We start from the raw sequence: 72089 nt of genomic DNA on the forward strand, positions 1-72089 counted from the left end.
GACAGTAGAAAGTGTCTGCGGATATTTCTACGTGTTCTGTGTGGAGAAAATCACTACATTCCAAAATAATGTTGATTTTTCCCAAGGGTGGTATGTTATATCAATTTGAGATACTGAAGTTTTAGGGTCTTCAGTTAAACAAAACTAAATTTGAATCTCACATCTACTACATAGTAACATTTGTGAATTTGACGAAATTATGTAATTTCTAAGAACCTCATTTTCTTTCCTGAAATTTTGGAATTAAATTACATGTAAAATATGTAATAAACAATTACTATAGGTTCTATTGGTTTTAGATTTAGCAATGTTTATCTCAATCAGTATGTATACTAATATTAAAATACTTTAGGATAATATTGAGATTCAAATAATAACTTTGTTATATGTATTAATTTCTACTCACTCCAATGAAGTATAAAATGATAAATAAGTAAAGAAAATTGGAATAGGGTTGTAGTGACTGGTGAAAATAAAATCCATTCTTCATGCAGGAAGTCAGGAGTTTCCAAAGTATGAAGAGTATGGCCTGCCTCACCTCTAGCTCACATGAAATCAAAATGTTAGTTAACAAACTTCACTCCTACACTTATTTCTCACAATTACCCTTATTTTTGCTATGCTATTAAACACTGAAATAAAGTTCCTCAAACATCTGAAGAAAAACTGAAAAGTAAAAAGTAAAAAGGAAAGGAAATATAGTAGATTCTCCCATGTCCATCACATGAACATTCCTTTTGTTTCAGTTACACACCGTCAACCACAGTTGGAAAATAAGAAATGGAGAATACCATAAATAAATGATTCACACATTTTTAATTGTGTGCCATTCTGAGGATTGATATAAAATCTCATGCCTTTCTACTCTATGTCACCTGGGAAGTGAATCATTCTGTTGTCCATCATATCTCCCCAGTGTGTATTACTAACCTGTGGTTTTTGTCATTTAGTAGCCTTCTTGGTTATCAGACTGACTTCTATAGTATCAACCTAACACTATGTCATAATGACTATCTCATTCACCTCACTTCATTTTATCACATAGGCACTGCATCATCTTACATCATCAAGAGAACAAAAAGGAAAGGTAGAGTACATATGGTTAAGGTATTTTGAGAGACAGAGACCACACTCAATTTTATTAATATTAGGGTTTTGAAACTGTTCTTTTTGTTAGTCCTTATTGATTTTAATCTTACTCTGCCTAGGTTATAAATTGAACATCAACACTGGTATGCATAGAAAAGAACACAGTATAATAGTGTTTGGTACTATCTGTGATTTCAGATATCCATTAGGGATCTAGGAATATAGCCCTAATGCTAAGGGAGGAATGACCATAAAATTCAGGAACATAAAATAATTAGTTAAAAATTGCTATGTTCAGAGAGTGATTATTTCATGAAAAGAACATAATGTAATTAAATGGAAAAAAACAGTTAATTATAAAGAATTGTTTAACATTTTAACCTATTTTCTGAAATGAAACAAAGGAAAACTATATAAGGATAGGAAAGCAAAGTAGAAAAAATCTGTAAGACAACAGAACAAAAAAGATGAGATTGAGAATATGCAGTAGACTGAGGATGAATATGCACTGATCACATCTGATTAATGAGAGAAAAAATAAAGACCAGAAAAAGAGAGACAGGTACATCATCTTATAAACATCACAGACTAATGTTCTGGAGCTAAAATACCAAGTTTTCAAATTACAATGCCACACCAATTCAACAAATCGTTACACATATCCCTGTGAAAAACTGAGGAAGGAAAATGAGAATAATGTATAAGATTCCCAAGAAACAAGAGAAAGAAGAGATCTACATGGGAACAAAAGACACATTGGCAAGAGTCAGGAGCTGAAAAGACATTAAATGAATCTTCCAGTTCCTGGGGACAATTAATTTTAACATATAATTCTGTATTCAGTTTTGCTTTCATTTGTGAATAAGTACCAATAATAGATATTTTGAATGTGTAGTGACCTAAATAATGGGTATTCTACAAGCTATTTCTTAGAAAGTTATCTGAAAAGTAAATTTTAAAGAACAGATGAGAGAAAATTTAGGAATTTAAAGTCTTTGGGAGTTGCAAAATAATGAATACAATAGAAGTCTCAGAAAATTAGCCAAAAATGGACTGGAATCTGTGGTATGGCTACTTTTGAAGAAAAATGAAGGGGAGTGGGGAACAACATCATATAGGACCTAAACTCTAATTAGCTACAAGATGAAGATGATACCTGACTAAAATTGAAAAATCAGAAAAGGGATGTCTACAATCATAGCAGGCAGGAATACTGGCAAAGTTTAGCACGTATCACTGCATAGGCCTACATGAGAAGGATGTTCACACACAGCCTTTTTGTTGTTTTTAGTATCTTTTTGTCTACCAATCATCTATTTTTAGTGCCCATTATACATCCAACCTCACCTTTACTACCCCTCTTAATCCCTCCCTCCATTAATTTACAATGCAGAGCAAGCATCTTAGGAGCTGGTGCCTCTTCCAAAGATTGATAATCCCTGCCATTTACCTGTGGTAGAGATACGGATGATGTAAGATCAGAAACAGAGGGGAGATAGAAGAACTGGGTGTGGAGACTATAATCACAGTTAATTAACATCAAAATAATGATCATTCAATATCAATTAATAATATTGAATTAAAGTCAAGAAAGCACAGGGTACTTTACATCCAAAATCTTATTTAACTCTAAGGATAAACTCTCAAGGATTATCATCTCAGTTTTATAAACAGTAGGATTTGCGAATGTTAAGATAATACTTCCATTAAATGGAGATGCATGTATTTGAACCCAATTCTGTTTGAATCCGAAGATCATTGCCTTTCTTCTGTATCAAAGTTTTAAAATGAAACAAAAGAAAAAAAAAAACAGCACTTTGATTTATGATTTTATTATAAGATAGATTTTCATTTGTTGATTCCTCTAAAGTTTTAACCTGGAAATTTATTTTAAAAAATAAATGCAACAAAACAAAACAAAAAGTTCTTGAGTTCTAGCCCTGGATAGTGTCTTTAGATGCTGATCTAAGTTTAAATCCTTTGCTGTGTCCTCCAAGTGGACACTTAATCTTTTGTTCAATCATAACCAAGGCCCGACCACCCTGCCTCCCTAATTTCATTTGTTTAGGCTGGTAATGTAAAGCTTCCTCAGGGGCGAATGTCAATGTATATCGCTGGGAAAGCAAAAATGACATGCAGAGTAAATATCAGCAGAAATAATAAGATTAGGAAAAGTCAATAAGAGATGCTGAGATAGGGAGGCCATATTTAGAGATTAGATGCCCCTGAGGAGGCAAAGCAAACAGACTTCAATATGGATGCGACTGATAAGCAGGGAGAGGTCAAAGTGGAATAAAATATCAGTGTGCTGCTCACTGTTCTCCGACCCCTGTCCTAGGAAACACATCCACTAAGTTGACTCTGAGTTCTAAGGTTATTTTTTTCCCCTTATTTTGAGTGATAACAACTTCCTTTTCAAAGAATAAATACAAAATTAATATAAACACATATAAATGTCAGCTATCATAGCAGGCAGGGAAAATGCACATAGTTTAATACATATGACTGACAAAAACAGATTATCTCAAATTCCAAGTAAAATGTGGAGATCACAGTATTATGCTTTTTTATCTATGAAATTTACTTCATAGGACATTTTTTATAAATTATTTTACCACTTCCAATTAGGTCACATGGATTATTGTAATATGGTGCAGTTAGTACAGAATTCTAAATTTCAGGTTTGTCAATGTAGTATAAATCATTCAGTTATTCAGTTATCAGATTGTAACATGTATATACACACATATGTTAACATACAGGACTTATTTGAAATCTTGGATACTAATTAAATGGCATAAAAACCAAAATATTATAATTTAATAACACACCTAGTTTCTGAAAAGTATATTTGTCAATTTCACATTTCCTCTGTGAGTACAGAGCATTCACAGATCAATTATTGGTTCTGAAGTCATTTTCAAAAAAAAATATGAAAGTGCTTTAGTTTTGGATAGGTGAAATATATCACCTATTGACAAAAATTAAGCTCAAAAACATCCAGCTCAATTATTAAGCATAAAGTGAATACGATGTAGGCACAACATTTAGAAAAAAAGTAATTCATCATAGCATCTCATTATACTTCTTTAATCTCCCTTCTAATGACTAACTGTTCACCCTATGAAGGTTACTGTTAATCTAACTTGTGTATTTTTACATAATAGACTAGAAATTACTCATCAGAATTTCTTAATAATTTTTCCTCCTAAGCCTTCGGGCCCTAAATAATAAAGAATAGCTTTAGGTATTTTAAATTTTATATAAATGCACTGTTTTATGTGTGTTTCTTTCTTTGATTAGCATCATGGGTGAGATATTTACAAATTAGTAGGTGTACCTGTGCCAATTTTTATTGCTTTAGACTATCAAACTTTATGAATATGTCATTCTAGTTTTGATGGACATTTTAGTTGTTTTGAGTTCCTGGATATGATGATGTTGCTTTGTTGCTATAGTGTTTCTGGTACATCTGAGTGAATATGGATATGTACTCCAGTGAATATATAATCTGAAAATACCAACTTTTTTTGTGCTTTCATTAGCAGATTGTGAAACTGTTACTTAAAATTGAGGCTCTATTCAAAAGGTAGAATGTCCTTTCATGGTATTATTTTTAAAAGCACTGAACGTCACTTATATTAAAATATTCTAACTTCGTAGTTTTTGAGTTCAAAAAATCCTTTATTCTCTCAAAAACAACAACAACAAAAAAACACTCTCTTCATTTCCAGTTTGAGCTACTTCCCTCTGGCCTTTTGGCCCAGTGTTTTTGTGCTCCCTGGTTCACAAATGATTCAAACCCGTGGAACTTCTACTTGACCACTGGGCTTCTTTTCCTAGAAGAAATGTGACACATAATGTTATCTCTAAATTTGTAATGAATCACTTCATGTCTCATGAAAGAAATTTTAAGGAAACATCTCACTCTAAAGTTTGGAGATTTTTCCACATTGTCAGCAAGATGAGCTTTAGTTACTTTTCTGATAAAAATAAGAATTTTTTATTGTGTTACCCCTTTAAATTCAGTGTCTATCTGTATTAGATTTGTAATCTGAGTCTTAGATGTATGCATTAATACATGCATTCCATGTATTTTATTTTCAGTTTCTGGGTAGGAAATAAATTATGACATGAGATTCATTAATACCATACTGCAAATAACTACTTTAAATAGCATGGCATGCTAACCCTACCACACATGGATTCAAGAGGTATGAATGCAAATGATGAGCACAATGTTACATAAATGTTGTTGAAGGATAATAAACACAATTGAAGAATGAGTACACATCCAAGAACACACAATTATAAAGACTCCTTATATGCAGAAAATGTCACATAATTGTACTTAGTATTCAGACATTTTTGAAACTTAAGCCAAGTTTCTTTTTATTTTACACAGTTAATGTCAGTGAAAAGTACAAAGAAATATTCTGAATCCAGACAGTAATCATTATACACACACTTGATTTTGCAGCATCCATCAGTTTAAAATGATTAGGAGAGAAATAACAAATATCTTTCTTACAATGTTCCCAAAATAAGGCAGAGATAAGCGAATGAATTCTCTGAAAATGATAGGTGTGTCTAGATTCTCCTGCAAATTGTGTAGGATCCTTATTGCTAATAGGAGAATCTTTTTGACCATAAAGAATGACACTGACATATAGCAGTATTAAATGTCTGTTAGAACTTTTCATGTAATCTGAGGAAAGAGTAGATTATGAATTAGAGTCTGAGTCAGTCCTTTGAACTCGCCTGATCTTTCTGAAACCATACCCATTTGCCTTGATGAATGACTTCTGCTGCTTTTCTCAGAAGTAACTAGCACAGGAGCATGAAGATATTAAATGAACATTAAAGATCGCTTTCACTTTATTTTATATAATCAAAAGAGCATCAGAGGTCTCATTCCTCAAAGTTGACACAAATAGGTTACTGCTTTAGTGAACTGTGATTGAAAGGTTCAATTCTCTTAAAGAAGTTGAATATAATACCCTATGTTTTCTTATGTAATTCACTTGATAGAAAAAAAAATGCTGAGAAAGTTTATGCTTACAGAGGAATATGAGTTATATGCCTTACTGAGGATAAGGAAAGTTAACTAATATTGCAAAAATATTCTTTGTGCCAACAGATTTACTTTTATTTTCTAAAATATTTCCCCAAATGGTTCTATATTTCTAGAAATCAGCAATTATGTCAAATAAAGCAGTAGAGAACCTGGTGGAAATAAAAAATAAAATGCCCAAAGAAACACATCTTGCAAATTGGAGGGGTAGGATTTAAATTTAGAGCTTTCTAGCTCCCAAGTCAATAACTCCTTCTTAATACACCAGTTCCATACAGACATGAAAATTACATTTTCATAGTAAAAATTTCTCTCTCACATAAACATTATTTATGAAATAAAATATTCACAAAATTTAACTTTTAGAAAAGGTAAAATGTATTTGCCTCTCTTTTTAATACTCTTGGTGAGGTAAACCATTCCATCATATTTCTCATCAGGAAGAACTACATATATGTTGAAATACGAAAGATTTCAATGACAAAGCTGATGAAAATGAGGGAGGGATTGTGACTAGTGCTCTCTGTCACATCCCTCTCTTGCTTGGACTCAAATATTCTGCAAAGCTTTCATATCCTTGTTCAGAATAGGAAAAAGGGCACCAGACCCAGGCAAGGTGCCTGAAGCACTGATGTGGACTATTGCTCTTCATCTCTGGAGAGTCTAACTGGTGAGAATGGGGCCAAGAAACAGAGAAATGGAGGGTCTCATCTAATCACTCACTCATGTGACACAAGAGCTTGAATTAACTACTTACCTTCAGATTTTTGCATCTCTCAATTTTTCTCTTTTGAAAATAAATATCAGTGCCCATCTGAAGGTTGACTCTCAGGTTTTCTATCTGACTTCATACCAGCATAATCTTGCAAAACTTATACCAGGCAAATTACACATCCTTTTATATTTTCTTAAGTGAATAGTTTTATTTATGACTTGATTATCCCTGAAGTTGAATTGATCTTTAATGTAGAGGTATCCATGGGAATGGCATGAGGATCAATAATACTGAAAAATTCTTTGAAGATGTCTGAAGAAGTCATCTGTAGACTTGGTAAGTACTATTTGTCAAGTCTTATTTATAATCAATATATTATTTCCTCTCAGATGTTGCAAGGAAGAGCCTGCATAATAATTAACTAATAATTTATATGAACTGCATGTACTCAGTGTGAGACAAATTGATAAGATGCAAAATTCAGAAATGATACATAGAAATTAAAAGTGTTATATAAGGCAGTAAATTATACGAACACAGTAAGTGTTGCACACAGTAAAAATGCAACCAGAAAATCAGGAAGAGAGAGAGGCTATATGTGCTGAATTAATCCAAGAGAATCCTAAAGAGAAGACATAACCAAATCTTAAAGGGTAAATTATACAGTGGTAGAATACCATGACTGTGAAAATTAAATAGGTAAGAATGATGACAGATTATATGTTTTGAGGACAATACAAATAGCATAGCTGAAGTAGAGTTGCTATGTTGGGAAGTAGAAAAATATTTTTGGAAATGTAAATTTTCAAATTTACATTTTGTGGCCAGTAACGTGAGACACAGACTCAACTATTTCTCTTCTAATAATTTTTCTTTTACTAATATGACCAAGTAAAGTTCTTTAATATACAGACTAAATTTCTTACTTTATAATATATGAAATTTTGTACAGTAGATTTCTATGTTCCCAATGGATTGAAAAGTCTATGGTCATAAGATTTTAAGATGTCTAGATCTTAAACTGCAGGTAGTGGAAGACTTAGTATTATCTCGAGTGAGGATGTCACCACTGTCAGAGTCCTAATTTTGGAAGATAATTCTGGAAGTATGGGTAAAAGGGAGGAGATTTTAACCCAGAAACCCACATAATAGAATACTGCATTGATCAGACAGTGAAGTAGTATGAACACTGGGAGCAAAAATAAAGGAGGATATTAATTAAGTAAAGTAAAAGAAAACAGAAATTCTCCTGGTAGAATTCAAACCCAGCCTCCCCGACTAAAAAGTTTATTTGAGGTTTTTTATAAGCATCTTGGTTCCCACTGGAACTCAGCATGAAGGGAACAGATCCCTGATTCTCTTTCAGACACATATGCCAACACCTAACTTTCCTTTCCAATTCTGGTTGAAGGGGATCAAAGGGGGTAATTTATTCTGCCAGGCCAACTGTTCTTCAGTTCATGAGCACTTACGAGTCACTGAGAACCCAGTAAGAAGAATAAATAAAATATTTCTGGTATATTCTTATAGCAGTTCACAAACATCTTAATCTTAGTCCCCATTGTACTATTAAACGTTATTGAGGAACTTAAAGAATGTCAGCTTATTTTAAGTACATCTGTTGGCTATCTGTCATGCAGAAATTAAAGCTAAACATTTTTAAATATTTAATGTTTTTAATTTAACATACAAACAGATTGTTAATGTAATTAACCTATGGTTTAAAAAGTAAAACACTTTTTTCAAAATAAAATATAATAACAGAGTTTCACTTTTTCATACCTTTGTAATCCTTATTAAGATGTGGACTAGTAGAAGAAAACTGGATTTTCATAACCACTTTTATATTCCTTTAGAGATTTACATAACATTATCTCTAGAAACCGTTCTATATGTATGGGAATAAGTGACACTGGAAAAGGAACTTGCCTTTTAGTATTATTTGAAAGATGATTTTGACTTTGAGGGTCCTCTGTGGCTGGGATCTCCAGAGCACCCTTAGAGAAGCATGCTACTCTAATAATTACAGGAAACAAATAAAAGAAGATTATGTATATGAGCACACAATAACAATGGCACTATCTTTTTAATAAACTTTTGTATGTGATTTGCCAGTATTTTGTTAAGGATTTTTGCATCTATGTTCATCAGGGATATTGGGCTAAAGTTTTCTTTCCTTGATTAGTCTTTGTCTGGTTTTGGTATCAAAGCAATACTAGCCTCATAGAATGAATTTGGAAGGGTTCCCTCCTTTTCTATTTCCTGGAATACTTTGAGGAGTGTTTGACGCTGTCCAGCGGAGTCAATTTGGCAGGAGAGACAAACGAATGGCGAGGCTCTTGAATTTGGAAAGGTTTATTGTAGGTTCAGGAAACCCGGGAACCGGAACCTCGAACCTGGAACTCCCACGCTCGAGGAGAGCTGGCTTATATCCCCTCCAGGATATCCAGGTGAAGGATAGGGCTGACGTCAATTAGGCGAAGATCAGGTGAAGAGCCAGCTGCCCAATCATGGTAAAGGTCAAAACGAGCAGGCACGATCAGGAGCACTCGAGAACACATGTGCATGCATTGTATGCGTGGACTTAATTGAATACGGCCAATGACAAATCACTTGAGTGTGCTTATGTTAATTAACCTCCTCACTGCCAGTGTGACCAAAACAACTTCTGGCTGGCTGCCAGGCGCCATCTTGGCGTAGTCTGCATGGCATAGCCCCCAACAGTGTTGGTATTAGTTCTTCTTTAAAGGTCTTATAGAATCCGGCTGAGAATCCATCTGGTCCTGAGCTTTTCTTGCTTGGTAGGCTTTTGATGGCTTCTTCTATTTCAGTGCTTAAAATTGATCTGTTTAGTTTGTGTACGTCTTCCTGATTCAGTTTGGGAGGATCATATGTCTTTAAAAATTTGTCAATATCTTCAATATTTTCTATTTTGTTGGAGTATACATTTTCAAAGTAGCTTCTAATTATGTTATGTATTTCACTAGTGTCTGTTGTGATCTTTCCCTTTTCATCACGAATTCTAGTAATTTGAGTTTTCTCTATCCTTCTCTTCCTTAGTGTGGCTAGGGGTTTATTAATTTTGTTTACTTTTTCAAAGAACCAACTTTTAGTTTTGTCAAGTTTTTGAATTGTTTCTCTTGTTTCAATTTCATTGAGTTCAACTCTGATTTTAATTATTTCCTATTTTCTACTATTTTGGTGTTGATCTATTTCTAGGGCTTTGAGATGTAATGTTAGGTCATTTAGTTGTTGACTTTTTATTTTTTTTTAATGTATGAGCTCAATGCAATGAACTTTCCTCTTAGTACTGCTTTCAGAGTGTCCCAGAGATTTTGATATGTTGTATTGTTATTCTCATTGACCTCTAAGAATTTATTTCATCCCTGATGTCTTCTGTTATCAGTGCATCATTCAATAGCATAGTATTTAGTCTCCAGGTGTAGGAGTAGTCTTTGTTATTTTATCGTTCATTTCTAATTGAATTCCATTATGGTCTGATAGGATATAGGATAGTATATCTACTTTTTTGGTATTTACTAATGGCTTATTTGTGGCATAGCATATACTACAGAGCAATGGTAACAAAAATGGCATGGTGTTGGCACCAAAATGGACAGGCAGACCAATGGTACAGAACAGAAGACACAGACACAAAACCACATAAACACAGTTATCTCATACTATACAAATGAGCCAAAAACATACAATGGAGAGAATATAGCCTGTTCAACAAATGGTGCTGGCAAAACTGGAAATCCATATGCAGTAAAATGAAATTAAATTTGTATCTCTCACCCTGCGCAAAACTCAACTCAAAATGGATCAAGGATCTAGGAATTAGACCAGAGACCTTGCACCTAGTAGAAGACAAAGTAGGCCTGAATCTTCATCATGTTGGCTTAGGATCAGACCTCCTCAACAAGACTCCCAAAGCAGAAAAAGCAAAGCAAGAATCAATAAATGGGATGGACTCAAACTAAAAAGCTTTTTTTCAGGAAAGGATACAATCAAGAATGTGAAGGGAGAGCCTACAGAGTGGGAGAAAATCTTTTCCACATGCACTTCAGATAGAGCGCTTATCTCTAAAATTTATAAAGAACTTACAAAACTTTACATAAAAAATACAAAGAGCCCAATCAATAAATGGACCAAAGAACTGGACAGACACTTTACAGAAGAAGACATACAGACAATTAATAAATAAATGAAAAAGTGTTCAATATCTCTAGTAATTAGAGAAATGTAAATTAAAACAACTCTAAGATTTCATCTTACTCCAATTAGAATGGCTATTATCAATAACACAAACAATAATAGATGTTGGTGTGGATGTGGAGAAAAAGACACACTTTTACATTGCTGGTGGAGTTGCAAATTGATGCAGCCACTCTGGTAAGCAGTGTGGAGAATCCTCAGAAAACTTGGAATGGACCCACCTTTAACCCAGTTATCCCACTCCTCCATTTACACCCAAAAGACTTAAAATTAGCACACTACAGTAACAGCCACATCAATGTTTGTAGCAGCTTAGTTCACAATAGCTAGATTGTGGAACCAACCTAGATGCCCTTCAACAAATGAATGGATAAAGAAACTGTGGTATATATACCACAATGGAATATTATTCAGTCATAAAGATGAATAATATTATGGCATTTGCAAATAAATGAATGGAATTGGAGAGTATACTGCTAAGTGAAATAAACCAATCCCCAAAATACCAAAGGCCAAATGTTTTCCCTGAGAAGTGGAGAATGATATATAATGGGGGTGGGGATGTGGGGAGGGAAAGAAAAATGGAAGAACTTTAGATTATGTAGGAGGAAATGAGAGGGAGGGGGTATAAAAAATGAGGGAATGAGACAGACATCATTACCCTATGTACATGTATGATTACATGAATGGTATGAATCTACATAGTGTACAAACATAAAAATGAAATGATGTACCCCATTTGGGTACAATGGATCAAAATGCAGTCTGTAAAAAATTTAAAAATAAATACATAATTAAAAAAACAATGACAACGAGTTAGCAAGTTTGAGGGGAAACAAAAGAGGGATTTTTTATTAAGTGAATCTTTAGTTACCCAATATTTGTAGAGTGTTTATTAAACTTAAAAAGGCACATTTCTCAGTCATTTGGTGTTTCAAATAAATGTACACACACACATTTGCACCTCAAGTGATAACCAGTTCAGTTCATGAGCATCTTGTCATTGGGTTATGTGCTTCCATTTGATGCTGTGCTTTTTAAAATACCTTCTTACTATTCTGTTTGTACATATAAGATGCACTCTTTATCTAAGAGTATACTGTGAGTGCACAGTGGTGTCAGGTCTCTGCTAGGTTTTCACATGGGACTAGTGTTCTTGCTTCTAAGGGGCAGAAAACATTGACTACAAAAGACATTTTGCTACATCATGTCCTGACCCAGATGAGGAAAGTGTCATGGCATTGTGAGATTCTACAAAAACAACTGAGCATTGTCTTAAAAATATACTGATGCAATGTGATCCTTTGCTGATATTTAAAGAAAATAATTATTAAGAAATAAAAAAAAGGAGGAAGAAAAGTCAAAGGAAACTGTTTACCCTTTGCCTGATACGCAAGCTAATGAGTTCAGCTCCAATAGCTGTGATGGATGACCATGAGGAGAAGTTCTGTAACAGGAGTCTATTTTGATAGAGTCTATTTTGGGGAAGGTTTGCTATGAAGATAGGCTTCAACATTCTGAAATGAGATATTTTGTACACCAAAGATGCAATTAGAGCAGCTCCAGTATAGAACTAATACTGAAAAAGAATGCATGTGAGAACAAAGAAATCTGACATAGAAAGAATGCCAAAAAAGAAGACAGATTAAAAATCTGAACTGTAATTCTAGAAGAAACCAATTTTTTTAATAAAAATTATGATAAAACTATATATATTTTTAAAAATGCCTACTATGATATATATAGGCTTACGTGTGTGTGTGTGTGTGTGTGTGTGTTTTGTGCAAGATATAAGAGAGCTACAAGAATGTCTTTAACCCCAGAAACCAATTTCAGTGACTATAGTAATATGTCCAACATCATCATCTAGAATAAAGAGATCAGTGTTATATTATCTGTGGTTTATCACATAAATCTTTATATATAAACTCCCTGTGATTTTTTTGCCTACATGTTTACCACATAACTATCTCCTGTAGTTGTGACAGAGCATTACAAATTAATGGAAATTAATTGACAGACAATTTTATTTTCACCTATTTATATGAATAATTGTATAAAATTCTAAAGGACCTGATGATTTAGACTCTGCTTATTACATACTTGGTCCATGCAAGGCTTTTAAATAGAAAGCACAGGTATTATTTTAAGAAAACTTACTTAAAGATATTGTGAACCTGGATAAGGTTTATAGAGTGGGTATAGAATAAAATTAATATTTCATTCTGAATCTGATCCTATCATATGAGTTCACTAGGACACTGAGAGCAAGTTACCACCAACTAGGTGAATCAAAGGATCAAACACACTCGTGTACAGGAAACCATTTTATTTCTTCAAATAAATACTTTTTGTTGATTTAATAATGTGAAGTTCTAGGTAAATGCTAAAAACATACACTCAATATGTGGATTATTTAGGCTGCTTTAAGATGCAAGTAACAAAATGATCAAAATAAAATTGACATAAAAGCAAGGAAATAACATCCCCATATTGTGCTATAAGCATCAGGCCAGAAATACAAAAATGTCATCAAAACAAATCAAGATCAAGGTATCAACAGAGTTGGTTTATTCTGAGGGAAAGATAAGAGCATACAACATTCATAAATGAGGAAGATATGTTGAAACACATTTATGGGATCTAGGTATTAACATATTTCATTCATAGTTTTGAAGTATCTTTGCATGATTATATCCATAGTTGACATCAAATTTGTTTTTTCAATGTTTGCTATACCTACAATGTTGTAAAGCAGAACCACATTTCTCAAATTGCAATCTCTACTTTCACGGTATGAAGATCATAGGTTATTCCATTAAAAAAACATATGTATGCATGTAGAAACATACATATATAAATATGTATGTTTATAAGCTTATGTGATCCATAAGTGTTCACCAACAAATAAAAATGATAAACCATAAATAAAATATATATTAAAAGACCATTACTGCACAGATTGTTAAAATATTCACAAAACTGCTACATAAATATTTTTTGGTTTAAAGGCAACAAAAAATTATAAGCATTTATTATCAAACTATAAGACAAAAGGAAAAACAAATTAAACTGGACTTTGGAGTTTATGTCACTTCTGCCTATTCATCTGGAAAAATTTTACCTGTAATGGAGTTAAAATTGTAAAAAAAGGTAAATCATCTAGGAATTAGTGTGCTTAGTTGTGAAAATGTCAAAATAAATGTAGGTCCTTTTGAAAATGCATTTCTGGACATTCCCTCACACAAATTCCAGTTTTTGTTTAAAACCCCGGTCACAGAACCAGGGACAGTGTAGATCACAGCCATCAGATTCCCCTGCCGTATACTTGAAAATGGGTGTGCCCTGACTGATCGTGGCTGAAAAGTTTTTGATATTCTCAAGTACACAAGGTAGAACAATGGAAACGAAGATTTTAAATAACAATTATGAGAAGCAATTGTTATCAAATTGATTATATATGAAAACAGCAACAAAAACATTGCCATGTCTTTCCCATATTTGAGGCCCTAGAAAGAAGCAACTAACAGGAATATCGGGGACAGACTCCCTGGACAGAATATAGAAACAGCTAATGACAAAAAGAATAATTATCCAAATATTTTTTAAGCCATTTCTTATCTTCATTTTTTTATCTTACCTCTTTCTTTTCCATATCTGGTTTTCTAAGAAAGTGAGAAAAGAGGGTAGTTGGACAACTTGAGAGTGCTTATAATATATGCTACATTTATTGCACATTAATGACATATCATACACTACTTCTGGTCATCTTACCCTTAGATGCACATTGGTGAATGCACTTCTCAGATCACTTTGCAGTTGGTATGTCATGTGAATATTAGCCCACATCGAGAATAAAATGTGAGCATAGTGATCTTGCCACATTTAGGTTTGGACAGAAGATATATGATTCTCCATTCTCTCTTCTCTCTTGTGTAGCAACCAAAAGGGCTCAGTTCCAGATGCCTCTATATATTATAGAATTAAAAATAAAACCATAAACATGTGCAAACTATTATAAGAATTCCCATCTATATTAATTAGATTGATTTGTGATGAAATATCACAATATATCATCATATCGCAGTTCTGAAATTCATTTGGAAAAATAAGAAACCCAGAATTACCAAAAAGAATGCTTAATGAGAAGAGTGAAGTAGGAGGCATCAAAACACTGGGGCTCAAATTATACAACAGAATTGTAGTAATATAAAACAGCATGGTCCTGGCACCAAAACAGATATGAAGACCAATGGAATACAATATAAGACACAGAGACAAATCCACATAAATACAGTGATCAGATAGTAGATGAAAGTACCAAAAAACATATGTTGGATAAAAGATACCCTCTTCAACAAATGATGCTGGGAAAACTGGAAATTCATATGTAGAAAAATGAAATTTGACTTCTCTCTCATCCTGCACATAACTCGACTCAAAGTGGATCAATGGCCTGGGGATTAGATCAGAAACACTGCAACTGTAGAAGAAGATGTAGAACGAATAACTCCAGCATATCAGCATGTGAACCAACTTCTGTAACAAGACTCCCAAAGCACAAAACATAAAATAAAAAAAAAATCAATAAATGAAATGGCATCAAATTAAAAAGCTTCACAGCAAAGCAAACAATTAAAAGCTTGAAGAGAAAACCTATAAAACAGGAGAAGATCCTTGCCACTATTTCCCCAGATAGGTAATTAATGTTCAGAATATACAAAGAACTAAAAAAAAAAATACCAAACAAAACAAATAACCCAATCAATTAATGGGCAAAAAAACTAAATAAACACTCCTCAAAAGAAGAAATATAGATGGTCAACATATATGTGGAAAAAAGTGTCAACATCTTTAGTAGATACGGAAATGCAAATCAAAACTACACTGAGATTTCATTTTACTCCAGTCAGAATGGCAAATTTCAAGAATAATAGAACAATAAATATACACTTTTCATATACATACTTACTGTCAATTATAACTTAATTACTTTGAGAAAAATAACTTAAAACTTATTTTTTGGAAAAGGAGAGGGATAATTAAACTAGAATGATATTGGGGGGAAATGGAGGTTTCTTCCCTTCTTTTCTTTGTGACATAAAGTGAATTGAATTAGAGTAAAGAACCAGACATTGGCATAGGAAATGGTAGACATCACATTGCAACTAGATGTCAAAGTATCATTTGCTGAAACTCTGAACTGATACTTCTTCAAACTTTATTGTTGATGAAAGGGAGTTTACTTGCCATAATTATAGTCTTTTCTGTGGGGCAGCTCACAATCCATGCTTATTTGATGAAGTGGAAAGTTTTAAACCTCGCGCTTTAATTAAGACAATTTTGAAGGCCCATCTCAACTCCAGAGTGCTTATAAAATATGCTGAAATTTTGAGAAACTACACTGCCATTTAATTTCTTCCACTGTATGCTTGCTTGCTTCAACTCTCACACATGCCAATCACAGATCAAAACTTAGTAACCCTTCTGAATACTTACCTCATAGTCTCAATGTCACGACCTGGGAATTTCAAACTGTGACAGAAAGAAGGAAGAGAAAAGAGAGACTAATTTGACACAAGAGAACAAAATCTGCACAAGGTTACAAAATTAGAAGCGCCGACAGGATAATTGGTTCATCAGGATGCATACTTCTTTTGCGATTAAAGTAAAAAGACATGACTGTGGAAGAAGATAAATAATGAAACTGAATACTGAGAATATTTGTGCTTGACAGCCTTATCTTTTGTTTCCATGCAGTTGAGAGCTAGTTCTTCTGTTGAGATAAAGATATCTTTGAGGGCTGATGGAAGTTATAAATTTTCAACATATTAGGCATGGAAAATCAAAAAAGGAGGTATTCAACACAGGTATAATGATGATTTAGAGTTATGTTAAGGAACAAAGAAGAACTTAGGAAAAACAAGATGAAAGAGTAAAGATGTAAATATTGACCAAGTTTTTTTTTTTTTTTAATCTGAGTTTTAGTCATTTCAGTGAACAAGGTATACTAATACCAGCTCTTGTTACTTCAAAGAATTATGATGATTAATAAAATATATAGGTCAAAGTAAATTTTATAATACATTATAACAACCAAATGCATGCTATTTTAGTTAATGTAAACTAATACTGAATAAACTTGGCAAAGAAATTGAACAAAATGCCAGGTGCAGTGGCACTCTGGACGCTGAGGCCGGGGGATCATAAGCTCAAAGTCAACCTCAGCAATTGAGCAACTTCATGACACCCTGTCTCAAAATTAAAAAAAAAAAAAAAATATATATATATATATATATATATATATATATATATATATATCCATATAAAGGGCTAGGGATGTAAGTCAGAGGTTAAGCACTCCTGAGTTCAATCCCTGATACAAAAAAAAAAAAAAAAAAAAGGAAAAGAAAAACAAAAACTTGAATGATATACAGACATCAGGAAAATGCAAAACTTTAACCACAATAATGCAAAGCCATAATGCCTATGCTCATTGCCCACTTATAAAAACTTCTACAGGGTCATTGAATAAGGAGCTTTATAAGGGTGTCTTATAACTGGATTCCTTTAGAAAAGGGGTGCCCAATGCCCAAGGTAGATTAACACATCCTAATAGAATCACTTTTTCTCTCTGCCAAGTGCTATGATTATTCTTGTTATTTGATTCCATTTTTCCTGGGCCCTTGGGATTCAAGTCTTCTTTGATTTGTCTGTTTTTTCTTGACCCGAGGCACAGCTAAGCATGTCAGTGGGATTGAATGTTTTGCTCTACCTGTCTTGGCCATGTTATTCCCATTGATTCCATTAACTTTCTGTTCATTTAGCGCTCTGCAAATCTCCCCTCAGTGTACAGTTCTAAGGAGCAGAGGTACAATCAGCATATTGACTCCCTTTGTTACTGATCTGGAAGGAAGTCTGAATACAGTATCTTTTCACAAATTAAAATAAATAAATAAATAAACACACAGAAAAGACCAAAAAAATTCAAAAGGATTTGTAGTTTGGCTTGTAATTTATAAACTAACTGTATTCCCTGATGCTGAGGAGGCATAAAGAATAGTGTGCTCCAAATGTTTATTGGGTGAAAACTTTTTAAAAAGACATTTTATTAGTCAGGGTCTTCAGCAGAAACAACATACATACACATACACATCAAATTGCCACCGTTGTGGAATGTCTTATGGAGATGTGTGGTTGCAGATACAGCTAAGTATACAGATACATTTATATTTAGGAAGATTTACTGTGCATTAATGAAGGCTGAGAACTTCCACAATTTGCAATCTGTGCACTTAGAGACCCTGGGAAATTGGTGCTGTAGTTTGGAGCCCTGAAAGTTAGAAAGCTGATGGGATAGATTCTAGTCTGGGCCAAAAGGCCTAAGAACCAGGGGCATTGAGGCAAAAGACCAATGTCCCAGCTCAGGCACTAAGGCAGAACTAATTTAACCCTCCTCAGTATTTGGTTTTATTTGGGTCTTCGGTGGATTAGATGATGCCCACCCACACTGGGGGGTGACCATTTGCTTTATTCAGTTCATCAATTTAAATATTAAGTTCTTCTGTAAACACCAACACAGACAAACCCAGAAATAAAAGGTTTAACCAACTATCTGGGTGTCCTATGGCCCTGACAAGTTGTTAGATTACCTTAACTAAGACAATTGTGCATGCATACCACTGTCTGCTTGTACACATGAGCTCTTATCACAAACTCTGTTTGGTCTCTTGTATACTGGAAAGTACAAAATAGTTTTGTTTTGTTTTTAATAATATCAATGTTTCAAAGCAAAGCCAACTTTGATAATTCTTTCTTTTTCTTCTTTTTCTAGGAAGTCAGTCATCATTTTAACTATATACATTGCCTCTCCCCTGAAAATGTTAAAGGACTCCCATATAAGGTGCAATAGTAGTCAGATAAGGACAGGGGTTAGTAATATTTGAAATATTTATTAAAGGAAAGGTAAGCCTAGTTGGATTGCAAGTAAATTAAATGAATGATCAAATGTGTGTTTGAATGTGTGCATGTGTGTATGTGTTTGTATATGTGTGTGAATGTATGGTTGTGTGTGTGTGTCTATGTGTAGTCTGGAGTCATTACTTAATCTTTTAAACAGGGTTAATAAAATACTTTTTAGAATTTTTGGAGTTTAAGTGATGTTCAATAAAATCTGACATTTGTTTATAAAACTGCAAGTTGTAAAACTTATTTACTTAAGAGAGGAAGGGTTGCTAAAAAATATGATATTAGTCTTATTCTTTAATTATCTCTTGAAAACACACTGAGTTCAGAAATGCTAGGTGAATAGCATTTTGTTCTAAAGAAAAGGGGACATACATTCTTACACAAGCTGCCAGGTAGTGCTTACTACTTATTTGTGTAATTATGCTTTGTAACAGTTACTTCAGGAGAGTGAGCAAGGTCTATGATATAAAAAATAGAAGGAAATGGGTATTGCTGCTAGTGTCCAAGAAAACAAGCACAAATTAAATAGTACGGAGAAGCACAGGGCCAGGATCTGCCTTTGAAGTGTGAAGGATCAGAAACCTGCCCACATGTCATGGGGCCCTCTCATCTATGAGTTAATCATTTCCCCAATAAAAATTAATCACTTCTTTATGTGACCTACTGAACTTCTTGCACTTCAATTTAGTTCCTGCTTTATCTGATTCTGTTTTTACTTCTAAAGAAAGGCAACATGGCAAAGCAAGGAATAGTGTGGACTATGGAGAGTGTGCCTGACTTACCATCCTGTGTATGGACAAGTCAGCTGACCATAATGCCCTTCCATTTCCTTCTTTGTAAAATGGGGATATCAATAATTACTACTAAATTTCATAGCTGTAATAATTACATATTAATTTACATGAAGTATATAGAATTGTGTCTGACACCTAGTATGTGTTTGCTACTATTGTAATAGTTATTTTGAGTTTTAAAAATTTTTATTACCTAGTAGACAAACTAGGTATGCTATTTGGCCATTCGAAGACACATGTCAAAGGGTTATAAAATAAATTAGAAGCTGGGCACAGTGGCACACACCTGTAATCCCAGTGATATGGGAGGCTGATGTAGGAGGATCAGGAGTTCAAAGCCAGACTGAGCAGTGAGGTGCTAAGCAACTCAGTGAGACCCTGTCTGTAAATAAAATACAAAATAGGGCTGGGTATGTGGCTTAGTGGTTGAGTGCCCCTGAGTTCAATCCCTGGTACCCTTCCAAAAAATTAGAAAAATGATTAATAATATACTCCATATAATATTTGAAATCCAGTCTACTCTTTTGTTTTTCACTATTGTTTCTATATAATATTCAACCATGAAAATAGACTACAAATTATTCATCATACCACTAATCTTATTGGATTATTTCCACATGGTAGGTGGCAAGAACAAAGTCACTATGAATATTGCTGGTATATGTGTCAGTAGGGTCTGTAAGCTATGCCCAGAAGTGGCACTGCTGGATCAGAAGCTGTGAGAATCTTCTCCATCAGTAAGTTGAGCCAAACTGTCCAGTCTACTCTTAATAGACTATCTGACAGAAAAGTAAGGAAATTACTTGAAGTGTTTTTTCAACCCATCTTCTAAATAAGAGATATAGTATTATTAAAATAATACATAAAACTTCTTCAGTGTTCAAATTGTTACTTATCTGGGACTGAGAAGGTAAGTATATCTTCAAATACTCCCATAAAAGATGAAACATGATAATCTATCCAAAAAGTCAGCAATAGAGTCCCTTTTCTGACTGAATTACTTATTCTCAATTCTTGTGCAATATGTTTATATCCAAGTTCAATTTATTAAGTGTCTACTACTTACTAGGTACTTTAGAAAGTGCTGGATGTCAAGAAATGAATTGAATTTTATTCTTCAAATTTGAGAAAAAATTTGCTGAGATGATCAGTGTAACTACAGAAACAAAAGATAGTATAAGTCTGAAAATCATTAAAAAAGATTGAAATGGCATATGGAGCTCTAAAATTTTAAACATCAGACTAGAGGATATCAGAGAAAGGAATACTGGTTAATTCAGAAAGCTCTGACTCTTTGTCAAGTCAATCATTTGGAATTGGGCTGGGAATAAATGTGAGGATTTAATCAGGTAATCAACGAGGTAGGATGTAGAGGCAATATCAGCAATGGTTCAGAACAATGAAAATGTTCTAAAAAGAAACTAAAAGACACCCTGGAAAAACTGAGGACTTTGGAAAAATAAAACTAAAAGATAAGATGTAGGTTGTTCTATAAACCTTGCTAAGACTATTCCATGCACAATGAAACACCAGACAGCACTTTTGAGAGAATGAGTTGAAAGATTCAGAGAGGATTCTAGAAAGACAATTCTGTATTCATACCAAATGAAGAACATTCATTTAAAAGGCCACATTGCCCATGAATGTTGTGAGAGTATACAGAGAACATTAGCAGAAAAGGACTGACAGATGCATTTTAGAGACAACTAATTAGAATGTTTTACATCAACTAGAGGTTTGAGTGAAGGAGAAAAAGAATTAAAGATGTCTTTGAGCTTTCCTGATTTCATCATAAGAAAATAGCAATATTCATTGAGATGGGGAAGAGTGGAAGAAGAAAATTACCAAGGGTTTTAGGATATGATTTTAGTTTTAGGAAGGTAGATTTTGGTTTCCAAGGGCAGATAGTGAGTCAGGAACTTGGAGAATGTTGGCTTTTTCAGTCAAGAGGCAGGGCAGGAGAAAGAAACCCTAGCTCTCCAGAGAGCCTGTTGTTTGCAACCATCGAGCAAGAATCCATTTCCCTGTGGCCCACCATATTTAAATCTACTCTGCTGAGCCCCTTAACTATATGAAGGGGCTTACTACATTAAGTAAGGTTATGATCAGAGACATAAACAGAACACAAAACTGCTACTACTTTACTGGATGATTTAAAAAATGGTAATGTCAAATTCTGCAGACATATTGGAGAGAATGAAGACCTGGTGCATCAAACTTTGCTGCTAGAGGTTATTCTGAATTTGTTCAGTTTATTCCACATTCTTGAAACATAGCTAATACCTGTCATTGTAAAAATGTCAACTGATTATTTCATTTTACATCTTTCTTGTTGCTCTTATCAGTATGATCCCGGGAAATTATCTGGAAAACCAAACAGATCAGCTAATACTGGAAAGGTACAGTTTAACTGAGTCTACATTGCAGATCATACTGATTATCTCCCCACACAGAGTCAGGTACCTGGGACTCCAACTACTCTTCCTAACAGCTGGTGCTGCCCAGTGTGTTACTAGCAGTAGCTAGCAGGAGGAAATCAAAATAGAAAAGGGGAGGGAACTGGTCTCATTTAATATTCAGTCAAGACTTTTTCTTTCCGATGCATAGGGAGTAGTAATCAGACTTCATGTTCAAAAGGGATTTTCTTCTTGTTACTTTCTGAGATTGTCCACTCCTCATCTGGCTTATGCCAAGTCAGAAAAGACAGTTGGTGGTCAGGGTATCTCTGCATGACTTCCAGTTAATCTTCTTTTGTCTGTATTTGGCAAAGATTAAAGTGCTATTGATTCATCTCCTGTATTCTCTGTTGGATTGGAATATGTTTCATTTGAATGACAATATGCACAGCCTGTATGTCTTTATCAAAAAATGAACTTGTTGGAGGAGAAAGGGTAAAAACTATTCTCCTTTGCTTTCCCAAAGAACAAACCAAAAGAAGAATAGAAAATAAAGAGCAAAAAAAGCAAGCAAATAAAAACTCTACAGGCAATGATGTAAATCGACTCAGAGAAAAATGAACAAAACATCTGATTTTTAGCATTTGACAGTTTCAGTTGAATAAATGCTCACAGCAAGACCAATTTTCAAGTTATATAGAGTTAAACACCAGTTTTCAAAATGTGTGAACAATGAACAGTTAGGTCTAGTGACCCATGAAATCTAGCACACCACTGCCAGTGCATAAGTGTTTCTGTGTGTGTGTGTGTATCAGAGAATGGATGTATTTTTTGTTGGAATATTTATCATTTTCAAAAATCATCATTGAATTTTTATTTCCACTTTCTGAACTTAACTATGCATAGAGAATTGCTACAAAAGTTTGTTTTATCCATTTTGCCTCTTAGACATAATGACAGTCCTCTTCTCCCAAATGAAAAGAAAAGTGAAACCCTTGAAGAACATGTTCCTTTCCTCCCCAAAGTACATGTGAATGATGTCCTGAATGATCTTTATCTCTCAACAAGGCTAAACTATGTTCTTCTTTATCTACTGCCTCAGGATAGATCAGGACATTTGTCATCTTGGGTCAGATGTTTCTCTTTATTCACTGATTTTAGTTGACAAATGATTGTGTATGTTTTTGGATACATTATACATTTTTGTATATAAATCGTAAAAAAAGATTCAATCAAGAGAATTAAAATATCTATCACCTTATCAATTTAATTTTTGTGCCAAAATTATTTCAAAAAATCGATTCTTTTAGCAAGTTTGAAATAACAATATATTGTAATACATCACAGAGACTTAGTCTTCTAAGAATAACTAAAGCTTTAATTTTTAATTATTCTTTAATCAGCATCTTCACTTTCCCCACCCACCTTTTACTCCCAGATTTTGGTAATCTTTCCATTCTGTTTCTGTGAGATTGACTTTTTATTTTTGTATACAAGTGAGAACTGATTTCACTTAGCATAATGTCCTTCAGTTCCAACCATGAGTCACAAATGATAGAAATTTCTTTCTTTTTAAGATTGTATAGTATTCCAATGTGTACATATACCACAATTTTTATCCATTCACCATTGATGGACACTTAAGTTGCTCCCATATCTTGACTTTTGTAAATAATGCTGAAATCAGAACATAGGAGTGAAGATATCTCTTAGATATGACAACATCAATTTTTGGACATGTACACAGAGGTTGGATTGCTGTGTCATATGGTGATTTTAATTTTAGACTTTTCATCAAATTCTAGGCTACTTTCCAAATGATGGCAGTAATTTATATTCCACCAAAGATTGGTGTTCTCCACAACATTACCAATATTGACTATCTTTGATTTTTTTCATTTTGATCTCATCAGGTCTAAGGTCATGTCTCACTGTAGTTTTTAAATTTGCATTTCCCTGATGACTAAAATGATGGGTATTTTTTCACATATGTGTTAGTAATTTATATCACCTCTTTTTGAGAAATATCTGTTCAGATTCTATTTCCTTTAAAAAAATCAGTTTGCTTTCTTGCTATTGTTTTTGTTCTTCCTATATTTTGAATATTGGCCTTTTTCTGGATGTAGTTTTACAACTATTTTCTCCTACTCCATGTATTTTGTCTCTGCACTAGGTTGATTCTTTTGTTGTGCATAAGCTTTTTAATTTGATGTAACCACATTTGTTTATTTTTGTTTTATTATCTGTGTCTCTGAAATCCTGCTCAAGAAATCATTGCTCAGACTGATCTTATTGTATTGTCCCCTATGTTTTCTTCTAGTTACTATACAATTTTCAGATCTTACATCCCAATCTTTGGTCCATTTGGCTTTGAGTTTTTTATGTGGGGTGAGAATGCACCATTTCATTCATTCCATTCTTCTGCATGTAGATATTCAGTTGTTCTGAAATCATTTTTTGTAGAAGTCATCCTTTCTTCATGGTATGCTCCTGGAACTTTGGTCAAAAATAAATCAATTGACCACAAATGCCTGGATTTATTTCTGGACTGTCTATTCTGTTCCATTGATAACTGTGTCTTTTTTTTTTTTCCCCTCGGTCACATGCTCTTTTAACTATGAGAGCTATAGAATATGTTTTGAAATTAGGGAGTAGGATGACTCTGGGTTCATTTGTTTAACTCAAGATTGCTTTGGTTATACAGGGTCTTTTGTGGTTTTATATAAATTTCAAGATTGTTTATTCTTTTTCTGTGAAAATATGATATTGGTATTTTTATATGGATAGCACTGAATCTGTAGATTGCTTTGGGTAGGGTAGTTATTTTCATAATAATAATTATTCTGATTCATGAGCATAGGATATTTTTCTATTATGTGAGTGTGTGTGTGTGTGTGTTTAGTTTATTTCATCAATATTTCATGATTTTTGGTGTTTCCCATTAGGAGTTAACATTAAATAGTTCAATTGAATTAAGAATAATATTTGTGGTCCTATACCCCAAAATTGACATTTCAGTTTGGAAAGTATAAAGTTGAAAATTTAAGATAAAAATTAAAGGAAAATTGCATGTTTGGATTTTTAAAGAAATGGTAACACAGAAATCAATAAATACTAGGGCCTTTTAATGGTATTTAAAATGTTCACTGTCAAATATAACTATAGGCAATTTTCACATTCTTATGAAATCAATTTAAAGAGGTTATCTTAAATTGTAATCGCAATGAGATGCTTATTTTCACACTTTGATTTTTTTTTCATGAGTGAGTATTTCATAAAATGTGGTGCAGGGCAATATTGATTTTTTTCCTTTATTAGCCATCATATCACAAACTCTCTGATTAATACATGTTATTGTTGTTAATGTTTCAATGACTTTACACTGTAAAAACAGATTTTATATATTCTAAAGTTGCTACACAATTGGGATTTCTGCAGTGATTTTCTTTCACATTGCACTGATTTGTAGGAAAAAAGTATATGATTAAACCTTCTGTGGCTTTCCTTGTTCAAGCCTCCAATCAGTTTAGTTGAAATACAGCTAATGTTAAGCAATAGTTTATACTATTACATCTTTCTGTAGCTTGAGTTTCTACAGATCTACATGTCCTAAAATCCCTTAAATGGAGATAGCATGTTTGCAGAGCAAAGTTTCTCAGTATTATGAAATCAGCCATGTCTACCAATCAGTCATTTGTGAATTTATCCTTATTACCTTTATCTTTTCAGTGTACAGAAGTGGTGAGCACACTGCAATGCATACAGTAGGACCAATGTGCATAAGAGTGCTACTTGTTAGTCACGTTTGGAGCAGAGTTATTTCCGTGAACTGGATGTAGTTGTCACACACTAATTCATGTATCAAAGATGTTTCAAATAGTGTTATATTCAACAGTGAAGAGTTGAAAGCTTCTCCTCTAAGATCAGAAGCAGGGTAAGGATGCCCACTTTTGTTATTTCTATTCAAGATAGTACTATAAGGTCTAGACAAAGCAATTAGGCAAGAAGAATAAATAAAAAGCATTCAAATCAGAAATTGTCCTTGTTTGCAGAATACATGATATTATATATAAGACTGTTTAGAAACTGTAAAAACTAATAAATGTATTTAAGTGTGGTATTCAAAATTTACCTGAAAATCAGTAGTGTTTCTAGGTACTGCAGTGAACTCTCAAAAAAATAAATCAAGAAAATGATCACATTTGCAATAACAAGTGGGAAAAATACTTAGCAATAACTTTAAGAATGTGAAAGATCTATATGTAGAAAACTCTTAAATATTCATGAAAGTAATTGGAGAAATAACAATGGAGAGACATTTGTTCATGAATTCGCTCATTTGATAGATATTCACATTACTGAGTGCCTGATGACATCATAGGGGATGAGAAAACAATAGAAGAAAATCTTTCTGTTCCTCATTTTAAAGCCTTGAAAATTCAAGTTGACAGATTGAGGTAGAAGGGAAACAATCTGTGAGTTCCTGTGAGAAATTGTACCTTTCCTCTTGATGCAGCCAGAATCTTCTGAAGTAGTTGGTAAGACAAGGTTGAAGAACATTCTGCTAAACTTTAACCAAAACACAAGCAAAGACTTTCTTTGCTACTTCCTATGCAGGATAATAAGAAAAAGAGCTCCCAGAATCTTGCCTTTCACACCATGACAGCGATGTAATATAATAAGTTTATCTGAAGGAGTATTTGCCTTAAAAAGTAAGTATTTAAAAAGTTAATCTTTATTAGTTAGAGCATATCTCTCTACTGTGTGTGTGTGTGACAGCATGTATCTGTGCATGTATTCCATACTCTATAGTCACTTAACTTTTCCAAATAATAGAAATTGTCTTATCCTCTTCCAGGTTGGGTAGATGAAAGTATAATCTGATATATTCCGAAATCCTCATGCTTCAACATTTTTAAATAACTTTAACTTCATGTCAATAAAAGCTAAATAATTTAAATTCTTGTCTTTCACAGATGTTCTTAGGTTTTTAAAAATAGGACAAGTGATAGATTTGTCATTAAGATATTTATGCCACTGACACAACCCCTCTCTTTTCAAATAATAGGACACTACTCCAGTTGCTTGGAAATTTACTAAACTCATTCCTGAGCAATGAGAGTTTCTATGATACATCTGTTAAATATTTCATAAAAACAAGGGAAATAAAATAGAAATTACCTAGTGGAAAAAAAAGGAAACCCTCAAACAGTCAGCAGTTGTCACTAATATTCACTTTAAATAATTTATTTTCCTTCCATCATTCACAACATAAAAATATATTCAAAATCTTTGAAATGTTTTATCTTTATCTTTAATAAAAGCAGAGCAAAAATCACAGAGCTGTATATGGGGTAAGCACTTAATACCAGCTTAATAGCTCTTGCATAAATTAAAAATATTCTCACTTTTCAATTCTTCAGAAACCTTTTCTACAAGATAAATTTAATTTTATGCCACAATACATGAAGAATCTTGCTCAGTATATGGTTGTTCTTATCCAGAAAAGGTCATATGTTCATACTTCAGGTATACATTGTGTGTATCATTCAGTCGGTCCTTACTTAAGTTGGCATGGGTTAAAAACATAAAATAAAGAATCTTGACCATCTTTATTGTTTTCGTTTTAAAGTTTTTATTTTATAATACAATTTATATTTTTTATTCTTACTTATTTTTGATCTCTTTCCCTCTCTCACACACATAACAATACAATTCTTGGGTCTGAATAAACTGGGTCCTTTGCTATGAAGATTTTAGGTTTATTTTCAAGCAATTTGTTACTCTAACTAGACACTGGATTGTCTCCCAAACTGTTATACAATACACTTGCAATTGTCCCTGACTCCGATCACTTTTAATCTCTTCTTTATTTGTCCTAATATGAACATCTCATTTCTGAAAGTACTTCATCCTCAGTGACTGGAATAGAGTAATCCTCAGCAAATATTATTTATACTATTTACTATTATTACTATTTTCAGTATCTTTCCATCACTCTCTTGGTTTATCCTTGCCCTTAATGCTCTTATTATCCCTAATTCCCCATTTTGTGGTTTTGCCCAGATATTTCCAAGGAACTCCAAAATTTCTTATGTGTTTCCAACACACACATGCATTCACATAGATGATCATGAATGGTTTTGTGAACACATCTTTCCATAACATTCTATACCTTTACTTTGCTTAAGTCGTGTTGACAGATTCTTAGTCAAAATGTATTACCACTTTGAATTAGCTAATATGACTTTAGTTCAGTACATACACAACAATATCCAAATAAACATTGTGAAAATTTCATTTTATCACTAGAAATTTTCTTCATCCAGCTAGTGCTCTTCATCTTTAGCCAATATTAACCACTTCTCGTTGCTCTTAAGTAATTCATACTCTATTTGTATATCTATCTATCTATCTATCTATCTATCCACTCATCTATTAATCTCACGTAGCAGCCATGCTGTGCTAGGTAGATCATGCTATTCTATCTGCTTATAAAAACTGAATTTACTAATTTGAGTTTAAGGTTTTAAGTCTTATTAGATCACACATTAGATTAAAATAACTAGATTTCCAGTTGCGTGGTAGGCTTATGACTAGTTGTTTTTTTTTTTTTTCTATTTAATCTGTAACACTTGTACATATTTATGGAGTACAAGGTGATGTTTCAGTACGTGTATACAATGTGTGAAGGCCAAATCAGGGTAATTAGCATTTCTAATTCCTTATCATTTCTTCATGTTTGGAGTCTTCAAGCTTCTCTCTTTTGGGTAAAAGGGAAAATAAATATAAATATAAAACTACCTATTAAATACATAAATTTATTATAAACTGTAGTCATTCTACTGTGTTGTAGAATACTAAGATTTGTCCTCCTAACTGTATTTGGGTACTCACTATATAGCCTCTATCTATCTCATGGCCAGAGTTCTCAATCATCTGATGGGGTTTCATGTATGGAGAATAATGGTTCCTTCTAATGGTGCTTTGCTTATTGTTCCATCTATTAATTTTCAACATTTAACATTACAACGTGCTGTGGTTTGGATGTTTTTTCTTCTAAAATTGATATGTTGAAACTTAATCCCTGATAGAATAAGAGGTGAGGCCTTGAGGAAGTGACAAGGCCTTATGAATGGATTTAGTGCTTTTAAAAACATTCCCAGGAATCTCTTTACCCCTTCCACCACATGAGGGCACAGAAAGCATCATGTCTGAGGAGCAGACACTCGCCAGACATCAAATCTACTGATACCTTCATCTTACACTTCTGGTTTCCAGAACCGTGAGCAATACATTTCTGTTGTTTATAAGTTACCCAGGCTAAGTAACTTTATTATAGTGGGTTGAATTATTTATGACACCACATACAAGCAAATTTTACATAGTATATATTTTATGAATCAATAATTACTCAATATTTGAATTTTGTTACAGGCAGAATTAGTTATTTCCCATGAAATAAGTATTTATATTCCCTACTTGCACACTTAAATCATATAGAAATTTTTTTAAAAAAGAAAGGTTCAGTCCCAATCCAATGTAATCACTAGTTTTATAACTTTGCCAAATAATTCTAGGTAAAACTGAGAATGACCATCATAATTATTTTAGTAAGTTTAAAGTTTGTGTAAATTTTTAAAAAAGGTTTTAATGCAGAAATCACACACATAATTTTAGTGATAACAAATTCCATTATTATTTTAAATTTAATTTGTACCAATAATTATTTCATTAGTTACTGATAACATTTTATTAATTTCATTATTTTCTACTTATATGTTCTTAGTTTTAGAAATACCTGCAGAATTATCTGTATTAAAATAATATTTAGAATTCTTACAGGAAAAGACATTGTCTTCTTCCAGTCAATGTTATTCTGTCTGGATTAAAGATATATTATTCTTTTTTTTAAATTTTTTTTAGTTGTTGATGAACCTTTATCCTATTTATTTATTTGTATGTGGTGCTGAGGTTTGAACCCGGGGTGTCACACATGCCAAGCAACGGCTGTACCACTGAGCCACAACACCAGCCCCAATATATTATTCTTGATTGAGAGGCTGTATTGGTTAAAAGTTCTTAGCAATTCATACTCATGGATACATTTATTGTGCTGGACTCCTTAGTGAACATGAAGATATCAATGGGACTGTTATAAGAACCGATCTCTCTACTTCCTCTGTTCATCTTATATCTTCTCAGTGCATTTAAATTAATTCAGTTCCAATTTAGTTGCATCTCATAATTATTAGGCTATTCAAATGCTCATACACTGGGAGCTAAATTGTTGAAACCTCACGTTAGTCAGTTCCACTGAACATTTCCTAAGCCATCATCTTAAGATGCAATGTTAGACCCATTTTTTATCTGGATTTTTGCTTGTCACTGGTTCTGATCTTTATCACCTATTTTGATCACAGCTTCTCTCTTCCTTTTTTTTTTTTAACCTTTCCACAGTTCTCTCTATACATATGTAATTTAGAGGAGAGAAAAGTGTACATCTTTCTATAATGAAGTCACCAAAACAGAGCACTAAATATTCCATTTACTTATTTAAGTGATAATATTAATCACAGACTACTATTTCAATTCCATTTTTATTACTACCACTCAAAATAATTTATAATAACTGATGTATTTGTCATTCTCACATTCTAATTTTTCAAGAAGCTTATTGGCAGTGGAGATATTTATTGTGTAATTGGACATGAGGTGAAAATTTGTTATAAAGAAAAAGGTTATTATTTAACATAGAAAATGGTCAACAAGAAATACAATGAATCACTATGTGAAGGGAAAATAAATGAACAAGCTGCAAAAATTATTAAAACCTAACCAAATTTCAACTAAACATGAACATTAACATATTTCTAAATATGAAAAAATCCAATTCTTTGAACCTGGCATATCACTTTACAGACAGAATGGGTTCACTTCCAAGAGACCAGCACCATTTCCAAGTGGACTAATTTTTTCAATCACAGTGACATTGACAAATTTAAACTTGGTAAAAAATAATAGAGTAAAATAGACTGCAAATAAGTTATATCATAAGAAGACAAGTTAGTAAAAATAATGTACAAATGTCTTATAACAGATTTGGGACTGAATATCATTAATAGTAGTCTTATGGAATTATTAAAAAGGTATTTAAAGTAGGTTTTAAGAAAATTGAATTCAGGCTAAATGAGAAAAAAGCAACAAGTAAATCAAATTAATTTGAAGATATTGACCTATTGCAACATCTCACCTCCTGTTTGCATAAGGTCTTTAAAAAGATCTTTTTAAAATTGTAATATTAAAATAGTTGGCAGTTTCATTGCAGGTTAGGGACAAAGTTCTCAATATGATTTGCAAATTAATCAAATAATGCTTGTCTTCAGTGACACAATATTATGCTGGAAGCTAAAAAAAGACCACATATAAACTAATCTATTTCTCTAAGAGGCATTATTGAAAACACATTTAAAATGTGCACACTACTTTACAAACTTAAATAAATATTAAAGTCAGAAAAAACTTACCAGTCTCTGAATTTACTGTACCATCAAAATTATGCAATGATTCTCTAAATCTGTTTTGTCCAGCAGAACTTTCTGAGAAGGCAAAATCTTCTTTCTGAACATGCCCAGTATGGTCTCTGAGTAGTTCACTAATGAACACTGAAATGCAGCTAGTATGATTAATAAACTTAAATTTTAATTTTATTTAATTTAAATTAATTTTATTTTAAGTAGCCATACAGAGCTAGGTTCTACCATGTTATATATGAGATCTGAGGTCTAAGTTGAATTTTCTGAACACTTACGCTTTCAAAATCACAATGGTTCTATGCTTGCTACAATAAATCAAAGTAGTTAGAGGACAATGAAAATATAGCCCATGAACCTGAGAAATTCAATCTGGAAATACATAAACTAATTTTACACCTTTGGACTACTTTAAAGTGTAGGACATCTATTTTCTCATTAGGTGATAATGTGACCTTCATCAAAGTTCTGGGCAAACTATTAAACAAATGAAATATTGTGTCTGCATGTTTCTCACACTGGCTATGCAACCCTGACCCACACTGTCCAAAACAGTGACCATGAGCCTGTGCCTGCTGAAGACTTAAAATGCAGCTAATCAAAACTCAACTGTACTATAAGGATAAAATGATATCAGAATTCAAAGACTTTATGTGAAATGAAGAATATAAAGTATTATCGAAGTTTTTTACATGTTGGAATAATATTTTGGCAAGTGGGCTAAATAAATATATTACCACATATAATTGTACCTCATTTTTACATTTTGCTTCTTAAATATGAGTAATTTAAGATTTAAAATCAATGAAGTGACCCCCATGGAGTTTCACATTATATTTCACATGAATAGCCCTGTTCTAAAAGCTCTGTTGTTGGATAGTATGTACTGGACTCTGCTCTAATCTTGTGTAGGGTCTGTGCACTGTGCACTGCCTCTGCAAGCAAAATTAATGCTACTCCCTTATCTGTTAGGGGCAAAAATACTGTCTCATTATTGGTGAAGAGATTTGCTTTGTAAATTTATATGTATACCCTAAATGTTTTTCCCAAAGTTCTTTTATATGCATTACTTTCTTTTATTCTCCACAATAATCTTAAGATACAGACACATGGTATTTTAAGAACCTTCAGAAGGATGTGATAAATAGCCTGGGGAGTTGAACAAGGTGTTATTTCATAAGTGAAATTTAAACTGGGGCATGAAAAAAATAACTAAGACACTCATAGGCTATAAAAGGAAGTGTACTCAAATAGAGGAAGACCTCATGCTTACAAATTTGAGCAGGTAAAAAGAGGACATCAAATATATATATATATATATTTTAATATTTTAACTGAAGAAGGCTGCTGTAGTTTGGACCTGCAATATCCACCCAAGACCCATGTGTTAAAGGGTTGGTCCTCAGTTCGGCACTATTGAAAAGTGGTGGAATCCTTAAAGAGGGGGGCCTAGAGAGAAGTTTTAAGGGTCCATGGGAGTGTGCCCTCTATGGACATTGTGAGAAATGAATCTCTTCTTTTCTCTTTACTTCCTGGAGGTCATCATGTTGAGCAGTTTCCTCTGTCATGCACTCCAACCATGATGTGCTGCCTTGCAACAGGTCCAACAGCAATGAAGCCAAGCATTGGTCATGGACTGAAACCTTGAGAACAATGAGACAAAATTACACTTCCTCCTTTTAAACTGATTTCAGTCAGGTATTTTGTTATAGCAGCAGACTATCTCACACAAAGGTATTAAGTAAACTTGTATTTTGATAGGTTGAAATTGGAATTGACAGAATGCAGACCTGAAGACTGGTTTGGAAAAGGTATGAGAAATTTGTGGAAGCAAGTTTCATACTCCCTGGTGTTCTCTGGTCTGATCTAGTGTTAACATAGGTGTCTCCTCACATATTACCCATCTGACATGACACATTACATTTAAATTGTCTAACTCTTTACATAAAACCTCAATGTATTATAAAATTACTTCCAATTATTTTGTATTATTTCTATATTGAATGATTTTATACACCTCTCCCCAAGTACTCACTTCATTCAGTTATAATCATTGCTTTAATATTATTTAACATCAAAAGGAACTATATTGCAATTGGCTTTGGTAAGTAAGTAATATGAACACTGATATTCAGATTTTTACTGTGAATCCTCACTCCAACTGCATGACAGATTTTCTTGTTCCATTAGTAGGACAATTTTATATAGGGCTATTAATTGTGTTTCTATCACTAATTAAATGTCTGAGCTAATTTATAATGCATTCAATATTTCTATATCTCAGTTTCATCATCTGTGAAGGAGGAAAATAGCAGCCCATCAGATAGGAATTTGTAAGGGACGTGTTTGTATTCAAACATATTTGAAAAATATCTGGGGGATATATATATATATATATATATATATATATATATATAGTACTTGATATGTGTTAGCTTGTATTTTTCTTTTATTATAATTGTGTTGGAAATAAAAATGTACTTAGACAATTCATACATTATACAACAAAACTTCCAAACCCTGGAAGCATGACCATAAAATGTAGGATTATTCTTTATGTTATATGGTTCATTCACTATCACATTATTTGTGCTCTATTTCCAAAATATGTTAATATTATTATCTTAGCTTGATATCAAGACCTAATCTTCAATCCTAATATTTCCTCTTGCATTTGCTTTATTATTCATCCACAAGGCACTGGACAACAGTGTGTATATGTTTTAAAAAATAATCCATGCTTTTAAAACGTTGTCATAATATTTTTGTTAATGAATAACCAGAAAGCAATGCAGTTTTCCTTTTCTCACAAGTAAGTCCACAATCATCATTTTCCTTGAACTTTTGCAGAAGAGTATATTATTTTTGGTTCTTTGTTGCTCTGTCTGTGCTTCCTTTTGCTATTGCATTTCTTCATGTAGCTTTTGGTCATATTCCCTCCTCTTCATGGAGGTTTTGCTCTCCCCTATAGCTTTGATTATTATCTATCATGAAAATAATCCCCTAATAAGTATTCTCATTTATTCCCTCCATCTTTTCTAAGCCCAAATTGTTTTCACTTACTGCCTATTTTGAGTTTTAATCATAACATCAGATCATAAGTAAGCATCATTTTTGTTTAGAAGATCAATTTTGTGTTTATAAACACTTCTTCCTTTTGACTTCCTAAATGGGAACGTCATTCTCTCAATAATATAGATTCAGAACTCTAGTTGATATTACAGCATAATGTTTAGGGCAGCTGCCTTGGCAGTTAGATGACTTTAAAATTATCTTTCCCTTTCACAACTCTGTGGCATTTGACTGATCTTTAATGTTGAAGACATATTATTCTTATCTATAAAAGGAGAATAATGATATCTGTAAATCTTGATGGCAGTGGTAAGTGTATTACTTCTACTGTAGTCAACACATTGTCTTCGCATAGTAGGAACTTGGTTTAAGTTTCTGCTGCTTTTATTAAGTCTGTCCTCCCAAAGAACCAGTCACATCACTGGTCTTCAGTAAATATGAGGATGCCTAATAAACGACTTCATGCATTCTCCATCCTCCTCAGGAGATGGCGCATTGGTTTGTTTTTTCTTTGTATTGATTTTTTTTTTTTTTTTTTTTTTTTGGGTCTTCAGCTCATTCACTGAATTGTATCAAAGAGAACCCACATACAGAGTATGTCCCACTCTAACTTTGTAGCTGAAGACAATAGGGCCAGGAGGTACATGAATCTCAGCCTTACCTTTTCTGACCTTATTGTTCCATTTGAACTCTACCCATCAACAATCTGAATGATCCTTCCAGGGCAGTGAAGATCAAATACAATGTTGACACTGAAAAGAATTGGAAGAAAAAAGAAGCCTTTAATCTTCTATAGACTTTCCACTGTTCAGGCAGACATCAAACTAGTGCTACCTGCTGAATTAAAATTTGTGATTGACAACAGTTGTGTAGGAACTGGTGGCTTCCCAAAATTCTGATCTCTGTCTTAGAAATCATTCTCTTAGTTTTCTCAGCCTCAGATTCTGATGCCTTTATCTCTTTGTTAATACTCATCTCAGAATTCCTTGTGACCAAATGAACTTTTAAATAAAAATTTTCATACGTGTCTGCTACTTTTCATTTTCACTTTCCCAACACATTTAGGTATGAATCTTCAGGTTTCAAACTATAATTATAACCCATGATCTTTCTGCCCTCATTTCTCCCTCCAAACAAGTAAATAATATACATCACAACAGAAAAACCCTGTTGCCTAAAGGAAAAATCAACTCCATTTAACTTTATTTTTTTTTTATATTTCTGATTTGACTCTAATCTATATACCTCAAGTTTTTGCTCTAATGTTCATTAAAATTAGTCTTCTGTTTCAGGAAAATTGACTGACTTGTTATTTCCTAAATATTCTGCTTCTTCCTGGATCATGTTCCTCTTCTCATTAACCATTTAATTTCTACCCATTGTACAATGTTGATCAACCCACAGTATTTAAACTAATGTCATACACACGGAGGTTTTTCACATCCTTAGACTCATTTGTTGCTTATGAGTTATTTTCATTTCAGATGAATTATTATTTTATATCTGATAAAGTAATAGCAAATTATTATTTTATCACTATGCATGGCACTTCTATTTTGTTTCTAACTCACAGTGCATATTTAATGTGTGGGTTATTTTCATCATTTACTATTATTGAAAAAATAGCCAATAAAGGACAGAGAAAAGCACATTGAAAAACATGTACAATTAGAATTAAAAGCTTTTTTGAGATGGGATCTCCCTCTGATGCCCACCCAAGGTGGACTTCTTTGAACTTCTTGGCCCACGTGTAGACCCTCCCACCTCATTCTCCTGAGGAGCTGCTACCAAATCTGCCTAGGACCAGTAGGTTCTTATAGGTAGAATTTGGAATATTACCAGTGAATTATTTTATACCTGTTTAAAATAAAATTTGTTGAACTATCTTAAGCCTTAAATAAATTATGTATGATTTTATAACATCATTCCTTGGTCACTTTGAATATATTTGCTCAATGAGTCATGAGAAAGTGACAAATACTGAACTGTATAATTATTCAATAGAATATATCACATTCACTAATATTTCCATTCATTCAGTAAGTAATTCGGATTGAAAGTTACAGTGCTGAGAAACCATCAAGCTCATGATTACAGACACATCTTTCCCTAAAGTCTACTTTTTCTTCAAAACTTAACTTTTATTTTTAGCAACAAGCACCATGAGGTATTTTCTTTGAAACTAAATGGTAACTGCATTCATTTATGAAAGTATCTGTCAAGTATCAGAGGTTTTTTTTGATTGTTTGTTTGTTTTTGAGTTAATTTTCTTTTTTTAAAATTTATTTTTATTGCAAACAAATGGGATCCATGTTGTTTATGTTTGTACATGGAGTAACAGCATATCATTTGCATATTCATATATTTACATAGAGTAATGATGTTTGATTCATTCCGTTATTTTTTTCCTTCCCTCCCACCCCTCCCACCTCTCTTTTCACTCTATACAGTCCCTACTTCCTCCATTCTTGCCCCCTCCCACCCCCCATTACGTGTCATCATCCGCTTATCAGTGAGATCATTCGTCTTTTGGATTTTGAGATTGGCTTATCTCACTTAACATGATATTCTCCAATTTCATCCATTTGCCTGCAAATGCCATAATTTTATTATTCTTTATAGCTGAGTAATATTCCATTGTATATATATATACCACAGTTTCTTTATCCATTCATCAATTGAAGGGCATCAAGGTTGGTTCCATAGTCTGGCTATTGTGAATTGAGCAGCTATGAACATTGATGTGGCTGTATCTCTGTAGTATGCTGATTTTAAGTTCTTTGGGTATAGGCCGAGGAGTGGGATAGCTGGGTCAAATGGTAGGTCCATTCCAAGTTTTCTAAGGAATCTCCACACTGCTTTCCAGAGTGGCTGCACTAATTTGCAGCCCCACAAGCAAAGTATGAGTGTACCTTTTTCCTCACATCCTCTCCAACACCTATTGTTGCTTGTGTTCTTGATAATCGCCATTTGAATTGGGGTAAGATGGAATCTTAGTGTAGTTTTGATTTGCATTTCTCTTATTACTAAAGATGATGAACATTTTTTCATATGTTTGTTGATTGCTTGTAGATTTTCTTCTGTGAAGTGTCTGTTCATATCCTTAGCCTATTTACTGATTGGGTTATTTGTATTCTTGGTGTAGAGATTTTGAGTTCTTTATATATTCTGGAAATTAGTGCTCTATCTGAAGTATGAGTGGCAAAGATATTCTCCCACTCTGTAGGCTCTCTCTTCGCATTGCTGATAGTTTCCTTTGCTGAGAGAAAACTATTTACTTTGAATCTATTCCAGTTTTTTTTATTTCCCTCCTGATGTCTTCTGTTATCCATTCATCATATAATAGTGTATTATTTAATCTCCAGGTATTGGAGAAGTTTCTGTTTTTTATTCTGTCATTTATTTCTAATTTCAATCCATTATGATCTGATAGAGTACAAGGTAGTATCTCTATCTTCTTGTATTTGCTAACAGTAGCTTTGTGGCATAAAATATGGTCTATTTTAGAGAAGGATCCATGTGCTGCTGAGAAGAAAGTGTATTCGTTCTTTGTTGGATGGTATATTCTATATATGTCCGTTAAGTCTAAATTGTTGATTGTGTTGTTGAGATCTATAGTTTCTTTATTCAATTTTTGTTTGGACGATCTATCCAGTAGTGTTAGAGGTGTGTTAAAATTGCCTAGTATTATTGTGTTGTGGTCTATTTGATTTCTGGAATTGAGAAGGATTTGTTTGACGTATGTGGATGAGCCAATATTCGGGGCATAGATATTTATGATTGTTATGTCTTGCTGATTTATGCTTCCCTTAAGCAGCATGTAATGTCCTTCTTTATCCCTTCTGACTAGTTCTGGCTTGAAGTCCACATTATCTGAAATGAGGATGGATACTCCAGCTTTTTTGCTGTGTCCGTGTGCATGGTATGTTTTTCCCCATCCTTTCACCTTTAGTCTATGGGTGTCTCTTTCTATGAGATGAGTCTCTTGCAGGCAGCATATTGTTGGATTTTTCTTTTTAATCCAATCTGCCAGTCTGTGTCTTTTGATTGATGAATTCAGGCCATTAACATTCTGGGTTATTATTGTGATATGATTTGTATTCCCAGTCAATTGACTCATATTTGTTTTTGACATGATTTGGTTTCTCCTTTATTTGGCTATTCCTTTAGGCTAGCGCCTCCTGTTGCTGATTTGCATTGTTGTTTTTCATCTCTTCCTCATGGAATATTTTGCTGAGAATGTTCTGTAATGCTGGCTTTCTTTTTGTAAATTCCTTTAGCTTTTGTTTATCATGGAAGGATTTTATTTCATCATCAAATTTGAAGGTAAGTTTTGCTGGGTATAAGATTCTTGGTTGGCATCCGTTTTCTTTTAGGGCTTGGTATATGTTGTTCCAGGCCCTTCTAGCTTTTAGGGTCTGGATTGAAAAATCTGCTGATATTCTTATTGGTTTCCCTCTGAATGTAATTTGATTCTTTTCTCTTGCGGCCTTTAAAATTCTGTCTTTATTTTGTATGTTAGGTATTTTCATAATAATGTGCCTTGGTGTGGGTCTATTGTAATTTTGTATGTTTGGAGTTCTATAAGCCTCTTGTACTTGGTTTTCCATTTCGTTCTTCAGATTTGGTAAATTTTCTGATATTATTTCATTGAATAGATTGTTCATTCCTTTGGTTTGTTTCTCTAAGCCTTCCTCAATCCCAATAATTCTTAAATTTGGCCTTTTCATGATATCCCATAATTCTTGTAGATTCTGTTCATGATTTCTTACCATCTTCTCTGTTTGGCCAACTTTGTTTTCAAGATTAAATAATTTGTCTTCAATGTCTGAGGTTCTGTCTTCCAGGTGTTCTATCCTATTGGTTATGCTTTCTATGGAGTTTTTAACTTGGTTTATTGTTTCCTTCATTTCAAGTATTTCAGTTTGGTTTTTTTTCAGTATCTCTAACTCTTTATTGAAATGACCTCTTGCTTCCCGTATTTGGTCTTTTAACTGTTGATTGGTGCGATCATTTAATGCCTGCATTTGCTCTTTCATCTCTTCCTTCAATGCCTGCATTTGCTCTTTCATCTCCTCATTTGCTTCCCTGATCGTTTTAATTACGTACATTCTGAACTCCCTTTCTGACATTTCTTCTGCTGTGCTGTCATTGGGTTTTATTGATGTAGTATCTAGGTTTGTTTGGGACATTTTCTTCCCTTGTTTTCTCATATTGGTCAGCTGTCAGTGGGACCCTGAATATTGCAGTTTTCCGCTATTGGCTTATAGTGTCCCGGTAGATTTCCAGTGTATCACCTCCCAGCCTTCAGTAGCCTGATGTCTTGGAGGAATCTGATAATGCAGTGTATCCAAAGAAAACTGCCCCCACCCCCCTACTGGTTCCACGGTTTGGAACTGGCTCTGTGCGGAAAGGCTCTCACTGTGGGCCTGCACCGTGCAGCTGGCCCTGTTGGACAAGCCCACCGCCAGAGTGCGCAGGGCTGCCTCTGGAAGACTCTAGCTGCCCTGCCCGGCTCCAATAAGCCACCTCTATGTGGGCCTGCCACCCGGGCCGAGCTTTACCCAGTGGGCAGACTCACCTGTGGCTCTATTTCAGTCCGAGTCTCTCAGTGCCTCCCCTTCTTAACTCCTGGGTTCTGGAGCGACTGGGGGTGCAGTCACCCTCTAGGCCGCCATCTTGGATCACCCCATGAAGAGAGCCTGTGGCCAGAGTGGGCAGAGCTGCCTGAAGAGGTCTCTGGCTGCCCTGCCCTGATCCCAGAGGCTGCTTGGGGATCGAAGCTCTCCGTTGGTTCGGGGGCTTGTGGCTGGTTCTATGTAGAAAATCTCTCACTGGGCGGTCTGGTCTGAGAAGCTAGCCTTGAAAGGCACTTCCCACCGCAGGGGTCCAGGCTACCTGGGGAAGTCTCTGGCTGCCCTATCCTGGTCCCTGAAGCTGCTTGTGTGCCGGAGTACGCTGTGCTGCGCTGGCTCCGGGACTTGGAGCTTGTTCTGGTCAGAAAGGCTCTCACCAGTGGGCCCGTTCTGTTCGGAGAACCTGGAGAAGCTGGCTGTGTGGGCGGGGCCCACCGCTGGAGTGCACAGGGCTGCCTGTGGAAGACTCTAGCTGCCCTGCCCGGCTACAATAAGCCACCTCTATCTGGGCCTGCCACCCGGGCCGAGCTTTACCCAGTGGGCAGACTCACCTGTGGCTCTATTTCAGTCCGAGTCTCTCAATGCCTCCCCTTCTTAACTCCTGGGTTCTGGAGCGCCTGGGGGTGCAGTCACCCTCTAGGCTGCCATCTTGGATCTCCGAAGTTTTCTGAAGGAGGTTTTTGGATCCTCTAAATATAGAATCATGTCATTAGCAAATAGTGACAGCTTAAGTTCCTCTTTTCCTATTCGTATCCCTTTAATTTCTTTAGTCTGCCTAATTGCTCTGGCTAGAGTTTCGAGGACAATGTTGCATAGAAGTGGTGAAAGAGGACATCCCTGTCTTGTTCCCATTTTTAAAGGGAATGCTTTCAGTTTTTCTCCATTAAGAATGATGTTGGCCATGGGCTTAGCATAAATAGCCTTTACAATGTTCAGGTATGCTCCTACTATCCCTTTTTTTTCTAGTGTTTCGAGCATGAAGGGGTGTTGTAATTTGTCAAAGGCTTTTCCTGCATCAATTGAAATAACCATATGATTCTTATCCTTAAGTCTATTGACATGATGGATTACATTTATTGATTTAGGAATGTTGAACCATCCTTGCATTCCAGGGATGAACCCCACTTGATCATGGTGCACAATTTTCTTAATATGTTTTTGGATATGGTTTGCCAATATTTTGTTAAGGATCTTTGCATCTATATTCATCAAGGATATTGACCTAAAATTTTCTTTCCTTGATGTGTCTTTTCCTGGTTTGGGTATCAGAGTGATATTAGCTTCATAGAATGAGTTTGGTAGGGTACCCTCCTTTTCTATTTCCAGAAATACTTTGGAATATCAGAGTTTGAATGGTACTATTTCTCTGTAACGTTTTCTAGTGTTAAATAAATCCATATTGCAAGAAATGTGTCTAGGTTGAATGATAAGTTAAAAAAATGCATAAATTTTGTCCTTGATATATCCATTATATTTTGTTATGCAGCAAAAATGCTTTATTTGTAGTTCCCAATTTTTCATATAGAACTTTTAAAAGATGTATACACAAGGATTGAGATTCAGCAAAATTAATTTTTCTGTCTTGCCCATCATTACTTTTACAACATAAGGACAGATGTCGATACAATTAAATTAGTGAAAATTAAAATTATATCTTAGTTTTGTTATAAAAATGATTTTGACCTCTCAAGTTCACTTTATATGTTCCATAGATTCCCTGGGGTTCTGCCACCACTTGCTAAGTATTTCTGCACTAGCAAATTTGATACCCCCCTCAAAGGACCATTAAGATAAAAATGAATTACCAATTACTAGTTTAGGAATGAGAGACAGCACTATAGATTCTGAAGTTATTTTAAAATTTTAAAAGCATAAATCTTCTATTACAATGGCATTTCAAGTAATGAAAATTAGAAGAAATCTCTGGTGAGTTTAATGCAAAATCCTCACAAAAGCATTAAAATAAATATAGTATATATATGGTAATATAGCAGAATTTTATTTCAGAAATGAAAGTTTGATTTAACATTATTTAACATTGGAAATTCAAACAAAATAAGATTCACCCCATTAACATATTCAGTGAGATTATATTATGATATCAACAGGTTGATAATAAAATCTTTGATGAAATCAAAATCCATTTGTGATAAAAAAACAAAAATTAGTAAACTTGGAACATAAAGAAACTTCTTAATTTGGTAAAAGATATTAGGGAAAATGTTACTATTAGTTTGAGGATTAAACAATTGTATGTTAACTTCCTTTTTATTCTGTATTACATGAAAATACTGTAAGGTTAATAAACAAAGGAAAAGGAAATAAAGTATAACCTGGGAAAGTAGTAAACAAGACTGTGATTACTCACATAATATTATGTGAGTAAATATGTAACTGTATGTATAGAAAATCTAATCCAGTACAAAATACAAATAAATATATTTGATACATAAGTTTAACTAGGTTCCTGGATTCAATGCCTCTCTTCAAAACTTACATTTTTTGACATTAGCACAAATAATTAGAAAATAAATCTGAAGCTATTTACAATATCAAAGAACAATCTGAGCAAGAGTGGAACTAATTGTTACAAATGATGCTTACATCTAAAACTATAAAACATTATTAAGAGAAATAAGAGATCTATTAAATAAATTATATATCCTAAAATATTTTTAGTTTGGAAGATCAAATGTTGCGGTAATGACAATTATCCTCAAATTAATCCATCAATCCCATCCATTTCTAATCAAACTTTCAGTATTTTTCAGTAATTTTTTTGTCATAATTAACAGGATGATTCTAACATTGAAGTGAACATTTAAAGCAAGCCTGAAGATAAAAGAAGGAAGAAAAATTCTATGGATATTAAGAAGTATTATGCAGTTATAGTAAATAAGATAGAATATTAATTGAATAAAAGCTAAGATACTGACTAATCAAAGAACAGATTATCCAAATATAGACTCACACAAATACAATTATCTGATTTGTGTTAAAAGTGACTCTATGAGTCCATTATTGAAACAGTAGTTTACAGCACAAAATTTCTTGGTCATTTGTCTAAACATAGAAAATTTTTTAAAAGAATCTTAACCATCACCTCACACTAAAAGCAATTTCAAATGCAGTGTGGATCTTAATTTGCATGAAATAGCAATAAACATTCTCAATAGGAAAATATATTTTAAGATCAAGGTTTTGAATTTTACAAGGAAAGGTTGGATCCTAAAGGAAAGTTGATGTTTGGAGTTACATTAAAAAAAGATTTTCTGTTAATTAAAATGTCCCCTTCACCTGAGTGAAAAGGCACATCATGGAACAGTAGACAATCTCTGCAAAATACCTAGCTAAAGAAAATTCTTATTTAGCTGTCAATGAGTTGTTTATAATTCAGTAGTAATAATTTTATATAGATTATTTAGACAAATACTTTATTAAATAAGATATTTAATGACCAAGGAAAATGAAAAGGTGTTTAACTTCATTGTCATTCTAGAAATGCAAGTGAAAATTGAAGATACAGTAAGATTATACTTTACACTAATCAGAACAATAAAATTCAAAATTATTTCCTATATCCAGGTTTGGTGATAATGATAGCAAACTGGGAGACTCAGACGTCTATATTTTTGTCCAACTACTTTGGAAATCTATCTGGCATTATGTAAGTAAGTCAATTTTAAGTTACACACATTTTCAAAATGCACCCATGTGTTCAGTGAATGACTGTACAAACATAAATTATATATGAAATACTGGAAAGAAAGCAAGCAACTATACATCAAAGCACGATGGATAAGAGTTGTAGAATATTCACACAGACATATAATATGACAAAGAAATTAGAGTATCACTAAAAATATAGTTAATCTCATAGACATTTTTGAACAAAAATGCTAGATGATAAAGAGTATACAGTGCATAGTTCTATTTTTACAAAATTAAAAGCATATTACTATGTAATATGGTGTAAGAATTTAGGATACTGTTTACTATTGGGGAAAAAGGAAAACAGGATCATGGTAGAAAGCTTGAATGAGTTCTGGTTTTCCAGGATCATTAGGCATTATATAGATGCATTTATTTTGTCAAAATTCACAATATGTGCACCTATCATTCATAAACATAGTTAAAGTTTATTAAAGAAATATTGTTGCTTCATTCTGATCACAAGTTATTTCAATTAGAACTTGCAATTAGAGATGTTCCCACATGATTATAATGTAAAGTCAATGTTGAAAGCAGCTGCTATAAATAATACTTTCTCTTTTCAGTCCTAATGAATATAATCATGATCATTGATTCTGCTACATCCAGTCCACAGCTTTTATAAGAGACCAGAAATCTATGAATAGTAATCCATACTGCTTATGTCATTGCTCATGAAATTCATGTAACACTGATAGATATTCTGATTCTCTTATATTTTCTGAAAATACACAGAATCCTAAATCAGGAGCACAGAACTAATTCTAGGCCAAAATGTCAAGTGGATGAAGCTCATCTAAATTCTGTTGTTGTTTCTTTTTCAAATTTTTAGTTTTTATTTTTAACCGAAACATGAAAACAATAGTTATGTATCTTAATGGATTATCAAGTAATGTTTGATACATAAATACATCTAATATTATTTAAATCAGATTAAATGTATTTGCTAATTATTTATCAATACTTTGGGGTGAAAACTTTGAAAACAATTTTTTTAGCTTTTTGAAATGGATAGCACATAATTGTCATTTACAGTAACTACAAATGACAATGCACTGTAGTTCCCCAGAGCTCCTTGCTCTTGTCTAAATGACACTTAGTAACCACAGATCAACTATTCCACATCCTCTGCCACCACCACTCTCCCCAGCCTCTGGTAACTACCATTCTACTTTCCATTTGTATGAGATTAACTTTTTTTAGATTCCACATATGAGTGATGTTATGCAGTACTTGTTTGCTGTGCCTGACTTATTTCCCTTAACATAATGATCTTCAGTTCCATCCATGTTGTCACAAATCACAGGATTGCATTTATTTTTCTCGTCAAAGTGGTGTTCTGTCATGTATGTATCCACATTTCCTTTATACATTCATCAGCTGGTGAATGCTTCCATTGTTTCCATTTCTTAGCCACTGTGAATAGTGCTGCGAAAAAGCAGAGTGCAAGTGTCTCTTCGACATACTGATTTCGCTTCCTTTGTGCATATCCCTGTTAGTGGGACTGTGGGATCACATATTTACCATGCCTCCAGTGTTCTTTATAAAATCCATTATTTCTAACTTCACCTGGCTCTACCTCCCCGAACCATAACCCCATATTCATTCTTTACTAAATATCTCTATGCCCACCAATTCATTCTTTTTCTCCCTAGTATAAAACAACCAACATTTATAGTACCCTATCCACATCAAATATTATCTACTCTGCTTAATTCCCAACAAAACACAATTTTCTGTATTCTGTTCCTTTGACCATTGTTGGTTGAACGATTACTCAGTACATCATTACTAATTAAAGGGTTTATACTCATTGTGGTGATAATTTTACATAAAGCTACTCATAATTTTTGCTTCAAACAAAATAAATAATAAACTATGGTAATTCTAGTCATTGAGTTGGAACACTGGGAAAGAATTTGTACAAGAAAATATTTTGAGATGAATAAAATCATATTTATTAGGGATTGTTCCTCAAATTCTAGACTATGCCTGTGCCAGGAAAATGCAAAGATGAAAAATGCCATCTTGAAATTTTTAAAGAGTTTTTTTCCTTCAAACTTTTTCTCATGGATTACACAAGCCAAATTAGAGATAACTATAATTTGTTTTGTAATATTAGGTCCAAAAGAGTAAGGTGTGATTAGATTCCTGATATATTAAAATCTTGCTGAACTTACATGGCTCACATTCCACTTTTACAGAGCTGTAAAGTGAGGTTTACTTGAGTTATCCTTTTAAAAGAACACATTATTTCTTTACCCTAGAAACATTGATATGGAAATGGATTTAATGTTGTTGCTTCAAAGGCCATTTTGGTGATTAATTACGGTTAGTAATAGCATCTGCCTATTAAATCTGTCAGTTAAATTTATAAAATTGGATGACCTTTATAGTAATCAAGAAACAGGTCATCTTGTGATGGGAATTTATAAGATTACATAAAGTCAATCTCAGATATGATTTATGAGCTTATTGCTGATGGTAAGAACTAGCACTTAGCGTTATCTCAAACCTGTTCACAGTGCTTTAAGTAACTTCAAGATAGCCCTACCAGGTAGATATGATTATCATTCCTTTAGTTGATCAGGATAAAAAGGTGAAAAAAGATGAATTTCCAGTTCTACATATATGGTAAATGTTGAGCCAGGATTCAAAGCCAAATCTGTCTCTAAATATTATGTGCATTATTGCTTCAAACTATTGATCATCTGATACTAGCTTTGGAATGCAGAACACTTTGGAAAATGCATTTCTGTTTTAGTTTATGTTTTGGCTAAAGAAATGTTGATAGTAAAACATTAAAATTCAAATTTATAATTGATGGATTGGAGAAATTAATTTTAAATCTCACTATGAGAAAAACACATCTGTGTGCAACATTATGAAGCAAAAATATTAAACAAACCTTAGATGTTTTCTCCTATTTCTATAAAACACAAACATATATTTTGTGTCCTTCCAAGAACATTTCCTAAATTAATATTTATTTTTAAAACTTATTGTAAAACAAAATGAAAAAAGAAATATATGAAGTATAATTTGATGATTTGATATGCCTATATATATTTTGAACTGTTACCATAAGCAAATTAAACCATGAATCAACAAATGTATCACAATTATAACTGCAATTATCTTGTGTCAGTGTATGTGTAAGCAGTGAGAACACATAATCTTCTCCACTACCAAGTTTTAAGTAAATAATGCAATATTATTAACTGTAATCATCATGTTGTAAATTACATCTCCCAAATTAATTAATCTTATATCAGAAAGTTTGTATTTTTTTAACAAGATATCCCCATTTTCCCCATGGAAGCAACCATTCTACTTTCTAATTGTAGGTCAACTTTTTTAGATTACCTCTTGATACATAAGTGAGATCACACAGTATTTGTCTTTTCAAGTCTTGCTTATTTTACTTAGCATAAAGTGCTTCAGTTTCATCTATTTTGTTGCAAATGGCAAGATATCTTTCCCTTTTAGGGTCAAATAATTCCAAATAATCATGCGTGCATGTGTGTGTGTGTGTGTGTGTGTGTGTGTGTGTGTGAGACTTTTTAAAAAAATTTTTATTGACTAACAATTAGGTTGTTTTTTTATATCTTGGCTATTGTGAGTAATAATACAGTGAACATAGAGATGCATAAAAATTTTCCAGATACTGTTTCATTTTGGAGGACTTATACATCTGCCTATTCAGATATAGGAATTCCTTACCCAAAATAAGAACAATGTTTCTTCATAAGTCATGGTTTCTTTCTTGAAATTATTAAATTCCTTCGTCTTTATTGAATTCTAATTTGATGAGTATAAATAGTTTATATTTATGATATACAATAGACTATTTTGATATGTGTGTACATCGTGAAATTATGACTACAATGTAGGTAATTGATGTATTGGTCACCACACATAGTTATTTGTGTGTTTATGTGTTGCTAACATTCAATATCTACTCTCAACAATTTTCAAGCATGCAGCAGGTTATTGTTAAGTGTGGTCACCATGCAATACAATTGATCTCCTGAACTTATTCATCCTAAATAAATGAACAATTTTACTCTTTAACCAACATCTCCCCATTCCCATCTGCCAATGCTTTATTGACTTATATGAAAATGTGAGAGTAGGCTTTCATCTGAGAACAGATTGGGATGGATACAAATAAATATACATTCAAGAGGAATAAGAAATTCCAAAAAAGCTAAAATTATTTATCATAATTTCTAAGACATGTAACATGTACATATTGAGTTGCACTATATTACCTCATAACATTTTAATTGTGATCATAGAATGATTTTAAGTTTTTTCAATTTATATACTGAATATGACATGTTTAAAATTAAGAAAATTTTGTTTTCTTGAGTAATATGAAGTTTTACACTATCAACATTGAATAAAAGTCAGCATTTTTAAAACTTCCATCCTCAAACTTATTATCAGATCTTTACATTTTTGCCAAAATAGAGAGGATATGTATCTCGTTTTGACCATAGTGTGTCTTTCCTTGGTCACTTATAAATTTAACATCTCTTAATATCTTTGTTAGCAATTCATATTGTCTTATGTGAGATGCTATTGAAACCATTTCATTTTAGAAGAGTGGAGTTTATATTTCCTAATTATTTATAAGAGTTTTTATTTTTAATTTTTAATACAAATACTTTGATAGATATATATTATTTCAATGTTTTAGTTTGTGGTACACTTTTACACTCACTTTTGTTGAATAGAAAGTCTATTTTGTTTGAATAGAGTCAAATTTCTGAATTCATTTTAATAATACTTTTTACTTTATGGAAGAACACAAATTTCTAGTTCAATTTTATCAGCACATTATTTATATTTTCTTCATAAAGTTTATGTATTCACCTTTTACAATTGAATATTTCTTTCTTCATACAAAAGTTATTCTTCTTTTCCAGTACAGATGGTAATGTCCTAGAAAAATTTATTGAAGAAGCAGTCATTTCCCTGATAAACTTCAGCAGCAGCTCAGTTGTGAATTAAACTTTAATAGATGCATGCATCTGTTTCTAAGTTATATATTATATTAAATTACTACAGTTGTTTATCTTTGTGCCAAAACATTCTATCTTAATCACTATAAATCTTCATATTTGATGGAGAATACCAACCACAATGTTATCCTCATTCTGAAATAAATTAGCTATACCTCCTGCTCTGATATTAAGATTTCAAACTGCTTTATTTTAATATGCATTTGCTTGAAATGTACTTTTAACTTTTAAAAGTATTTTTAACTTCTATGAATTGTATTGCTTAGATAAGTCCTTTCTAATAGAAACAATTGGATTTGTTTTTTGGTACAATTTTTAATTCAAGAAAAAAGCATTTATGTTAGATGACATAAGAGGTGGGCTTTACGCCACATTTTTATTTGAATTGTGTCCTTTATTATCTTTTCCATTGTATGTACATATGCATGTATGCTTTCTCTGGTATTTCAGAGAATAAATGTAAGTATTTATACTAGGGGTTAATTTTAAAATAACCTTATATTATATTTGTAAGAATGTACACAAGCGTGCGCACATGCACACACACCCACACACACACCCACACACACACACACACACACACCATATGTCTGTATTGATGATGGGCTATACTTCTTACACAAAATAATAAATTGAACAAAAATATAATATATAATGCATATAGATATGGTGTGTTCTTAGTCTATAGAGGTTCTGAAGATTAATTTCTATAAACAAAAAAATTAGCACATTTCATCTTTCTTTCTCTTCCCTCCTCTACCTTCCAAACTTAGTACTAGTCCCTAAAATTACATGTTAGAGTGTCCTTTTATAATCAAACCAATGAACATATATTTATTACTTGATTTTTTTGCAGTGAATGGCACTATTTTATTGTCAGATTTCCAGACAAGGCAATAGGCAATATTATTCTACTTTTTCTTTCCTTTTTGTTTCATCACTTTAAAAAAATGTAAACTTAATTTTTAAAGCAATTTTAGGTTCACAGAAAAACCAAGGAATGAGTAAACATACTACCTCACTGCCACAGTTTCCCTTAGGATCAACATCTCACATTAGTAAGATACATATGTTATGATCAACCAATGTTGACACATTATTAACTAATGTTCATTGGTCACATTATATTTTACTCTTTGTTTTGTTCAGTCCCATGGTCTTGACAAATGTGTAGTGTTGATTACATATGTACCACTGGAGTATCAGACAAAAGAGTTTAATTGACCTAAACTCCAATGTTCTGTCTACACAATTCCTCTGTTCATCACCCTGAGCCCCAGGCAACCAATGTTATATAGTTTTGTCTTTTGTAGAGATTTGTAGACCATTGGAATCATATATTATGTAGCCTTTTTGGACTGACTTCTTTCACTTACTGATATGAATAATTGCTTTCTGTCTTTTTGTAACTTGATAACATTCCTTTTTGACAAATAATATTCCATTGTAAGAATAAACTACAGGCCATTTAATCATTCACTAATTGAAGGACATTTTGGTGGCTTCCAAATTTTGGTAATGAATAAAGTTGCCATAAACAATTGTTTGCAGGTATTAGTGTAGACATAAGGTTTTAATATATTTGGATAGATATCAAAATGTGTGATTGCTTTATTGGGTGGCTAATGTTTAGTTTTGTAAGAAATTGCCAAATTTTCTTCCAATATAGCTGTACCATTTTGCATGCCTATCAGCAATTAATGAGAATTCTGCTACACCACGTTCACACAAGTATTTGGTGTTGTCAGTGTTTATTATTTAGGCCATTATATTTGGTACATATTGGTAGTTGTTTCTATTTGCAATTATGTAATGATAAATTGAGCATCTTTTCATGTATTATTATGCCATCTGTATCTCCATTTTTAGTGATTGTTCAGATATTTTCCCATTTACTAATTGGTTTATTTTCTTGTTGAGTTTGAAGATGTTTGTTTTTACATATTTTAGATATACATCCTTATCAGGTATATACCTGCAAATATCTTCTTGTCTTTTGCATTTTCATTTTCCTAATATGTATTTCACAGAGCAGAAATTTTTAATTGTAATGAATTTCCACTTACAGATTTCTTTCTATCATAGATTATGCTTTTGGCGTTGTGTTTAAAAAGAAATAGCCAAATCAAGTTCACTTGTGGGAATTTTATATTCTGTATTTTACATGTATGTCTATGATCCATTCTGAGTCAATTTTTGTGAAAGACACACATTCACCTTTACAATTTTCCCTTGATGTGAATCCCCAGTTCTTCTAGGATCATGTGGTGCTAGGACTATCCTTTTTTTCACACAGTTATTGCCTTTTTCCTTTTTCAAGATCAATCAACTGTGTAGGTATGAATCTGGGCTGTCGATGTTGCTGCATTGACCTACATGGCACTTCTTTCATCAATATCACACTGTCTTAATTACTTAGCTTTTTAGGAAGTCTTCAAGTTGTATAATGTCAGTGCTTCTGTTTTGTTTTTAATGTTGTGTTGTGTAAAGGGGTCCTTTAATTTTCTATGCAAACTTTAGGATTACTTTGTTTATATTCATTAACTAACTTTCTGGGACTCTGGGAATTGCACTTTGTAGGTCAACTTGAGAAGAACCCACACAAACCAATATTGACTATTCTTATATGTTTATGTGTACTATTTATTTAGCTGTTTTAAAATATTTTTAGCAGAATGTTGTGGTTTTCCTCAGATAGGACTCAAGAATATTTGTTAGATTTATACCCAAGTATTTCATTTTTTGTTGTCAATGTGAATATTATTCTGTTTTTAAATATCAAATTCTAATTGTTCATTGCTGGTACATAGAAAATGGTTGACTTTGTATATTAACCTTGTATTGTGAAGTCTAAATTGATGATTTGTTCCAAGCAGTAGCATTGTCTTCCAAACAGATAAGATTATTTTCAGTTATTATGAATTACTCATTTATCCCACAGTGTGCATATAAAACATTATATATTATCCCATCCAAGAGTGTAAGAAGCATTCATGATATGATCACTTAACGAGTTAATCACTATAATACCAAGATTGGGAATGTCAAATAACTTAGTATTAAATAATTCTCCACAATTCCACCCATTTGCCTTCTCTGTTTTCCTATGATTTTGTTTTTCCTTGGAAAAGTAGTCTGACTGCAATAAATTAGCAAAACAAAAAAGATTTGTAAGAGTCAACTAATTTTGTATATATAAATGATGACTAATTTCATAGCACTATGCCTGAATTAAGTAGGATATAATTTGACTTGAATGATGGGAGTTTATTTCTCCTTTTGGGAAACTAATCCAAAAACTGTTATTATTTATGAAGTGACCCAAAATAACTGAGTTCAGTTTGTCCTAAGGTATTCTTTGACAGTAAATCTATATCCTTTTATTAACGATATTGTAAACACCATAACTTTTTCCTAGTTAATAGTTCCTAGTCTTAGCAAAGATTTAAAGCTCCACTAAAATTTTTTTCAATTCCAACAGGTATTTTCCCCCAGTAATTTTTTTTCTTTAAGGATTTAGAGTCATGGCTCATTTTTACATTAGCTGTTATTTTTTTTTTTTTTTTGTCCTTGGATATTCCTTTCACCTTTTTAAAATAGGATATATTTGTAATCATATTTACTTTGGGTAGACTGTGGTAGAGACTTTGCAGCTGAAAAAACGAACAAACTTAACTTTTCTCCTTGGGAGTGAGAGGTCTGTGGTTGGGCTAGTCCATGCCTGGATTGGTCCTCCCAGATCATTTGCTCCCTATGTGTAAGATCCACAAACAGCATGATGGGATAAGTGGAGAAAATGTCAATTTGAACTACATTTACAGTTCCTGAACTATCATATTAAGGAAGAAAGATGATAAACATTTCAAGGAAGAGATTTTTTTTAACCTAAGAAAATTTGGCCATTTACATTCAATTTTCAATGCACGTATGTGCTTCCCTTTCTTCTGCTGTGCTTTGAATATCTACGATGTCAAGAAATTGAAGATTATACAGAGTGAGATTAGAAGAAAGAGATGTTTTTGGCCTATGTATATTTGGGGTCAGGGGGTGAGTTGACCTAAACAATGTAAGCAATGCCATGCCCATATCCACTAGCATATCTGATGAACATTTGTTTCTCAAGATTCAGTTTCTATTAAATGCTTTATGTAGTATTTCCTATTCCTTCTAGAGTGACATTTCTAATTACTATTCTTTGTGTATGTGGGGTTCTGTGTGTGTTGAATGCATATGTACACTTCCATATTAAAGATTCCTTTGGTGGAGGAAACATATGGGATGATGAGGAGGAGGAGGAGACGATTGTTATTGAAAATTGAACCCAGAGGTGTTCTATCACTAAGCAATACCCACAACTCTTCTTACTTTTTTATTTATAAGACAGGGTCTCATTAAATTGCTGAGGCTGGTCTCAAACTTGCATTCCTCCTGCTTCAGCCTCCAGAGCAGCTGGGATTACAGATGTATGTCACCATGCTAAATGTAATTTACTATTATTATTTTTTTGGTACTAGGAATTAAACCCAGGGGTGATTTACCACTGAGCCATATCCCCAGCCCTTTTTTATATTTTATTTAGAAATAGGATCTTGCTGAATTGCTTAGGGCCTCGCTAAGTTGCTGAGGCCACCTTTGAACTCTCAATCCTCCTGTCTCAGCCTCCCAAGCTTCTGGGATTACAGGTATGTTCCATCGCATCTGGTTCATTTTATTAATTTTTAAACACATTCTCCAAGTCTTGTATTAGACAAATTAACGTGTCACCTAATATGTTCATTTGTGTATTCATAAATAATGAATCATGAAACAAATTGGGTCAATTTTCAGTAAGTACATGATTCATGGTAATTCCCAGTAACAACAAATATCACTATGTGATAAAATTATGGTGTATATGGAAATGCACTAAGAACTTATAGTTTCCTAGGTTCAAAAGTGAACATACTATATTTCCTTGGTTGACCCAAAGGTACCTCAGATTCAGTTTGTCCTTTGCAATACTCAGGGTATGCTTCCATAAATGTGTTCTAATTTAAATACCTTCCTCCTCAGAACACAATCTCCTTGTATATACAGTTGCACTAGTCAGATAACTAAGAATCATTCTTAATCCTTCCCTACTACTTATTCCATGTTCTATATCTAACCTATGAAGTTCTTCAAATTCTATTTTCTAAATCCTGAAGTTACTTTATTTCCTATTGAATGCACACATTTTTCTCTCTTTACTACCACCAACAAAGACCTTGGTCTTTGCTCCTTATCTACAATTGCTTCCTTATGGATTCTTCACCCCTGCTCATTGGAATCTTAACCAAGCATCCATAGCATGATTTTCAAAATACACACATTTGTCCCTTGCCTACTTCTTCAACTTCACTTCTTCTACGTCCTGCTCCCCTTGCTCTACCTATTTCAAAGGGGTTGAACGCCTTTCTGTTCCTTGTCTTTTCCTTAAGTCATTGTTCCTCAGGGCCAGGGCAACCACTGTTTCCTCTTCTTAGAATACAATCATGCCTCTCATCTACTTAGTTTCTATTATCTATTCTCACCTGAGCTGTTATCATATTTTCAGGGAAGAGTTCCCTGATTTTCCTGGGTATATAATTACTCACTAAGATGGTTTTAGTGCACTATATATCTGTTCTTTTGAGAACTTATAATTACGACTTCCTATTTTTTGTGTAAAATTAATTACCATCCTTCTATTAGGAATTACTTCCAAAGACATAAAGATTGTTTATATGTATTTGATATTGTGTCCTAAAGGCTGATACAGTGATGCTCAAAGATATTTACTAAATAAGTAAAGAATTTGGTACCCAGGATTGAACCCAGGAATGCCTAACCACTGAGCACATCTCCAGCTCTTTTTATTTATTTGAGAAAGGGTCTTGCTAAGTTGCTTAGGGCCTTGCTCAGGGAGAAATCATGATTTTTATGACTCCTTTTAAAAAAAAAACATGATTCCTAGCTAACTGTACTAATATGAAACTTTTAGGAATGAAGCATACTGACACCTGTACTTACTTTGAAATGGGTCAAAAAATAAGGTGAACCGATTAGAGGAATGCATTTGTGATGAAGCAAGAACAGTAAAATCTGGAAGGAGGTACACAGCATAACATTCTGCAATTTTTTCTATATATTTATAATTTTCAGTATAGTTTATTTCCATGCTTTGAAAAATTTAAAAATAAAATCATATAAAACCAAAAAATAAAAGAATTTGGGGAAAAACATGAAAAACCAAACTAAGGCAGTCACTAGTCCTTGAAGTAAGTGTGTGTGTGTTTGTATGTGTGAGAATGCATGTGAGAATAGAATGTTTTAGAACTGTAACTGTCTTGAGGAAAATAAACTGGAAAGATGAGATTTGTCTCTTGATTATAGGTTAACATATTATCTGAGAGAGAGAGAGAGAGGTGTCACAGGATCCTAAGGAAAAACTGTAAAAAACAGGAAAATTGGAATGGATGTAAGAGGAACTTATTTACTAATTGAATGTAGAGACAAAACAAAGGACTAATAATATCTCCAAATAGACTTACTGCAGTTTATTAACAGAGCAATGATAAATGTCTGCTGTGTAACTATACAGGCTATTCTTCTTACTAATATCTTCTATGTTTTATTTGCCTTTCTCTCCCTTTGTTTTGTTGAAAATGGACTAAGAATCACATAAGGGAAATAGCTGGTCTTTTGCTAAATTCTATAACAAGCAAAGCAAAGTTAACCTATACCTAATTTTGGGAACAGTAAAAAATTGCTTAAATATGTGATTGAATGATGATTTAAAAATACAAGTCTTAATTCCACTGTTAAGATTAGAGTAAATGACTGGGTGTATAGTAGAGTACAGGTGGGTGGCACCCACCTATAATTCCAGCAGCTCAGGAGGCTGAGGCAAGAGGATCATGAGTTCAAAGTCAGTCTCAGCAACTTTTCTAGTCACTGAGGAATTCAGTGAGATCCTGTCTCTAAATAAAATACAGAAAGATCTGTAGGTGTGGCTCAGTGGTAGAGCCCCCTGGGTTTAATCCCTAAAACCAAAAAAAAAAAAAAAAAAAAAAAAAAAAAAAAAAAAAAAAAAAAGATTTGAGTAAATGCCCATTGAATTGAAGATCTTCCCTAAGGTAATTTAATTAGTAAACAAAAAAAAAAATATTACCTGCCTTTTTTTTAAAAAAATATTATTTCTCTAAATAATTGTATAATTCTTTGAAGTTTGGAAATTACCATTAGATAGGTTAGAACATTTCTTCTGAATTGAAAGTATAATTCCTACTCTACTGTCTGGGTCCACCACGTTCTATCCAAAGATTCCTGACATGTGTATAGTCTTTGACTACATATAGGGAGTTTTAAGACAAGAAGGAACACTTGACCAAGAAGCTGAGTAGTAGTTATTAAATGTTAATGGTAGGAATGAAATAGTTAATTATTTGATTTTTCTAATTTAGGGCATTAAATACTTTAAATAGAATATATAGGCAACATGAAGGGAAAGTAGAGGGGAAAAGATATGCTTCTCAAATATAAAAGAGGACTGTTAATGGCAATTGGATATAGATGTCAAAGAAACAAATGGAGGTAGCAAAGAAAGAAATTGTAAAAATAAGAGAGAGGCAAAGAGAGAGAGTGAGATGAAGGAGAAGAATTAAGAAATTGAGAAAGAACAGAGGAATGACTTCACATTGAACTACTGTAATGTCTGGGGTGCAGCGCAGTGAATCAAACTGCTCTAAACTCAGGTATGACCAGGAGTCAGTGCTAAATACAGTGAACACTCAATAACATATCAATTTATGACACAATGAGAAATAACAATACTAATTATATTATAAAGTGATATTTAATTATTAGAGAAGCAATGCTATTTATTTAGAAGATAAATAAGACAGCATATGTGAAAATATACAAATAAGACAGTGAATGTGAAAAAATATGCCTTTTATGACCATTTTACCTGTCTTCTCTTTCTCGGTGAAGCAGAATGTGAGTTTTCGGAGCTCCACGTGCTCTATGTCTTTTAGGAGCACAGTTCAAGGCCTGTGTTCACCTGAGCCTAGAAGGGGACAGCATAACCACTTTCTTCTATTCATTGTGGAGCTATCTGGTTGGTGGATATTTCAGGTTTTCCACTTCCAAAACCCTTCTTGATTAGGAGTATCTAAAAAAGTACAATGTAAACTGAGACAGGTACACCAGAAGACAGAGGAATATAGAGACCTTAGCATGTGGAACTTTTGAAAATTCAAATTCTAATAATAAAATCCAGCAACTTTTAAAATGACCAAATCTTCTATTTTACCCAATCATATTAATGATTTGTAGATATCAGTGTCTTGAGAATTTTACCCCAATAAAATATTTTAATAATTACCCTAGACTCTCAGTGACCAAAGCAGTACCTCTTAAAAGAAAAGCCTAAGGTGGAATAAATACTTCAAAATTCTTTTCCAGGGAAGTACATGTGAGGTCTACTGGGACACAGACTTTAGAATCACTTCCAACATGCAGAAACAGATTCTTATGCTCAAGGACAATTTAGAAATAAGTAATACCTGGTGGTGATGCCTATGAATGTGCATTTAAAATTAAAACAAAAGTGATCGTATGCATGATGTCCCCCAAAAGGTCATGTGTGAGACAATGCAAGAATGTTCAGAAGGAAAATGATGGGCTTATGAGGGTCTTAACCCAATCAGTGAACTAATCCCCTGATAGGGATTAACTGAGTGGTAAGTGGAAGCAGGTGGGGGTGTGACTGAAGGAGGTGGTCATTGGGGTGTGGCTATGGAGTATATATTTATATCTGGCCAGTGGAGTCTCTTTCTCCTTCTTAATCATCATGTAAGCTGTTTTCCTCTACCCCACTCTTCTACCTTGGTGTCCTGCCTCACCTTGAGCCCAGTGGAATGAAGCTGGCTATCCATGGATTGAGACCTCTGAAACCATGAATGCTCTAATAAACTTTTCCTCCCTAAAATTGTTCTGGTCAGATCTTTTGGTCACAGCAGCAAAAAAGCTAACTAAAACAGAAATTGGTGCCAAAAGGTGGGGTCATTGCTGTGCCTAATCTATGTGATTCAGAAGTTTTTGGAGCATTTTGTAATTGGTTGGAGGAATTTTGAGACATTTAGCAGTGAAAGCTAGAAATGCTTGAAATTGTTGTAAATGGAGTTTAATGGCCAATTTTGGTGAGAGTTCAGAAGACTGAATTGACAATAGGATTATAAATAGTAAAGACAGGGCTTAAGAGGAAAAGGAGGGCACTATTGGAATATGGAATAGAGGTCATTCATATTATGTTCTGGCTGAGAAGTTGTATGTATTTTACCCATGTCCTGAGACTTTCTGTGAAGCTGAATTTAAAAACAATGAACTTCTTTTTTTGCTGTGCTAGGAATTTGAACCCAGGGCCTTGTGCTTGCGAGGCAAGCACTCTACCAACTGAGCTATATCCCCAGCCCAACAATGGACTTCTTAATCTGGCAGAAGAAATTTCTCAGCAGCAAGGCATTCAGGCAATGGCATGGTTATTGCTGGTGTCCTTTAGTCAAATTTATTCTGATAATCAGGAGCAGAAAGCAGAGCAGAAAGATTTGAAAAACGTGGACTTGAAAGGCCAGAGTAAAACTAGGGTTAAGGGTGTTAAAGACATTACTGCCACTAAAGAAATGCTAAAGAATTTGCCAAGAAACCATAAGAAAGGTCACTTGAGGGCAATTTAGGAGCTGATAAGATCACACCCATCTCCAGCTCAAGGGAGTAAAAGTGAAAATTCTTTTGAGAAGAGGTTAGTGGGGCAGCCTTCTTGCACACAGGGGCCTAGGAAATTTTTTCAAATTGCTAAGACACCTTGACACTCAGAGGCTGCAGCAGCAAGCGTTCCTGGAGGCTTACTACTGCTTCAGATGGCAATAGGCGTTGGAATCAACCAAGTAGTGCAGGTTTTGCAAGAATGCAAGAGGCTGGAGTTAGGGGGTCATAGAAGCTTCCTCCAAAATTTCAAAGGAAAACCTTGGATGACAGGCAAGGTGCAGCAGGGTTGGAGTCCCTGCAGATACTCACTGAGAAGGTAAAGTGTGGAGATGTAAGGAGGAAGCCAAAACTGCAGTGGAGACCCCCAAGATTAAGAAACGCCAGTAACCTGGGACATTGCCCTAGGAAAGTTGAAGGAATTGAATAGAGATAAGTCAACATAAAGACCACTTGCATTGCAACCAGCAAGGTTACAGGAGCGTATCTACACAAGCACTTCAGAGAGAGCTTCATGATTCTATGTGCTGCAGATGCTGGATGTGGAGCTATAGGACTTGTTTGCCCAGCTAGATTTAAGTCTTGCTTTGGTCCTATCCCCTCTTTGCTCTTATTTTTCTGAACGGAAATGTTTACTCAGTACCTTTATATTTTGGATATTTGCAAATTGCTTTTAATTTTACAGGAGCTCACAATGTAAGATTGCCTTGAGTCTCAGAGAAGACTTTGTACTTAAACTTTGAGCAATCTTGAAACTGTTGAGACTATGGGGACTCTTGGGAATGGACTACATGTATTACTCATTGGAACCCAGGGGCAGAATGTTATGATTTAGATGTAAGGTATCCCCCAAAAGTTCACATGTGAGACAAATCAAGATGGTTCAGAGAAAAAAAAATGATTGCATTATTAGAGCCTTAATCAAATTAGTGAATTAATCACCTGATGGGATTATTTGGTAACTGAAGACCGTGGGGTGTGGTTGAAGGAGGTGGAACCTTAGGGGTGTGGCTTTTGGGTATATATTTTTATCTGGCTAGTGAAGCCTCTCTCTGCTTTCTGATCATCTTGTGAGCTTCTTCCCTGTGCCACATACTCCACCATGATGTCTTAAACCCCGAAGAATGGAGCCCATGGACTAAAGACCTCTGAAACCATGAAGCCCCAAATAATCTTGTCCTCTTCTAAAATAGTTTTTGTCGGGTCCTTAGTCACAGCAGCAAAAAAGCTGACTAAAACAACATTATTCTTTATTTGAGAACAACAAGCTCTAAACTGTGATGCTTTTTAATATTTTCCAAAGGTCTTGGTTCATATTTTTGAGTAATTTTATTAATAGCTGTTTTGTTCTCTTGATCTCTAATCTTTTCCTTACTTATTATTATTTTTCTTCAATCTGTAAAACAGAAACAAATATAATCTTTTGGCATTACAATTCTTCAAATAGTCAAAACAAATTAGTATTGTGCCCTCTTCATAATCTTCTCTCCTAAACTTGAACTATCCCTCACATGACAAGGTTTTTAGTGCCCACAAGGTTGTGGTTGACCCTTTGTGAAAGATACAGTAAAATACAAAGCAGCTCATATTATAATAACAAATAAATCTTGGTATACATATTTGGTGTGTTTAATTAAATCTTCAAATGGTAACCTGAAAATCCTATTAATGTATGCTGCCAGCACTATGTTTTGTTTTTTACATGATTTTACTATATTGCATCCAGAAAACAAATGCAATCTTACTGTAGCCTGCATTTAGAAAATGAGTTTGCTACATAATAGAATTTATTTTAGTATCTGTCATGTAAAAATATAGACTTTTATTTTTAACAATTAATAGAATAATAACTCACCTTCTTTTCTTAAGAAACAGACCTTGTTAAATTTTAAAGAAAAATGTTCACACTTTCAGCAATTCATAAATCACAAGGTTCTGATTCTGTTTGTAAAAGAAATTAATTGTGATGCATTTACAAAATAACTTTTCAATTGTCAAAAAAAATACAAACCATACTCAGATGCTTGTCATTACCATCTTTTTAGAATACCCAAGACTCAGTCATAAATTAGGATTGACAGAGTTGAAGTGAGCACTATTAATAGAGGTCTTGAAGCATCGTGGTTTCAAGATGGCGGACTAGGGGGCAGCTGCATTTCACATTGCTCCAGGACACAAGATTCAAAAGAGGAGATAGTGAGAGACTTGGGACCAACTCAAAGCCGCTGGGTGAGTCTCTCCCATTGGGGAGGCGTCCTGGATGGGGCGGTAGCCCTGGAACGCAGGGAACTTTGTGAAGTAGAGTTGCCCCGTGAGACACCCCTCCCCCCACTGGAGCAGTAAACATGGACAACTGGGATCATCATAGAGGAGGCGGATCAGCACAGCGCTTGGAGTCGGAGCAACCACTGGGGCTCCGGGCGGCTGCCTGAGGAGGAGCTGCATGGCGAGCTGTTTAGACCAGAACAACTGCTTCTGAACACCGGGGGGTTGCCCGGAGGAAGAGGAGGAGCGCGGCGGGTCACTTGACCTAGGAGTGACTGCATCAGAGCCACAGGTGGTTGCCAGAGGAGGAGCTGCGTGGCAAGCTGTTTGAACTCAGAACGACCGCTCCAGAACACCGGTGGCCTGCCTGGAGGAGGAGTGAGGGGGTTGCTTGGTCTAGGAGTGACTGCATCAGAGCCACAGGCGGTTGCCAGAGGAGGATCTGCGTGGCGAGCTGTTTGAATTCAGAACAACCGCTCCTGAACACTGGTGGCCTGCCTGGAGGAGGAGCGCAGCGGGTCACATGGTCTAGGAGTGACTGCATCAGAGCCACAGGCAGTTGCCAGAGGAGGAGCTGCGTGGCAAGCTGTTTGACTCAGAACGACCGCTCCTGAACACTGGGGGGTTGCCCGGAGGAAGAGGAGAAGTGCGGTGGGTCGCTTGGTCTAGGAGTGACTGCATCAGAGCCACAGGCGGTTGCCAGAGGAGGAGGTGAGTGGTGAATTGATTGGACTAAAAGCGACCGCTCCTGAACATCGGTGGCCTGCCTGGAGGAGGAGCGTGCTGGGTCACTTGGTCTCGGAGCCACTGCTCCTGAACACCTGGGGGGCTACCCCAAGGAGGAGGAGGAGGAACAGGGCGGGTCACTTGGACTTGGAGTGACTGCCTAGGGCTACGGGCAGTTGGCGGGAGGAGGAGACGTGAAGTGAATTGCTTGGGCTCCTAGTGAATGTGTCGGAAACCTGATCGCTGTCCAGAGGAGGAGGTGTGTGGCGGGTCTCTGGGTATCGGAGCTATTGTACGGGGCTCCAGGTGGCGGCTCAGAGGAGGGGCTGCATAGCCAGGCGATTAGGTGTAGAGCAGGGTCCCAGGAGCTAGGTGGCTTCTTGCTGGAAGAGCCACACAGAGACACACCTAGGGGCGGAGCGAAGTTTCCAGGACTGCGGGCAGATTCTCTGGGAGAGGCAGCCTAAGGAGACTCACCTGCGAAGGATGAGGCTCCCAGGCCCAGGAGGTAGGTCCGGGCTCCTGGGAACGTTGCAGAGGAAGACAGCCCAGCCCAGGCAGTAGTTGTAGATTGAGGGGAACCTCTAGGAGGGGAACTGATCAGCAAGACGTCCCCACAGGGTGAGTCTCCCTGCCGGGTGAGGTTTTCTCACAGGGACAGTAAAACCAGAGACACAGGCACAAACAGGCCTTGCCTCAGCCCGCAGCCTAGTTCCCTGTTGGATGAACATTGGTCAACAAGTGGAGGCACCTCTGCCCACTAGCAGGGAATATATGCCACCTGAGGGTCACCACCCCTAGAGAGGCAACTTCTTCGTGGAGCTCTGCATTATCAACTTCCTCTAAGACTTCAGGCTACTGAAGGATAAGAGGGGATATACTAGCAATCTTCAGGGACATTATAAGTCTATAGAGGAAATCTGCAATATCTTAATGACCCACTGATTCCTGAAAAATATGAGAAAACAAGGGAAGAAAATGCCCCAAACAAATCTAGATGTTACATCAATAAAATCCAACGACAGCATGGCAGAAGAAATGACAGAAAGGGAGTTCAGAATGTACATAATTAAAATGATTAGGGAAGCAAACGATGAGATGAAAGAGCAAATGCAGGCATTGAATGATGAGATGAAAGAGCAAATGCAGGCATTGAAAGATGAGATGAAAGAGCAAATGCAGGCATTGAATGATAGCACCAATCGACAGTTAAAAGAGCAAATACAGGAAGCAAAAGATCATTTCAATAAAGAGTTAGAGATATTGAAAAAAAACCAAACAGAAATCCTTGAAATGAAGGAAATAATAAACCAAATTAAGAACTCCATAGAACGCATAACCAATAGGATAGAACACCTGGAAGACAGACTTCAGATATTGAAGACAAAATATTTAACCTTGAAAGCAAAGTTGAACAAACAGAGAAGATGGTAAGAAAACATGAACAGAATCTGCAAGAACTAAGGGATATCATGAAAAGGCCAAATTTGAGAATTATTGGGATTGAGGAAGGCTTAGAGAAACAAACCAAAGGAATGAATAATCTATTCAATGAAATAATATCAGAAAATTTCCCAAATCTGAAGAATGAAATGGAAAATCAAGTCCAAGAGGCTTATTGGACTCCAAATACACAAAATTACAACAGACCCACACCAAGGCACATTATAATGAAAATACCTAACATACAAAATAAAGACAGAATTTTAAAGGTTGTGAGAGAAAAGAACCAAATTACATTCAGGGGGAAACCAACACGGATATCAGCAGATTTTTCAATCCAGACCCTAAAAGCTAGAAGGGCCTGTAACATTATTCAAGCTCTGAAAGAAAATGGATGCCAACCAAGAATCTTATACCCAGCAAAACTTACCTTCAAATTTGACGATGAAATAAAATCATTCCATGATAAAGAAAAGCTAAAAGAATTTACAAAAAGAAAGCCAGCATTACAGAACATTCTCAGCAAAATATTTCATGAGGAAGAGATAAAAAACAAAGAAGCATATCAGCAAAGGGAGGAATTGCCCTAAAGGATTTGTCAAATAAAGGAGGAACCAAGATGTGTCAAAAAATAAATAAATAAATAAATAAAATTTTAAATATGAGCCAAATGACCGGGAATACAAATCATATCTCAATAATAACCCTGAATGTTAATGGCCTGAATTCATCAATCAAAAGACATAGACTGGCAGATTGGATTAAAAAGAAAGATCCAACAATATGTTGCCTGCAAGAGACTCACCTCATAGAAAGAGATACCCATAGACTAAAGGTGAAAGGATGGGGAAAAACATACCATGCACATGGACTCAGCAAAAAAGCTGGAGTATCCATCCTCATTTCAGATAATGTGGACTTCAAGCCAATGTTAGTCAGAAGGGATAAAGAAGGACATTTCATACTGCTTAAGGGAAGCATAAAGCAGCAAGATATAACAATCATAATATCTATGCCCCAAACAGTGGCTCATCCATGTATGTTAAACAAATCCTTCTCAATTTTAGAAACCAAATAGACCATAACACAATAATACTAGGTGATTTTAACATGCCTCTCTCACCACTGGACAGATCTTCCAAACAAAAATTGAACAAAGAAACCATAGATCTCAATAACACAATCAATAATTTAGACTTAACAGACATTTATAGAATATACCATCCAACCAAGAGCGAATACACTTTCTTCTCAGCAGCACATAGATCCTTCTCTAAAATAGACCATATATTATGCCACAAAGCTAATGTCAGCAAATACAAGAAGATAGAGACACTACCTTGTATTCTATCAGATCTTAATGGATTGAAGTTAGAAATAAATGAAAGAGTAAAAAACAGAAACTACTCCAACACCTGGAGATCAAACAATATGCTATTATATGATGATTGGGTAACAAAAGATATTAGGAAGGAAATTAAAAAATCCTTAGAGGTAAACGAAAACAAAGAAACATCATATCAAAATCTCTGGGACACTATGAAAGCAGTACTTAGAGGAAGATTTATTTCATGGAGCGCATTTAATAAAAGAAGTAAAACTCAACAAATAAACGACCTAACACTACAGCTCAAAGCCCTAGAAAAAGAACAGACCAACACCAAAAGTAGTAGAAGACAGGAAATAGTTAAACTCAGAGCTGAAATCAACGAAATTGAAACAAAAGAAACAATACAAAAAATTGACAAAATAAATAGTTGGTTCTCGAAAAAATATACAAAATTGATAAACCTTTAGCCACACTAACAAAGAGAAGACGAGAGAAAAACCAAATCACTAAAATTCGGAATGAACAAGGAAATATCACAACAGACACGAGTGAAATACAAAACATACTTAGAAGCTATTTTGAAAATCTATACTCCAACAAAATAGAAAATTTCGAAGACATCAACAGGTTTCTAGAGACATATGAATTGCCTAAACTAAACGAGGAGGACATACACAATTTAAATAGACCAATTTCAAGTAATGTAATGGAAGAAGTCATCAATAGCCTACCAACAAAGAAAAGTCCAGGACCAGATGGGTTCTCAGCCGAGTTCTACAAAACCTTTAAAGAAGAGCTCATTCCAATACTTCTCAAAGTATTCCATAAAATAGAAGAGGAGGGAACCCTCCCAATCTCATTCTATGAAGCCAATATTACCCTGATACCTAAACTAGACAGAGACACATCAAGGAAAGAAAATTTCAGACCAATATCCTTAATGAACATCGACGCAAAAATTCTCAACAAAATTTTAGCAAATCGCATACAAAAACATATTAAAAAGATAGTGCACCATGATCAAGTGGGTTTCATCCCAGGGATGCAAGGTTGGTTCAACATCAGGAAATCAATAAATGTAATTCACCATATCAATAAACTTAAAGTCAAGAATCACATGATTATTTCAATAGATGCAGAAAAAGCATTTGATAAAATATAGCACCCCTTCATGCTCAAAACACTAGAAAAAATAGGGATAGTGGGAACATTCCTTAACATCGTAAAGGCCATCTACGCTAAGCCCATGGCTAATATCATTCTAAATGGTGAAAAACTGGAAGCATTCCCCCTAAAAACTGGAACAAGGCAGGGATGCCCTCTTTCACCACTTCTATTCAATATCGTCCTTGAAACTCTAGCCAGAGCAATTAGACAGACCAAAGAAATTAAAGGGATACAAATAGGAAAAGAAGAACTCAAACTATCCCTATTTGCTGATGATATGATTGTATACTTAGAGGAACCAGGAAATTCCACCAGAAAACTTTTAGATCTCATAAGTGAATTCAGTAAAGTAGCGGGATATAAGATCAATGCACATAAATCTAAGGCATTTTTATACATAAGCGATGAATCTTCAGAAAGAGAAATCAGGAAAACTACCCCATTCACAATAGCTTCAAAAAAAAAATAAAATACTTGGGAATCAATCTCACAAAAGAGGTGAAAGACCTCTACAATGAGAACCACAGAACACTAAAGAAAGAAATTAAAGAAAACCTTAGAAGATGGAAAGATCTCTCATGTTCTTGATAGGCAGAATTAATATTGTCAAAATGGCCATACTACCAAAAGTGCTATACAGATTCAATGCAATTCCCATTAAAATCCCAATGATGTACCTTACAGAAATAGAGCAAGCAATTAGGAAATTCATCTGGAAGAATAAAAAACCCAGAATAGCTAAAGCAATCCTTGGCAGAAAGAGTGAAGCAGGGGGTATCGCAATACCAGATCTTCAACTCTACTACAAAGCAATAGTAACAAAAACGGCATGGTATTGGTACCAAAATAGAAAGGTGGATCAGTGGTACAGAATAGAGGACACGGACACAAACCCAAATAAATACAATTTTCTCATACTAGACAAAGGGGTCAAAAATATGCAATGGAGAAAAGATAGCCTCTTCAACAAATGGTGCTGGGAGAATTGGAAATCTATATGCAACAGAATGAAACTAAACCCATATCTCTCACCATGCACGAAACTAAACTCAAAATAGATTAAGGATCTCAGAATCAGACCAGAGACCTTGCATCTTATAGAAGAAAAAGTAGATCCAGAGCTTCAACATGTCGGCTTAGGATCAGACTTCCTTAACAGGACTCCCATAGCACAAGAAATAAAAGCAAGAATCAATACTGGGATAGATTCAAACTAAAAAGCTTTCTCTCAGCAAAGGAAACTATCAGCAATGCAAGAAAGAGCCTACAGAGTGGGAGAAAATCTTTGCCAATCATACTTCAGATAGAGCACTAATCTCCAGAATCTATAAAGAACTCATAAAACTCTACACCAAGAATGCAAATAATCCAATCGAAAAATGGGCTAAGTAAATGAATAGACACTTCACAGAAGAAGATCTACAAGCAATCAACAAACATATGGAAAAATGTTCAACATCTCTAGTAATAAGAGAAATGCAAATCAAAACCACCCTAAGATTCCATCTCACCCCAACTAGAATGGCGATTATCAAGAATACAAGCAACAACAGGTGTTGGCGAGGATGTGGGGAGAAAGGTACACTCTTACATTGCTGGTGGGGCTGCAAATTAGTGCAGCCACTCTGGAAAGCAGTGTGGAGATTCCTTAGAAAACTTGGAATGGAACCACCATTTGACCCAGCTATCCCACTCCTTGGCCTATACCCAAAGGACTTAAAATCAGCATATTACAGAGATACAGCCACATCAATGTTCATAGCTGCTCAGTTCACAATAGCCAGATTGTGGAACCAACCTAGATGTCCTTCAATTGATGAATGGATAAAGAAACCATGTTATATATATACAATGGAATATTACTCAGCCATAAAGAATGATAAAATTATGGCATTTGCAGGCAAATGGATGAAACTGGAGAATATCATGCTAAGTTAGATAAGCCAATCTCAAAAAACCAATGGACGAATGATATCGCTAATAAGTGGATGATGACACATAATGGGGGGTGGGAGGGGTTAGTGTTAAGGTTAGAGTTAGGTTTAGGGAAGGGCCAAGAATGGAGGAAGGAAGGACTGTATAGAGGGAAAAGAGGGGTGGGAGGGGTGGGGGTGAAGGGAAAAAAATAACAGAATGAATCAAACATTACCCTATGTAAATTTATGATTACACAAATGGTATGCCTTTACGTCATGTACAAACAGAGAAACAACATGTATCCCATTTGTTTACAATAATAAAAAAAAATAGAGGTCTTGGATTCTGCATATACTCTTTTACTCTGAGCACAGAGGAAAAATGAGTATAAATGTCAAATGAGTATAATTATTATTTATTTAAACATTTTTAAATGAAAAGTGTTTTGGCCATTGTTAGCACATTTTTAAAATCTAATTTTTTTTCTCATAATACTGAATTTCTGTGAGATACTTTAGTGAGCAGGAACTACTACAGAGAAGCATACTTTTACTTTCATTGTGTTACTACAAATGTTTTAGCACAATGATAAGTAATGGAATCAAGGGATGTTAAAATATGTTCAAATATTTATAAATTAATCTTCTATCTACATGTATTGCTATCCAATGAGGAAGTCATATATAGGACTATTATACCAAAAAAGTGGGAAGAGAAAATTTCATGGTGCATGTTATATGGTTTAAGCATTTTCAGAGAACCCCGACAACTGGCTTCTCACTTGGGGCCTAGTTAGGTAAAGTAGTTAAAGAAAGAAAAAAAAAATATATCACCAGTAGCTCTGCATCAAACAAACATAATGGTTGACAGCCTTTGATAGTAGACCTGTTTTCGGAAAGTTAAGTAAAGTAATGGTGCATCTGAAGTCACATTAGGCAACCATTGTTGCCCTAACCTTAATCCTAGCCTCAATTTGAATGGCTATATTTGTAACTCACCCCTCAAGACTCATAATAATTGGTCTAATATAGTTACATTTCAGTGTTTTGTCTCTCCAAAACAGATGTTGAAATATAACCTCCAATGCAACAGTGATGGGATGTGGAGGCTAATGGGTGCTGTTTAGGGGATGAAAGTTCTGCCCTCCTGAATGGATTAATGCTACCATAAAAAGGGCTTGCAGAAGCAGGGTCTCTCTTGCTTGCCTTGTCATGTGAGGAATGGCATTTATGTTCTGTTAAGATCTGCAAGCCTCTTGAAGTTGGTTTATTCAGAGTTCAGAACAGAATAAATTTGTTTTTTTAAATAAATTACTCAATATCAAGTATTAAAGTTATAGCAGATCAAAGTGGACTAAGAAAATATTCTGGAAGGTGATATTTAAAAATCTCTCCAAATAATTCTTAAATGCCACCATAATAGGTGTACTTAAATATTGATTATTTGGCCTAGGAATTCAGAAGAAAAAAATGGTCACACCACAGGGCATGGCATGCTTTTAATTTATAAAGGATCTCACATATTTAACCATATTAGCAAATTTGATATCTTCACCTTATCAATAATTTTCACTGGGAAGTCATGGACTAAGTTTCTCCACTGCATGCATAAAAGAACTAGTAGAAAAAGAGTTTTCCTTAATTTTTCAAGATGTACAAGAAAAATTTGAAATTTTCATATCTGATACAATATTATAATCACATTACGATAACTGTACAGTGTTTATGTTATAGCTCTTTTCCCAAAGTCAATAGTTTTGATGGTTTTATAAAGTAATAATAAAGAGGTAAATGTTAATTTGGATGTTAATCCTCCACTTGGGGAACCTTGATAATCTCCATTAGAATTAAAAAATAATGCTATAAAATCTGCTAAAACACAGAAACAACTCTAAATAAAGTAAGGTTTGTTTTTTCTAACATCTGAATTATAATATATCTCTGGATACAGATATGTATTCTCTATATAGATTAATTATGACTAATGTGCAGTGCTCCCATAAAGAATCTATTTACCAGATAGATGTTTTTCAGAAGCCCAAATTTAAATGTTAGAAGAAAAATCTAGGAGTTGCAGCCTTTATGTTCTCAAATGAAATAATAGAACAAATTTGGGTTGTCTGCAGGTGCATAAAATACCATTCCAAGTAAAGTGGCTTAATACACAATAATTTATTTTGCTTATAAATTGACATTTTTTACAGGACTCAAAATGGAAAGTTCTTTTTATTATTGCAGCATCAGCTGGTATGGCTCAAAAACTGGTAATGACTTATTTTCTAGGCACTAGAATCATTCAAAGGCATGCTCACTCATGTACCAGGTGATGTCTAGTAACTTTTATTTAATTTAATTTTTTAATATATTCTAAATTGTTGCACATGACAGTAGAATGCTTTTACATACATGGAGTGTAATCTCTCATTTTTCTGATTATACATATTATAGGATCATATTGGTCATGCAGTCATATATGTACATGAGGTAATAATGTCTGTTTCACTCTGTAATCATTCTTACCCCCATGCCCTTTCCCTTCCCTTCACTCCCCTCTACCTAATATAAAATGACTTTCTTTTTCCCTATCCTCCACTTATGGTGAATTAGCATCTGCATATCAGGGAAAACATTTGGCTTTTAGTTTTTGGGGTTTGGCTTATTTCACTTAGCATGATATTCTCTAACATTTTTTTTTACTTTGAGACAGAGTCTCACTGAGGTGCCAAGCCTATCCTTGAAGTTGAGACCCTCCTGCTTTAGCCTCTCTAGTCACAGGGATTAAAGTTATGCACAACTGTGCCTGTTTTTTTTTTGTTTTTTGGTTTTTTTTTTTTTTTTTGTTAACTCTTGGCTAGAACCTCAGCTGATACATTAACAGGATACCTCTCTAGGTAGTGATTTTGTCTCAAACCACAATAGCTAACTTCCAATGATAAACTTCCCATGAGATAAAGGAATAAGTTATTAGCAATTTTATAATGTAACATCAACCACTTCTTCCAAATTCTATCAGTCAAGTTGATCACAAAGGGAAAATTGGGAGAAACTACTACTTTATCTCCTGTCATCACTGTAATATTATAAGGAAAAAGCACAAAATTGGAATTCCTGGAAATGAAAATAAAACTCTGCAAATAAATGACCACTGAACTTAACAACATGTACCATAAGTCTAGTTTCAGATGACTCAATGACTTAGTGCAATTACAAATTGATCTCAATAATGACCAATGTCAAATGCCATTGTAGAACTTTTCCCATATTAAATAAAAAGTAGTAATCATCATAAGACTACGTATATTAGTACTGGTGCTAAAATAACTGACTTGATCACTCAGATATTTGGAAAATAAAATAATATATATGAATCATTTTGCAAATATAGTATTATCATAGGATAAAATTTATATATACATGAAAATTTGTATATACATGAAATATCAAAATAGTAAGAGTCTTTAATATGTAGGGAAAATTCAAAATTCATATGGTAGTAGTGCCTTCTGCCAGTTTTAGAGCAATCAACTCCTAAAATGAAAAGTCATTGTGTCTTTCATTTCACCAAGATTTATTTTGGAGGGGTAGTAGGGTCTAAACTCTGAAATACTTTACCACTGAATTGCATCCCCATTTGTAAAAATTTTATTTTGAGATAAGTTCTCACTAAATTACCCTGGTGGTCCTAAAACTTGGAATCAATCATCCTGCCTCAGTATCCCACATAACTGGGATTAAAGGTGTGTACCTTTGCTCTCAGCTTGACTAAACATTTTTAAATTTTCATTCACTAATTTTCTCCTTATTATTTAGGACATTGGAGGTGCTTTTGTTTCTATATTAAACAATTGCTTAAAAAAGAAATGCATGTATTTTGGGGGAAGTAACCATTCATTAGTCTGTTTTTCAATACTGGAATAAGATACTTGATATAATTAACTCAAAAGTAGGAAAGTTTATTTTGACTTGTGGTTTTAGAGACTTCAACGGGTGGTCAAATTGGCCCTGTTGCTTCAGACCAATGGCAAAAGAATACATCATGTTTGGAACATATTGGCAGAAGAGGTCTGTTCATGTTCACATTATGGTAGCTGGGTAGCCAAGAAAGATATAGGGACCAGGATCCCAAAATACCCTGGAAGGGCATGACTCCAGTAAACTAATTTCCTACCACAAGATGTACTTCCCAATAGTACCACATACTGGAGACTGGAACTTGGGGGATATTTCAGATCTAAACTATA

This window comes from Sciurus carolinensis, chromosome 7, assembly GCF_902686445.1.
Source record: "Sciurus carolinensis chromosome 7, mSciCar1.2, whole genome shotgun sequence".
In the NCBI taxonomy this organism is placed as follows: domain Eukaryota; kingdom Metazoa; phylum Chordata; class Mammalia; order Rodentia; family Sciuridae; genus Sciurus; species Sciurus carolinensis.